Genomic DNA, 72,089 nt, shown 5'->3' with positions numbered 1-72,089 from the left:
CCTGTTTGCTCACTTAATAAAATTAATACAAAGGAAGAACTAGTTCATAAAGCTGTGAAAATGAAGTGTGTTGATGTAAAGTGCTTAGAAGTGTGCATTGCATGGACAAGTGGGGTTTTCATAGAAACTATCACCTGCTCTTTTATTAACTTTTAATCATTAGATGACTTTTAATAGCATTGATGTCACAACTCAAAAATTATCAAGTATAGAAGAATTATGTAAAGTTTAAATTAATCAATTATTTCTATTAAAATTACTTGAAATACAAGTAATAGACATTAGGTGTAAGTAGTGTTTTGCGTGTATTTGAGAAGATTGGGCCAGGCAGTGGTGGTGCATGCCTTTAATCCTAGTACTTGGGGAGCAGAGGCAGGCAGATTTCTGAGTTTGAGGCCAGCCATCTACAGAGCGAGTTCCAGGACAAGCCAGGGATGTACAGAGAAACCCTGTCTCAAAAAACAAAAAAGGAAGATATTGGATAACAGCCCATCCTCAAATAAACTGCTTCCCAGTCACTGAGGTCAATGTAGGAAAGAAAGAATTTTCCTAGGAAAATGGGATTTTCAGAACCAAACATCTCCACATTTAGCAAAGATCAATGGATTCCTGGTTGAGACTATTATTTCTAAGAAAACAAAGAAAATATATTTTCTTTCACTAGGCAAAAAAAAAAAATGTCTATAGAAATCCAGTTTAAATACAATGGTTTAAAGTTCAAAGTTTCAAGGAACTAGAAAAATGAATGGTCCTATTCTATACAGCTATTTCACAAAACAGTGTTGAAAGGCAAAAAAAAAATCTGTAATTGCATAGTAATTGAACTCATAGAGAAAATGAATAGATTGGAGATTGGAGCTAAAATCAAATAAGGAAAACCATGCATACTTCTAAAAATCTATATTATGTCACATTAGTGACAGTTTATGGCATATAAGTCACAGTTTGCAGATCATTTTCTCACTAAGAGTTATTGAATGGTCACCACCCTCATTGAAGTTGAGAAAATATGTTAGGGTCAAATGCTCTGCAACTGTAATGAAACAGGTGCTATTCTAAACATGTAAAGATTAAGGCACCCCATGAGGCAGTTGCCCTCATTAGCCAGATTTTACAGATGGTGTGGCCTGAGTCAGACAGGGACAGAGCTTCAGTCTGGCCTCAGGTCTCCTGCTTTCCCAGTGTTCTTTCCTCCAGAATTCACCAACAAAACCTTGAATGGTAACCAGTGGGCGATTCTTCACTGTTACATATTACCATATTAAGAAATCTTTGGATTCTTTCACTCCCAGCTTCTCTCTTTTCCTCTTAGGCTCTTCTCTCTTCTCCTCCCTTCCCCCCTCTCTCCAAGTGGTCATGGCCAGCCTCTGCCTCTCTACTCTCTCTCCCTCTCTCCCTCTCTCTGCCTTTCTCTGCCTTTCTCTGCCTCTACTACCCCCTAACTCCCTTTTCCATGCCCTGAATAAACTCTATACTGAAAAATGAAAAAAAAGAAAAAAAGAAAAAAGTAATCATTGTGTTCAACTCTTGCATCCAGGCATGGCCACTTAACAATCATTCCTAGCAAATGTAAATCTATTTTACTTTTAAGTATGTCAAAAAGAAAGGATTTTGTGACCTCCCAGAGAGACATCCAGAATATGAAGAAAAGCTTCTTGTATGGTTCCAGCTTTATTGGCGCCTTTTAAGAAAATAAAATTGCCATTTTGAGTCTATATAATGCCACTTATGAATGCAAAACAGACTTTAGTGAATCCCTGATCAAGAGTCAACTATTAAAAATCACAAGATCAGTAGGCTTTTATAATTCTGAGATTATCAAAGATCAAAAAGCACTTTGGATTTTTAGAAGAAGCACCTAAGTCACATATATAAATAACATAGTTAATGCTCTTCCTAACAGAAAACAAAGTACTTTCACTTTAACAATGTGGACAGAAAGTTTATAGCCTATGACAGAGCCAAATATGCTCACTACTTATTAGTTTTTATAAAATATTGCTTATTATCTTTCGTATGGTAGAAAAATGTTAAAGAACACTAATTAGTAGCACTGTAAAATTATATAAAATGCAAATGCTCTGATTATAATTAGGATTTGGAAAACATTGATCCCAGTTTTACTACATTTTACTTCTAGAGACACATAAGTTACAATAGGGAATGGGTTGTAGAGAGTAAACCTATGCTAAAAGCTCCAAAACATTTATTCTCTGGGCCTTTATATTCATGTAATTTCTATATGCCATTTCTTAGTAAGGAGAAAAGCTAAACCAAGTAGCTTTTTCCCTCCATCTGTCTTTATCTGGATGAGGAAGAGTCTAAGGCATTTGGAGTAGAGGTTTCTTCAGCATTCATGTGAGATTTCACAAGGCTGTAAGGGTTAGCTCAAATCAACAGCTTGAAAAGAGGTTCCTTAGGCAGTACTGCCTTTCTTCTTGTGTTTCTTTTTTACTGTAGGAACAATTTTATCCAACTTCAGTTCCATTTATGAATTTTTGCTTTCATGTTTGTGTTTTGAGGATCACAACCAGATATATACCACTGCCCATTCCAATCACAGAGCTTGTCATTTTTATTTTTCTACCAATGGTTTTATAGATCCAAGTATGGTAAGTTTATGGTGTTTCATTACTGGTTCAAATGCAGGAATAAATGAGGAGAAACACAGTAGAAAAGATCACTGAAATTAAGATATTTTTGAAAATAATAAACATAATTGGGAAAAGAACAAACCCCAACAAAAATCAATGCAATAAAATCAAAGTTAAAATCAGAGGGAGCAAAAAATTCATCTTGGTGGTAGAGAACTTGTTATATTATAGCTAGGGTCCTGTATTCAATTCCAGTTCTACACAGAATCAAAAAATTTAAAATGAAAAATCCAGATAAATGCATATATTTTTAAATTTTTTAATTTAATTTTTATGTTTAAACAATAAATTATAAAATATTACTCTTCCCCTGCATTTTCCCCTATCATTGTTTTTCCCTACATACATTATGTCTTCTATTTACTAATCCTACTGAGTTCACCAAGTACTGCATGAATGTGCTTCTGTTGGGGACCATCTGTGGGATTATATGACACTTTCCTCAAGGAAACATCAGCTGCAAATAGTTTCTCAGTTAACAGTTGGAACCCTGTGACTCTCTTCTATATCCATGCTTGGACATTGCCTCACTTAATTTATGTCACAGATGCTGTGAGTTCATGTACACAGCAACCCTATCACGTCCAGAAAACAGTATTTAAAGATAACACATGGTTTAGTTGCATAACACAAAGAAATCAAGCTAGATGATACCTCTATGTGACTAGATTTCACAGTGCTTAAAGGTGGTATGTAGGCAACTTGAGAGAAGTTTCATTAAGACCTTATTCAACTTTGGACCCTGTGTGCTACACAATAGATTTGCCAAGTGTCCGCTGATGAAATGGTGACATGACAGAAAGTAAACAACCACTTTCCAAATCAATGTGAGATCGCCTTTACAGGGAGTAATTCATGTCATGTACCATGAACCTGTGTAAACTGTGGCTGAGGATATAAGATATTTTAGTGCAGAAGCTACTTCTGTTGTTTAGAGAAATGGACATGCTATTTTTGTTGAAAAGGCTTTGAAATATTCGTGTCTATATCAATAACTTAGTGCTTCTTAAAATCTTGGCCAGATAGTGACAGCTAATCCTGAGATCATAACTACTACTTACTGATGTGGGAGAGGTGATGCTGCTAATGCGAGTATAATATCCTCTTCAAAGAATCTTTTATGAGTTTGTTTTGTCGCATTAAAGTGATATAATCTCTATCATAAATTCATATGCTCTTCTCAAAGTATTTTTGTAACTTGATAATTCTTCAATTTGATGTCATAGGGCATGATAAATAAGTGCTGAAAGTCCTATTTCCACATCTTGATAATGTTCTAAATATTGTTATAGCTATTCCTATCAATGATAGCTGTGGTTTTATTCAGGTAGCATGTCTAAAAGTTGAAAATTAAATGGGAGTTGTGCCTAAGGTATTGATTCTGAACTTCATGAGTGTCCTGGTTTTGCTAAATCATGTAATTTACACACCTACATTTCTAAAATCATGTGTACCATTTTCTCTATTGTTAGTCTCTACACACTGTTTATAGAACAAGGGTTGATAACATGCAGTCTCTGTTCTCAAGGACTTCAGGATGTTGAGAAAAAGAAACATTTATCTATGCATAAATTCATTTGCAATCATATTCAATGTATCTTTCAGAGAACAGAAAAGAGGTTAGTTTCATCTTCATTGCAGTGTTACTAAATAAGTTACTGGAACTAGACTTTCAAGAATCAAAAGAGATTTCTGTTTTCTTTTTCATATATATGTATGTATGTATATATATATATATATATATATATATACGTATACATATATACAGACACACAAACATATATATATATATATATATATATATATATATATCCTTCCTTTTTATTTTATTTATTTATATTGCAAATGTCCCCCTTTCCAGTCCCTTCCCAAAGTTCTTCACCCCCACTTCCCTTTGTCTCTGAGAGGGTGCTCACCCACCTCCATCATGCATCCAACTAACCTACCTCATCTTCCATAACAACCTAAGGGTTTCTCTGGGGCATCAAGTCTTTACAGGATTAGGCACATCATCTCTCCCATTGAAACCAGACAAGGCAGTCCTCTGTTACAAATGTGCTAGGGGTCACAGAACAGCTTATGTATGCTCTTTGGTGGCCTAGTCTCTGGGAGTTCCCAGAGGTCCCTGTTAGTTATATTGTTGCAATTCCTATAGTGTTACCTTCAGCTCCTTCAATTCTTCCCTTAACTCCTCCATTGAGGTCTCCCAGTTCAGCACAATGTTTCAATATAAGTACCTGAATCTGTCTCAATCAGCTGCTGTTAGAGACTCTCAGAGGACAGCCATGCTAGGCTCCTGTCTGCAAGCACAGAATGACATAAGTAATAGTGTCAGGGTTTGGTGCCTGCCCATGGGATAAATCCCAAGGTGGGTCAGTCACTGAATGGTGTTTCCCTCAGTCTCTGCTCCATTTTTGTCCCTGCATCTCCTTTAGGCAGGAAGAATTCTGGATCAAAATTTTGAAGATGGGTGGGTGGCCCCATCTCTCCAATGGGGGCCCTGTCTATCTACTGGAGGTGGTCTTTTGAGACACCTCTCCCCACTGTTAGGCATTTTGGTTAGGGTCATCGCTATAGATTCCTGGGGTCCTGTCACATCTCAGGTGTCTGGAACTTTCTAGGAGTCCCCCCACCCCGGCTCCTACTCCTCGCAGCTGCAGATTTCTATTCATTCTCAGGGCCCTCTGGGCTTCTTACTTATCTCCCCCCATATCTGATCCTGCTCCCTTTTCCCCTACCCCTACCTTTCTCCAGCCCAAGTCCCTCCCTCCCTCTGCCTCGTGTGATTGTCTTCCCCCTTCTAAGTAGGGCTGACACATCCTCACTTTGGCTTTCCTTCTTGTTAACTTCATAAGGTCTGTGAATTAAATAATGGGCATTTTGTATTTTTTTTTTTTGGCTAACATCTAATCAGTGAGTATATACTATGTATTTCCTTTTGGGTATGGGTTACTTCACTTGGGATGATATTTTCTAGTTCCATCTATTTGCCTGCAAAATTCATGATGTCTTGATTTTTAATATCTGAATAGTATTCCATTATGTAAATGTACCTCATTTTCAGTATCTGTTAAGGGACATCAGGGTTGTTTGGAGCTTGAAGGATAAATGAGGCATCATGAAGATTTTGAAGTGATAATAAAAGCTTGGTGGATGTATAAAAGGACATGAACATACCTAAAAATGGCTTGTGGTACTAGGTGACTACAGAATCAATGTGTATACATTGGGAGGTAATTATGAAAGGAGCAAAGAGGAGTTATACAAGGGATATAGGGATTCAAAGATGAAAACCATGGCCAGACCACAGAATATTTTGAATGTCAGGATAAGGAATATTTGCTTTACTGCATTGGTGACTATAAAAAAAAAAGAAAGAAAATTTGAAGAATTTTATATGAATGAGGCAATTAAATTTTAGAATGTGGTCTAACAGTTTAAAGTGATAACATTGTCATACTAATCTGAACTAAGGTTTGCCAGCTTGATATTGCAGGTTTTTAAATGATTTTTGTGATGTTGAAGAACTCCTTAAATTCAGTGATCACAAGAGACTTGAGCTAATTCCAACTAGAAGAATTTATTTTCTTTTAGAGATCCAGGATAAAAAACTGGATAGAATTATCTACCAGGGAGTGAGACTACCAGAATGTATACAAAAAGTCTTGATTAAAGCAACTTTTTAAACAGTTTTACTTGAACATTTGTTAATAGAAGTATGTTACAGTTTCTCAGAAATTTTGAATTATTTCTCTATCATGAAAAAAAATACATTTTATGTAATGTCCAGAAATATTGTGAAAGAACTAACTTAATTATTTAGATAATTAATAGTTATTACAAAAATACGCTGTCTTTTAAATTTATTATTTGGGAATACTATACATCATCTTACTTGCATATAATAGCTAAAGCACTCCACTTGTCTCTGTTGGTAAGGTCAGGTAAAGAGTGTAATATTCTTACAGTGAGTAATCCATATATTGGAAAAGAATCCAGAGATGAGTTAGAGGAACAGTCTGGACACCAGTACTTATGTCATAGCTCTGCTGTCTGCTGGAAGTATGCACTCTAGAAACTCATTTTATCTTTCAACATTGTTATCAATTAGGACTATTTATTGAAATCAAGACAATGAATATTAATACATTTTCATATAATGTTTGTATTTTAAAATTCAACCCCTATGTTGTATACATTACAAAATATTTCCTGCTACTGGTCTTGTTTTGTATTTATTATAGCTTATAGCTACACAATACCATGTTTATACATGGCCTGAATGCCAAAATACACATCAGTTCAGCTTTAAAATGTCAGTCAGTACCCTTTACTTGCAATTGGCCCTGAACAGTATCTGTTTCACTGAATGGAGACTCTAAGGAAAGTTGCCATGAGCAGTGATTTGAAATGTCAATTCAGATAATACATAGATTGACAAAGTTAAGTTTAGTATATTAAGGTCATGGATATATCAAATGTTACTAATATGAAACACACATGTACCAAGCATTTTATATATGCTATCTCATTAATACTCAATTTTTTTTTACGTAAATGCTTTATCATCTTTATGTGGCAATCAAAAAATCGAATCACAAAGATACAAAATAATGGTTTTTAGGTTGCTTGACTAAAAATCAGAATTAATGGGATACAACTACAGAGGCATGTCTAGTAGTTCTTATTGTATTCATAACCAAATGGATGGTAAAGCTAGGTTGGAAGGCTTTACAAAGTGTAATTTAATCCAGCGGCTTGCCAACACTAGTCCAGGGACATTTAGGTTCCTGGATATGTAACTTCTGGTTACCATTTTGAGTCCTTGAAGCTACTATTGAAATTATATATCCATGCTTTCAATTTTTTTGTATCTTTGGCCCATAACGTGATCTATAAATGAATAATAAAGAATAAAATAAATTATTACTAGTACATATTCACATGGATTACATGTCAGTACACTACACAGAGGTTCAGATAAAGAGAAGTAATAATCCAAAAGTTTGCAACAACTGATAAATTCCAACTTTTCTATTAATGGCTAAAGAAACTACAGACTGAGGCACAGGAGCAGTAGCATTGTGGGTATTTGAGATCAGACATCCTTGGCAGGACTCCTGCCACTCGGTCTCAGGTATTTATGCAGTAATTTGCTGTTTTAAGTACCATAATGCTACTAAGCCTCATACAAAATATGCTACTGCAAAGAAGGAACAGAGCCACATAATCTTCTTTTGTAACCAATGTCAAACCATGAGTGTTTACTGCAAATTTAAATTGAAATGTTTAGATTCCCTTTGCTAGACTTTAGAGTTTTTTTCTTCTTTCTCTCTCTCTCATTATTAATAAAGCTTCAATAGCTACCTCAGGGGCCATAGTGTCTTTTTCAGTTTTTACATTACACAATATCTATGACTTTTCAATAATTTATTCTGTAATGTTAATAATAAGAGCAGAGGTCTTAAAAATTAATGAAGAATAACAAAATGGATGGATAGAATTATCTACCAGGGAGTGAGAGTACCAGAATATATACAAAAAGTCTTGATTAGAGCAACTTTTTAAACAGCTTTACTTAGACATTTGTTAATAGAAGTATGTTACAGTTTCTCAAAAAATTTGGATTATTTCTCTTTCATGAAAACATGTAATAAAATAGAAAGTCTTTTTACTTAGAACTACTTAAGGAATATCTGGTCTTTCTATTCATTATTTTTTCTTTAAATTTAAAGTGATCTAAATAAAGTCCATTAATAATACTATAAAATATCCTCAAGGTTCATCAGGTATGCTTACAGCACTGAAGAAAAACTATTTATTTGGCTGAATAACAAATAATTTATGATATCCATTACATTGTGAAGAAAGCTTTGTAGTAAGATAACATGATCTGTGAATATCTATATATTTGGATATGTTGTGTTATACATAGAAGCAAACATTCTGAGAATCTCAATAGTTTAAAGTAGGTTAACACACATTTCTGTAAATAATTAAACAACTAAAAATATTCAACTTTGTAAGAGATTTCTATTTCAGATACTCTGTTTACATAATACATAATCAAATACATCTGGCTATGTTCTTTCAATGCTATACAGAAATAATCAGTGGCCCAGATTTGGCCAGCTCTAAATCCTTTATAATATTATCAATGATATGTTCATAGCTTATACCTAATATTTCATACCTAATACTTATATTCAACTGTAGACTTCACCATATCGCATTCTTCCATGATTCAATGTTATTGGATCATGAATTTTTTTTACGTCTGCCATAACTTATTATGAAAAACTGTTACTTGGTTACACATGACATCAAAGAGATTTCAGAATCCAATTCTACCCTGTCTAGAAGAGAAGAGCAGTAAGTAGTTGGCATACAAAATTGAACGACTACTACAAAAAGAATGTGAGGAAATGCATATTCAAGTACTACAGAGAATAATGCAACTTGGAAAATGACTTTTTGATGTAATTTAGCAGAAAGAATAAAGCAGTATTTTCCATGTACAACAGAAGAGTTGTACTTATGAACTCACTACGGATGTGACAGCATGCATGAATCATGCACAAACTGAAGCCAAATGAAATCCAACCATAGAAAAAGCATATGGGCATGAAGTCCTTCCCTAGCTAAGAAACTACTGGTAATTAAGAGCTGTTGAAAATAAAGATAATGTAAGAGTGGGGCACATAGTTTGACTCTAACTCTAGTGGATGGCCACATACCCAAGAATATATGGACATCATTGGCCCTTGGTCCAATGGAGGCTTGATGCTCTACTTTAGGGGACTGCTAGGGTGTTGAGGGGGGAGATGGTGGGTGGGGGAGCAACCGCATAGAGATAAGGGGAGGGGGAAAGGATAGGAGGTTTGTAGAGGAAACTGGGAATGTGGATAACATTTGACATATAAATAAATAAAATATCCAATGAAAATAATAAAAAATCATCATTAAAGGATCTAGAAAACATCCTTGTCTATCTTCTTTAATTCATTTGATTTTTAAAGCCTTTATTCTATAACTTCTTTACCTCTATTCTTATTTCAAGCCACTAATCTCTTTTTTCCTGATGATTAAAGAGACCGTGAAGTTGTTCTCTCTGTACTATTCCTTCCTTGAGGCACAGATCAAATGTTATTTTTGATGAAAAGTTTTCAATTATTAGTTGTATCACTTTCTTCTTTTGTCCTTACACATATACTCCAGAGCATTCTAATGAGAACATACATTTTACATATATTTCTTCATAGACCTTTACTGTCAGACTAGGGGATATCCAAGGTAAAGATGGTTTCATTTCCATTTCAATCCTTAGTTTCTATAACAAGGATTTGTATATTTTCTTAACTGTAATACACTTATTAGTGAGAAATAACATGAAAATTCTAATCTCCAGAGTTTTAGTTACATTTACCTTATCTAAAATAACAAACTATCAAAGGGACAAGAAACATCTTATATATTTTTTCTTTAAGTGATAAATTGATGTTTTGACAATGTAGATTTGTCTTTTTCCTCCTATCCCTTCCCCTCCCCTTACCTCTATGAGGATGCTCCCCACAATTCTCCACTCCACACTCCTGCCTCAAGACCCTAGGAGCTCCCTACACTGGGGCATCAAGCCTCCAGTGGACCAAGGACCAGTGATGTCCATATATTCTTGGGTGTGTGGCCATTCACTAGATTTAGAGTCAAACTGTATGAACTTTGGCTTAAATTTTATTTTATCATACTCTAATATATTCTTATTTATCTGTTTAAATTACTCTTAGATCATTTGGACATATTCTGTTTTACTTTTATACATCTTTAACATGCTTTCATTACTGAATTTTCCATGTATTTGCTTTTTTTATTTTGCATTGCTTGATGTGACATTCTCTCTGATACTCTAAGGTACTTCAAGCTTGTGACTGAGTGAGTCATAGCTCAGAAGCATCATTTGCCTTGTGACTACAAAGATCTGAGTCACATCTCAAGAAATAATGCAAAATATCTGAGCATGGTGGCACAGGGTTGTCTTCTCAGAACTAGGGAGAAGAAACAGGGAAATATCTGGAAGTCACTGGTCAAGGAGCCCAGTCAGTCAAAGCAGAGACCATGCCTCAAAGGAGAATGCTGGATGATACCTGAGCTACAATAATTTACATTTTCTCTGGTCTACACATGCACACACACACACACACACATATTGAGTATTCTAGACTTACCATATATACTGTCCTATGTCAGTGCTAAATCAATCATTTTTTAAAGAAACTCTGATACCTTTAGCTGAGAATAGTTTTATAGTCTTAGAATCTGACTTTTGAAGCAATGGCGTGGAGATAGAGAGAGGTGAATTGATATGAAACCAATTGTGGTCTAGTGAACTTTGACAATGATAGATTACACATACTATTTGTTCTGTGTTTCAGTGCCAATAATCTGAGAGCAGTCAATAGAGCTGCATGTATGGCTGACATGTGGCATAAATACCGTGGATATATCTTGCATCTTAGCCAAGAAGGTCCCTCATGTTTGCAATGTTTGCTGTGTTTCCATTGTTAATCTTGTAGTTTTGAATTCATCACATTTACAATGAGCCAAGAGACAATTGAACTTAGAGATAAAGTATTATGGAAAAAAGAAAGTAACCTTTTAAACAGACTATTTGGCAAAACAATCATTCAAATAATAGTAATTATATACTTTGCCAGTTGCATGGTGAGTGTAATTAAGGTGACTAAATAACTACAGCAATTATGATGCCAATTTTAGTTGTAGATATTTCAGCATTGTACAAATTCCAGTTGAAAGACAAACCCTGTCATTTGGGCTGTCTATTGTTTTTGTGTTATTTATAGTTATGTAAATTTTCCCCATTTCACTTACCAAAAGTTACATAAATCTTATATAGCAGTAATATATGCCTTAAATAATGTTACTGGTAATTATTGTAACAAAAGCTGCTCATTAATATAAAAAAGATGAATGTCAAAACTGATTGAGTCATTTTAGGAATGTTTTTCAGTAATTTACCCTATTGGTAAGGATTTCCTTCAAGCAATGTTATGAGGCATTATGATTACCAGAAAAAGGAGGTTAAAAATAAGTACTTTATTATGAAATTACCAAAGTGATCTTTTCCAAATTACATGAAACTAATATGCCTTCTCTGTATCTAGAAACATACAACCAAATGAAAAAGCAAATATTCAGATTAATGCAATGGCAAATGAGTTCTCTTGTGTGAGTTTTCCCCATCATTTTTGTCATTTTCATTAGCAAAGTTTCAGAGAGGTCCAAAGTGCTTTCTTTGTTTTTCATTACTTAATGTGTGCTTTATTTTCCAATAATGAAAGTCAATGGTCCTTCTGTGTTGAACTTTTATTATATTGACCTAACATGAACACATTAACAGACAAGTAAAAAGAATGTTGGTGCTGTGTAGTATTTCCTGAAAAAGAACAAGCAGTCACTTCTGCAAACAACTTTTCTGGAAATGGAGTAACAATGCAATTGTTTTTCAAATAGCAGTGCATGCAGAAGCAAAGGCACTGGGGTCATTGCAACTGAAACACATAAATGGTAGCTGTCATTATTAATAACATGGGTACAGTAGCTGTGAGTAGCATCTCAGAACCTTAGAACTAGAAAATGCAAAATTAATTCCATGATTTGTGTTACAATCGAAAATGTTAGAAAGTACAATGAAATTTTACAAAAGTGGATTCATTTAAACTTATTGATTCCTTAGTGCTCTTGTAAATGTAGTTTAGAAAGTTGAAAATAGAAGTTTTACTTTTGGAATAATTCTCAGATTATTTCAGGATTTAAATATTTTTTTGAAAACTCTTATAGATTATTGCAAATTATGTGCTATTTTGGATTAAGAAATTGTTATTATGTCATAGCATTTATGTAGATGTGTTATAAAATCCTAATACCTTTGCATCCTTGCAATCAGGGACTTGGATATCACCATAGATAAGAGCAATTTTAACTCAACGCATTACGTGTGAGTCAAACAAATTCCTTCATTCTTTTTATTTTTCCTTCTTATTGGGGCATTGTTTCATATGTTACAGGCCGTCCATAAACTAAATATGCAATTTAGAATGTTAGTAAACTTCCAATCTTGCCACATCAACCTTCTAAGTATTGGTATTCCCAATATGTGACACCACACTTGTATTACACATTGATGGGGGTTGATCTTGGCTGTTTATGCATATCACGCAGGAATCCTAACAACCTCACTTAATATTAGCCTATGATTAATATATTTTGTAGAAATATTTTTCTAAAAATGTTATGTTCTTCTTAAAGTTATATTTAAAAAAAGAATAAAATAGAGTAGTTCCTTGTATAACAGTGTTGTAATTAGTTTTTGGTAACTTGATGCAAGATAAAACCTTATGAGAAGAGGAAACTTCAGTGGAGAGACTCAGCAGACACAGAAGCATTCCCTAGCAGTCAGCCCACAGCTACCACACATTATTCAGATATGATTCTGAGAAGGCAACAAAACCCATGGAATGGAAAAAAAACTGTGAACAAAGACAAAAACAGACAGCAATACCTGCAGTCTTAACTATGCCAAACCCTGATGCCTAGAAACCAATGTAACACACAATTATTCCTACCGGAGACAATATGCCTCCTCAAGAACCCTGAAACTTCACTATAGTAAGATGTGAGGTGAAAAGAAAGAGGCAAAATGAAGCTTAAGAGAGGTTATCACTTGCAACACTCAAAAAATCTCTACCAAAAGACATATTGAAAAATTTCACTATGTTGAGGTTTTAAGGGGTAAGTTTAAGTAGAAATTTTATTGGTGATTAGTTTCTGAATAAATTAATCATAGACTACAATTAGTTATCTGATGTAACAGCAAATATGTTACTGTCCTTCCCACATTATCCTCTCACTATTAGATGCACTGCTCTCCATAGGACTCTGCAGTGACCAGACTACAAAGATGTCCATCAAATCTGGAACCCTGATTTTCCAGCCTAAAGAAATCCAGCCCCATCCCATATAAACATCTCTGGTGTTGTGATGTTTCAACACAAAACAGATCAAGATGTTGATCAAATAAAATATCAGGCTAGTTATTACCCCCCTCCCTTTTCTATAAATATCACACCTCTCCCTATCTATCCTTGCTGCCCAAAGACGTTGAAACATCAAACCCATTGATTCCTCCTCAGTGCAAGAAAGTGTTGATGAAATTCATCTTCAGTGTCCAGCCTCCCTCCTCTCTTCATCTACTGTCAACCAAAAGTTATGACTCACAACCCTAAGGCATCCCATAACTTTCCTTCCTTGAGTTCTTTCCCCTTCACTTTTCCCTCCCTCTCCAGAAACCAAATATAACACACAGTGAAACGAAACTAATTTTCACATAATATTTCTATTACATTTGAATCAAAAATGAACAAACAATCTCATAAGATGGTGTACAACTTGATCTCATTACAAAAACAAAATGACTTCTGCTCTCAATTTTGGGGAGAGGATGCAAGATGTTCGGCCACTGGGCCAGAACTAGGTGGGAAAATGGCATCATTTGGAATAAGAAATTCTTCGTAACCCTCTGCATTCTTCTTTTCTTGACATTTTTTCTTTTCTTCATTTGAATGGCAATAAAACAGCATTATGATATGTTTTCTTTCTTCCTTCTCGTTTTCTAAACTGTCTTCAAGTACCGATTTTATTCTTGTCACCACTTTCCAGACCTATGAAGACAAAAGTATGACATTAATTCTAAGGAAATATAAGAGACTATGTTTATAAAAATAGCTGTGGGCTGAAGAATTATTTTATAAAAATAAAGACATGAAAGGAATGATAGGTAGCAACCTGGGTGAACTTGGGTATGGAGAAGGGAAACATAAGATCGCCTGACCTTCTTACTTCTTTTGCTCTTCCTTGGACAACCATGAGATCTTTTCTTCTGGCTTCTGATGTTTTGTCCTCCCTTATTCTTGATTTTTCTTAATCCATCATCACAGTTGAATTCAGAGATGGACTGTGAAGTAAAGCCAGCGATCTCTTCACTAGCGTCTCGCTCCTTGTTAACTGCCATCGCCTCAGTAATGGTCACCACACTGTGGATGAAGCAGCTACAGTTAACTTCAGTAGGCTAACCTCTGTACATATACCTACTCAGGTCAATGAGAAGGCATGCTCTTTGGCTTTGGTTGGAGAACAGGAATCTCCTTCAACCAATGACGTGTTAAGAATTGTGTGATGGTCATAAAGCTATTCAACTTAAAAATTCCATGATGGAATGGGGAGGACAATTATAATGATTCAGGTTTAAAGGGGAAGTGTTTTTTACAACACCACCTAAAATAATTTGAAAGAAATTATTCACTTTTCAACTTTATTTTGAAAATATTGACCCACATGGTGGAATAAATTCTCCCATGTCATTTTCCATAACAATCACATTTGCTATTTCTTAATATTATGCTAGAGTCCTGAAAAATGTGTAGCTTTAGATGTTTTTGAAATGTGGGTCCATATTCAACTCACAGTAGAAATGTGAGTTATCAGACTTCTCTTGAACAATTGCCTCTACCAAGGAACTATTCAGGGTGTGTGTTGCGGAGAAGAACGGAAATGCTCCAGTACAGTGCTTCAGCCACCAAGTGCCAATTAGCTAAATTTGTAAGTTAGAATTTTGGATCTTTAGAAGATGCATAGGACAGTACCAGTGCGCCATAAAATTCCACAATTATAAGCACAACCTGGCCAGAAGCAGAATTAGGAACTTTGAACTCACTAGTGGAGATTAGAACAATTCCAGAAACCAAAACAGAGAAAAGCCCATTGATGATAGTGAACAATATCTGGATTCCCTGTTGAAATGCCAAGTATGTGATTGCTACACAGATATAATGGACATTACTTGCACCCAGAAGTTGTTTCTTATGTTAAGAGTGATTGTACATGTACCAAAAGTGTTAATCAGATGATGAGAATGTCTGGAGTGAGGATGTTAGATACTGAGAAAAAGGACTGGGCAAATTCTTATGGTGGCTAAACAATGATGATGGAGTTAGTTGCCCTCATTGTCATAAAGCCACAGTAATCACCATATTAGAGTAATTAGGCTATTCAAAGACAGTTGTCTCAATTCCCATGGACCATAAATATATTACCTTGCATGAAAAGGCAGACCTTACAAGGATGACAGAGTAAGAGATGATGAGGTGAGGACATTATCTTGGATTACTCTGTTGGAAACAAAGTCCTCACCTTACACCAAAGAATATATAAGAGGTACAACCAAGGTCATGGGGGTCCCAACTGAGAATGTGGCATAGAAAACTCAAATGCTCCTTTAGGGTTACAATAAACTTCAAGGAATTTGGTAAATACATTGTTTCCTTTTTCATTGCTAGCAAAAGAGGGAAGGTTTAGTTTTAATCACATGATTTTGGAGAAACCCTGTACCATAGCAGATACAAGCTACTGTCATATCTCTGGTGGCTGATCAATAAGCTAAGAATATTCTGAAACTGGAGGAGTTTAAAATATAAGTTGAGATATCCAGCAGAGGTGAGCAGTGTATTATTCCCTGACATTGATTGTCTGGCCTATGGCCCTGACTGACACCACTTAGTAGGACCTCAGTGCCCTGCCAGTCCCCTGCCAGCCACATCCACCTGGAGCACAATCAACAGAGGAGAGATATGCACTAATACCTGACCTCTATCTTCTGATCCACAGACCTTTATATGTAGGTCTGCCAAGCTCCAGAAACATTCAGGGCTAACTGTGACACAACCAGCAGAGGTAAGCAACATTTTGTTCCCTAAAATGCATTGTCAGGCCCAATGTTCTGCCTGTCTCACCTAATAGTCCTGCTGCCAACATCAGAGAAATCCATCAAACACCATGGACACACACACGGCAAAAGGCCAGCATAAGAATAAAATCAATAAGAGATGAGGCAATATGGCACTGCCAGAGACTACCACAGTCAAAGCAAAAGAAGATGACCTTAAATATAATCTTATAATGATGAAAGAGGCCTTTCAAGAGGAAATAAATACGTCCCTTAAAGAAATACAGGAAAATATAATCAAACAGGTGAAGAAAAAGAATAAAACTGTTCTAAACCTGAAAATGGAAATAAAAGCTTGAAGAAAACACAAACTGCACTCCTAGAGATGGTAAACCTAAGAAAGAGATTAGGAAAAAAGTGAGATTTCACTAGTTCCTATTCCAAGCAGAGAAACTGTTTATAGTACTTCACAGACATTTTGCCCTGTTGAGCTAAACCTTTACAATTCTTAACTCAGCAATTCTGGCAGCCACCGGTAGATTCTCACATCCTACATATCAACACGGAACTTGGAATTATCTGCTGAAATGTTCCCAAGAAGACATGTTCCCATGTTATTTGTTATTTTTTTTAAATATTATTTTTTTAAAGATTTATTTATTATTTTTTATATTATTTATTCGATATATTTTTTTATTTACATTTCAAATGATTTACCCTTTTCTAGCCCCCCAATCCCTGAAAGTCCCGTAAGCCCCCTTCTCTCCCCCTGTCCTCCCACCCACCCCTTCCCACTTCCCCGTTCTGGTTTTGCTGAATACTGCTTCACTGAGTCTTTCCAGAACAAGGGGCCACTCCTCCTTTCTTCTTGTACCTCATTTGATGTGTGGATTATGTTTTGGGTATCCCAGTTTTCTAGGTTAATATCCACTTATTAGTGAGTGCATACCATGATTCACCTTTTGAGTCTGGGTTACCTCACTTAGTATGATGTTCTCTAGCTCCATCCATTTGCCTAAGAATTTCATGAATTCATTGTTTCTAATGGCTGAATAGTACTCCATTGTGTAGATATACCACATTTTTTGCATCCACTCTTCTGTTGAGGGATACCTGGGTTCTTTCCAGATAGAGGGCTAATATCAAATATATATATAAAGAACTCAAGAAGTTAGATTCCAGAAAACCAAACAACCCTATTAAAAATGGGGTACAGAGTTAAACAAAGAATTCTCACCTGAAGAACTTCGGTTGGCGGAGAAGCATCTTAAAAAATGTTCAACTTCATTAGTCATTAGGGAAATGCAAATCAAAACAACCCTGAGATTTCACCTTATACCAGTCAGAATGGCTAAGATTAAAAATTCAGGAGACAGCAGGTGTTGGAGAGGGTGTGGAGAAAGAGGAACACTCCTCTACTGCTGGTGGGGTTGCAAATTGTTACAACCACTCTGGAAATCAGTCTGGCGGTTCCTCTGAAAACTGGGCACCTCACTTCCAGAAGATCCTGCTATACCACTCCTGGGCATATACCCAGAGGATTCCCCACCATGTAATAAGGATACATGCTCTACTATGTTCATAACAGCCCTATTTATAATTGCCAGAAGCTGGATTTATTTATTATTATCTAAGTACACTGTAGCTGTCTTCAGATGCAACAGCAGAGGGTGCCAGATCCCATTACCTAATGGTTGTAAGCCACCATGTGGTTGCTGGGATTTGAACTCAGGACCTTCAGAAGAGTAGTCAGTGCTCTTAACCGCTGAGCCATCTCTCCAGCGCCAGCCCCATTTTATTCTTATGCAATGGTTCCTGTTCTAGCTTTGAGAAAATAGAACTATCCAGGCACTGTGGCATTTAGCCATAGAATCTGGTACTTATCAAAGAAGCAAGAGAAATCCTTAATCCCAAGCATTAGGGTAATTTAAACAACATAGGAACATTCATCCATCTTTTCTGTAGTTAAATGATTTTCCTTAAGTTCTTAAATTGATTGACTATCAGCCAATCAATCTATTTTAATAAATTTTATTTTTGATGAAAAATTTGAGATTTATAACATATAATGAATTTCATTCATTTACAAAGAAAAACTAATTTGAAATTTTCCAGAAAAATGAATAGACTTAGAATGTGTAATAGTAAGTGAAGTTACCAATCTCAGAAAGAACAAAAGATATGTTCTCTCTCATATACAGACTTTAATAACATGCACACACAGAAGCAAATGTACTTGTGGGTACAATATAACATGAAAAAATAGAATAAGCACAAGAACAAGGGAGTGACAAATGATTGAAAGGAGAAAATGGGCAAAATCTATGAAAGACTACTTAATGGTGATTTTTCTTACAGTTTAAATTTTGTCATAGATTTGTTTTTCATAGTGGATATATGTGATTTTCATAAAGTATAGTTGATACTGAAAATATAAAATTTTAATGTGAAGCTCTACAGTTTCTACTCTGTATTTCTATTCTAAGTGTATAGACATTAACCCAGTTGCATAGATTAGGGTCTGTGATGATTTTATTTATTTACAAGTTTTATAGTAAATATTATAAAATTTAAAAAAAATTAAAAGATTTTGCTTTTCATAATACTGTGTGTGTGTTTGGATTTCTCCACACTTTATGTAGTACTGTCATTCTGATATTTACCTTCACCCCTATCTGAACTCTTTTTTACCCTATATATTGGACTGTTTCTTTTATTTCTTGCCTTCATTTAATTTTTGCCAATAAATTTTAACTTTTATTTTATAATACACTCCTTTCTTTTTCTCTCAAGCATACATGATTAGGATGTCTCTATTCTTTATTACTTCTCTGGTTTTATTCTGACTTCACACAGAGCATAAACAGTGTACAATATTTTATTAATGTATTTCTGTGTATTACCTAGGAACTATCTTTTTTAAAAGATTCATCCATTTTATTTATTTTGTGTGTCAGGCCTGTGAGTGCCATGGCATCCATGCCAGGGACAAGAAGTTGGGATCTATTTCCTTCTTCCACCATGTGTGTTTGAGGATGATATGCTGGCCACCAAACTTAGCAGTCTTAATTCTCTGAGCTACCTCCCAGGTCTGTAAATGTCAGTTTCTTTTCAGAAGTGTAAGTTTTACAAGCTTTGCGTGTTGAACATGTGAAATGCTATTTATTTCGGTAAGTTAAGTCTATGGACATGGTCAAGCTTTTCAAATGATATCTCTCTTAGAGTGGAGTAGCTTTTACAGGTCAATCGCAAAGGATCATTTACTGTGTGTCTGTCCAAGGGAAGAATGTGCAGAGTTAAAGAGTCAGGCAATGGACTCCCGTATATACAGGATTTTAGATAATTCTCTGACTTTCAGTCTTGATCATTATATTACTTTTTACTTTAGTTGGTACCTCCATATCTGAACTTTTAGAGATGCTAAGTGGCAAATTTATTCACTCCTTATTGTTGCTCTTGTCTAAAGACATTTTCCTTTCAGTCCTCTGGTTTCTGCTAAATCATTACCACTGTGTTATCTGTCTTTGAAAAATGTGGTTATCTACAGTGTCCTCTGACTTTCTCTTCATCTTAGTTAATTTATACCGCAACCATTCCTATGTACCAGCATTTCAGTATAATTTTACTGCAAATAGAGAAGCAACAAGTTTAGTGTATTAAACTAAGTGGAAGTGATATAATAAGTATGTGAAAAAAGAAATTGATAGTAAACTATGGATGAAGTAATAATAAAGTATTGCAAATATATGAAACTTCTTGGGAAGTAATAATGATACATTTTTGTGCTTTAAATTTATAGTTCTTAAACATTAGAAAACTGATATTAAAATGGCAATTGTTAGTTAAGTAGCATGTATGAATATGTAATTGTAAATTATTCTTTCAGGAGAACATTCATTCACATATATTTGTCTATGAAATAAGGTTAGTAAAATACGTTATTACTTTTAATTGTCATCCAAATCAAAATTTTATTTAATTAAAAAGGTTGGTAGCTGTCAAGACATATTTGGTGGGAGATAAGTAAACAGAATATAATAGTTCAAAACTACCATCATTACATTTTCTTCTCTGTGATAAATGATCTAAGATAAACCACTTGAAATAAGAAAGACTCATTTTGGTTATGATTGCAGAAGTTCCAATTCAGGGTGCTCCTCATTCCTTTTGTGCCTCTAGCAGGAGGCATATGGTGAGAACAAAGTTAATTGTACTCAGAAGGCCAAAAGAAGGGTCAAGGTATGTTCACAATATGGTTTTCAAGGCCAAAGACCTAACTCTCTTCAAGTGTGTTCTACTTCCTGAACGGTTGCCCAGTACCTACCAATACTGCTACACTGCAGCTTTACAAAAATACTCCAAATCCAATCTACAACAGAGCAGTTTCCTCAAGGTCACATGTTAAGATAGTGTGCAGTGTATACATTGAACTGATACATTCTGATTCTTGAGTTTGTTTCCTCTAAATGTAGCCTAAAACCTCTTTAGATCACTTCTAGTTGCAATAAATTTATTTCTGAGATGAGTAGTATTCTCCAAAAAGGAATAAGTAATAAATTAATGAGCAAGAGAAATTGAATGATTGTAGATAATTACATTAATTTAGAAAATACTATATGGCCATTGAAGTTTATCAAATATTCATTGAAATTTGGAATTCCTTATTAACATTTGAAATTCAATTTTATCACACTGGTACATATTTTCTATTATAATTAATGCTAAAAAGCACTCATTTCAAAAGCAAAATTAATAAGTTGAACCCCAATTGCTACATTATTCCATGTAATATATACTTAGCCAAAATTTATGCAATATTTAGTGGGTCTAATAAGAGCTATTTGGATCAAATGACTTAATAGTATGACATTTAAATATCTTATTTACATATCTTTTCATAAGTTTTGCTCCTAGTTATTAATATAACTTGATCGTTATTATTTTAATTGTATCATATGACTAATATGACTATGCATGACTCTAAGAGATGACATTGGTATGATCTGAATATGGAGTTATAATTCATTTGCATAATGAGTTAAATGAGTCTTCCATAATTGTTTCCTTATCTTGCAACACAGGAATTTCCAAGCAAATATGATAAGAAATGATTATGATCATTGGAACACAAAGCTTTGTTCTTTTGGATGTGAAAAATGATTTTAGTAATTAAGTGAATGATTTCAGACACTCTTAGCAGGAATAAAACTGATTTCTGGTAAGTACAGAACAGGATAAAAGGGAACAAATGTTATTGTTGCTTAATATATTTATTGATTCATAAACTGTATTGCTTTTGTCATGTGTAGACTGAGCTTATTACTCCATATAGCTGTGGTCCAAGGAGTCCAAGATACATTTCAAGCTGGCAAGAATACTTGGCAGCATTATCCAAGTGGTATTGGTTTTGCAGTTATAAAAGATGCAGAATTTAGGATCTCTTTGCTGTTTTACAGAACAGCTAGAAGCAGGCAGTGTGTAAGTTCCAGAATCCCAAATAGGAGGCCCCAAGAGGATATTTCCTGAAGCTATGAAGAAGATGCCTAAGCTGCAATGTAGCTTCGTAGAATTTTGGAAATGCCAGAGCTGTCAGATATCCATAAAACAAAGCTGTAGGTATGGAATGGAGTCAGCCCAAAATAGAGACTGTAGAAGCTGCAGGCTAAATAGCTGGAAGGATGAGATTATGCAAGTCCTCTGGACCCAAGGTTATTCAATTGCGAGCCCCCAAATCTGCACACAGAGCTGAAGGATTTTTTTCTTTGTTGCTGTTTAATCTTACTTTGGTCTTATCACTTGCTGATTTGCTGCATTCTTTTCTTTTGACAAAGAAACATTTATTCAGTGATATTTTATACTAGAAGCATGCAGTTGTGTTTTCAATTTGTAGAGCTCATAGAGAAGAAGACATGCTTAAGTCTCAGTGTTTCTATACTTATTCTTTTAAGCAATGTTGAAGTAGATAAAGATTGAAATGAGGGGGATGCTTTTTGTGTCATGCTTCATGAATTTTGCATTATGATGTGTCCATGAGATTTTGGGGCCTGAGAGGAGATGATCTTTGTCACAAAACCATGAATTTGGTGTCAAATTGATAAGGGATAAAGTTTTGATGATTAAAGTATATTAATAATTTGACAGGATTTAGGATCTCTTAGGAGACAAGACACTAAGCATGCTCATAAGGTACTATCTAAATTAGATTATTTGAGGTAGGCCACCATATGTGTCAGCTGTACTATTGCTTGGGCTGGATTACCAGGTCAAATACAAAATACAATACAAGCTGATCAATAGCATTCATCACTGTCTCAGTGATTATGGATGGAATGCAAGCACCCACCTCCTGCTCCAGCTGACTGACCCCCAGCATTACACAGAAGGAAACCCATTATTACTTATGTTGCCCCTAGTTAGGAATTTTATCACATAAACAAGAAATATAAGTAATATATATAGCTTAAAGTTTAGAGTGCTCTTTAGTTATAATCCTGGTGGAGACAACCAGAAAGTTAAGGATACTGAAGGATTTCAGAGAGACAGAGAGAGAGAGAGAGAGAGAGAGAGAGAGAGAGAGAGAGAGAGAGAGAGAGAGAGAGAGAGGACAGCTCATGAAGGAGTTATGAAGAAGTTAGTACATGCTAAGGAAATTGTTCTTCATTTTGTTGAAAGCAGGAGCAACTGACATTTATAATCACAATGTGACAAAATCAAAACCGTTTAGGGAGACAATTCATGGTCTAAATCTAGAGACAAGAGGAGGACGAAAGAGACTCATTGGAGGGGAGAATAACATATGTAATGCTTTCTTCCATATGTGAATGTAGATTTGAATATATTTGTACATATGCACTTGTGTGTAAATGGGTATACATACTGCAAGAAAAAAGGATAATGGTAAAAATAATGTAATCAGTAAGAGAAGAAAATTCAAGACCATTAAGTCAGTAGCATATTAATACACAGAAAAAAATTCTATGTAGATATGTGTGTAATTATATATAATTAAAATAAATGTCATAATGAAACTCATTTTCCACTAAAACCTACTAAAAGAATGAGAAATAATTTCAAAGTTAAAAGAAAATGATGAAATTAGCTGAACAATTGAAATGTATCTTCCAAGAGTGGTATTGCTGGGTGTTCAGATAGATCTATTTCTAATTTTCTGAGGATTCTCCAGATTGATTTCCATAGTGGTTGTACAAGTTTGCAATCCCACCAGCAATGGGGGAGTGTTCCTCTTCCTCAATATCCTCTCCAAAGTATGTTGTCACCTAAGATTTTGATCTTAGCCATTCTGATTGGTATAAGGTGGGATTTCAGGGTCATTTTGATTTGCATTTCTCTAATCAATCACTAAGGACTTAGAACATTTCTTTACATGCTTCTCCGCCATTCGAGATTCCTCAGCTGTGAATTCTCAGGCTAGTTCTATACCCCATTTTTTTTTTTAAATTGGGTTGTTTGGATTTCTTTTTGGTGCTTAGCTTCTTGAGTTCTTTATATATTTTGGATATTAGCCCTCTATAGGATGTGGGGTTAGTGAAGATTTCTTTTTCCCAATTTGTAGGTTGCAGATTTGTCTTATTGACTCTGTTCTTTGCCTTACAGAAGCTTTCCAGTTTCATGAGGACCCATTTATCAATTCTTGATCTTAGAGCAAAATCCATTGAAGTTCTGTTCAGGAAATTACACCCTGGGCCAATGAGTTCAGGGTTCTTTCTCACTTTCTCTTCTATTAGATTTAGTGTATCTGGTTTTATGTGGAGATCCTTGATTCACTTGGTCTTATGCTTCGTGCAAGGTAACAACTATGGGTCTATTTTCATTTTTCTACATATAGTCAGTTCACCTCCAGCAGGAAGACAGGACATCAAGTGAGGGAGATGGGATCCAACCCAGAATCAAACCCTAACCCATATGTGTTCCAGTCTGAAAGAACTGCAGGGATGGAAATGGAGAGGATCCTGAGGAAGAGAAGGTTTAGTGACAGGCCCAAATTGGGATACAACTCAAGGGGAGTTCCCAAGATCTGACACTATTACTGAGGATATGGTGCACTCACAAAAAGGGACCTAGCATGACCACATTCCAGATCACACAACAAGCAACTGAAAGAGTCAGATGCAGATATTTCTGCCCAACCAATGGATAGAAGTTGCTAACCCCTGTGGAAAGAGGAAAGCTGGAAGAAGATGAGGAGGATGGTGACCCTGTATGAGCACCAGCAGTCTCAATTAATCTGGATCCCTGAGATCTCTCAAATACTGGATCCCCAAACAGGCAGCATACACCAGCTGATATCAGGCCCCCAGCACATATAGAGTAGAGGACTGCTGGGTCTTGGTTCAATCAGAGAAGATGCACCTAACCCTCAAGAGATTGGAGGCTCCAGGGTGTTTAGAGGAATCTGGTTGGGTGGGGGTAGGTTGTGGGGACATCCTCATGGTGACAGGGTATGGGGAGGAGGTATGGGATGTGGAACAGTCAGAGGGTGAACCAGGAAGAGGAAATAAAATCTGGAGTTTAAAAAAAAGTAATTAAATAAAAGACAAAAAAGGAAATGTATCATGGTAAAATTAATTTTCCTATGTGTGTATAGGTAACTGATAACTTTTGTTTATCATCATATCACTTCATAATGTTTTTCTACCTTTGTCTATTATGTATGCAATATTTTGTGTGACTATGGAAATTTTTTCCCTGTGTTTATCTGGTTATGGTGGAAATTGAGCTAATTCTTTTCACCAACATTAGCTTCTATTCTGTTGTCTAATCATAAAAACTCAGACAAAGTGTCAGGGAAATTTTGTGGAATTTTTATAGTATGGAAACTGAATAGCTCTTTATTCAATGATAACTTTGTCAGGGAATAAATAAATAAATAAATAAATAAATAAATAAAAGACTTCCTGAAATTTAATGAAAATATTGACACATCATACCCAAACTTATGGAACACAATGAAAGCAGTGCTAAGAGGAAATCTCAAAGCACTAAGTGCCCTGATAAAGAAACTGGAGAGATCATACACTAACAACTTAACAGCACACCTGAAAGCTCTAGAACACAAAGAAGCAAACTCACTCAAAAGAAGTAGAAGGCAGGAAATAGTCCAACTCAGGGCTGAAATAAACCAAATAGAAACAAATAAAACAATACAATAATCAATAGAACGAGAAGCCAGTTCTTTGAGAGAATCAAAAAGGAGAGATAAATCCCTAGCCAAAATAACTACAGGGTCAGGGGCAGTATCCAAATTACAAAATCAGAAACAAAAGGGAAGACATAACAACAGAAGTGGAGGAATTTAAAAAAAATTCATCAGATCCAACTATAAAAGCCTATACTCAACAAAACTGGAAAATCTAGAAGAAATGGATGATTTTTCTATACAGATGCCACATACCAAAGTTAAATCAAGAGCAGGTAAACTATCTAAACAGGCCTATATCACACAAGGAAATAGAATTCATTAAAAAACTCCCAACTAAAAAAGCCCAGAGCCAGATGGATTTACTGCAGAATTCTACCAGACCTTCAAAGAAGACCTGATACCAATATTCCTCAAACTATTCCATAATATAGAAAAAGAAAGAATACTACCTAACTCGTTCTATGAAGCCACCATTACTCTGATACCTAAAGCACACACGGATCCAATCAAAACAGAGAACTTCAGACCAAACTCCCTTATGAATATAGATGCAAAAATACTCAATAAAATTCTTGCAAATGATATCCAAGAACACATCAAAACCTTCAGTAAGCTTCATTCCAGGGATGCAAGGTTGGTTTAATATATGAAAATCCATTGATGTAATCTACTTTATAAACATACTCAAAGAAAAAAAAAACATGTGATCATCTCCTTAGATGCAGAAAAAGCATTTGACAAGATAAAATACCCCTTCATGTTAAAAGTACTAGAGAGATCATGGATTCAAGGCCCATACCTAAACATAATAAAAGCAATTTATGCAAACCAACAGCCAATATCAAATCAAATAAAGACATATTTGAGGCAATCCCATTGAAATCAGGGACAAAACAAGGAAGCCCACTCTCCCCATATCTATTCAATATTATACTAGAAGTGTTAGCTAGAACAATAAGAGAATAAAAAGAGATCAAGGGAATACAAATTAGCAAAGAAGAAAAAAATGTATCACTATGTGCAGATGATATGATAGTATAAATAAGAGACCACAAAACTTCTACCAGAGAACTCCAGCTAATAAACAATTTCAGCAAAATGGCCAGATATAAAATTAACTCAAAAAATCAGTAGCCTTCCTTTATACAAATGACAAACAGGCTGAGAAAGAAATTATGAAAACAAGTCCCTTCACAATAGCCATAAATAATATAAAATATCTAGGGGTAACTCTAACCAAACAACTGAAAAATCACTATGACAATAACTTCAAGTCTCTTAAGAAAGAAACTGAAGAAGATCTCAAGAAATGGAGACATCTCCCTTGTTCATGGATGGACAGAATTAACATAGTAAAAATGGCCATCCTACCAAAGGCAATCAATCTATAGATTCAATGCAATCCCCATCAAAATCCCAATGCAGTTCTTCAAAGACATGGAAAAACCAATTCTCAAATTCATTTGGAAAGGTTAAAAAAAAAAACAGTATAGTGAAAACAATGCTTAACAATAAAAGAATGGCAGGGGAAATCACCATCCTTGACCTCAGGGTTTACTGCATAGCAATAGTGATAAAAACTGTGTGTATTGGTGCAGAAACTCACATGTTGATCAATGGAATAGAATTGAAGACCAAGAAATAAAACCACACACTTGTGGACACTTGATATTTGACAAGGAAGCCAAAAATATACAATGGAAAACAGAAAGCATCTTCAATAAATGGTGCTAGTCTAACTGGTTGTCTATATTTAGAAACATAAAAATAGACCCATATCTTTTACCTTGCACGAAGCTAAAGTTCAAGTGGATCAAGGAACTCAACATAAAACCAGATATACTGAATATAATGGAATAGAAAGTGAGAAAAATCCTTGAACTCATTGGCACAGGGGGGAATTTCCTAAACAGAACTCCAATGGCTCATGCTCTAAGATCAAGAATTGATAAGTGGAATCTCATTCTTGGGAATATAGCTAAAAGATGGCTCATCATGCCACAGGGGCACATGTTCCATTATTTTCATTGTGTCCCTATTTGTAATAGCCAGAAGCTGGAAACAACCAGATGTTCCATGACAGAAGAATCGATACAGAAAAAGGAGTTCATTTACACAGTGGAATACTACTCAGCTTTTGAGAACAATAACATCCTGAGTTTTGCAAGCAAATGGATAGAACTAGAAAATATCATCCTGAGTGAGGTAACTCAGACCCAAAAGGACATGCATGGTATGTACTCACTAAGTGGATATTAGTCAAAAAAATTACAGAAAACAAGAACAAGATACAGTCCACAGAACTCAAAAAATGTAAACAAGCTAAAGTGCCCAAGTGAGGACACCTCAGTCCCACTTGGGAGGGAGAAGAAAGTAATCACAAGTCAGCAGGGAGTGAGGAATCTGGGAGGGAAAGTAGAAGTGGTAGGGGAGAGGGGGGAGAGGGAAACCTGATGTGACATTGGGGATGGGAAAAGGACCGCATCCCTGAGGATCAGCAGATAGAATGGAAGCGGGCAACCTCAGGAGATAGGAAGTTGGAGGGACCCTCCAGAATGCACCAAGACGTGGGAGGTGAAAGAGTCTCGGGACTAAAAGAGAGGACCTTAGATAAAATGCTTTATAGTAGGGAGAGGGAACTTATAGAGCCCACCTCCAGCAGGAAGACAGAGTATCAAATGTGGGAGGGGGACCATCCCACAGTCATAACTCATAATTGTTCTTGTCTGAAAGAATTACAGGGATTGAAATAGAGAGGAGCCTGAGGAAAGGAAGGTCCAGTGACAGGCCCAAAGAGTGATCCAGCTCAAGGGGAGGTCCCAAGGCCTGACACTATTACTGAGGCTATGGAGCACTCACAAAAAGGAACCTAGCATGACAGCACTCCCAACATGCAGTTGAAAAAGTCAGATGAAGATATTTGCACCCAACCAATGGGCAGAAGCAGCTGCCCCCTGCTGTTGAATTAGGGAATACTGCATGAAGCTGAGGGTGACCCTGAAGGAGGACCAGCAGTCTCAGTTAATTTGGACCCCTGGGTTCTCTCAAACACTAGACCACCAAACAGGCAGCGTATACCAGCTGATATGAGGCCCCTCGCACACACACAATAGAGGACTGGGGGGCGGTGTCTGTGATCATTCAGAGATGATGCATCTAACCATCAAGAGACTGGAGGCTCCAGGGAGTTTAGAGGTCAGGTGGGGTGGGAGTTGGGGACATCCACGTAGAGACAGAGGGTGGGGAGGAGGAATGGGATGTGGAACAATCAGAGGGTAGACAGGGGTTGGCAGGGTGGGAGATAAAATATAGAGTGTATAAAATAATTAATAAAAAATGAGGAAAAAGGAAAAAATAAGGAAGTTATTTTAATAATGTATCTACTAAAGTGCCTTTAATATAAAAATTAATACTGAAAGTAGCCAGAAAAGATGCTAGAAACCATTGGTAAAGTTAATGATTTCAGTTCTATAAATAAGAGATTATTGTAAATTATTCCATTGTGGTAAACATAACCATATGTCTACATACCAACTCAGGAAAATTATTCAGATGTTAAGGATCCCATTAGTATAACATGTGTTAACACGTGTAAACATGGACTTACTATCTAGCACTTCAAAAAGTTAAAAGAATGAGAGGTTGTTGGATTATGTAGGAATTTAATGAGTTAATGTTTTATTTTGGAACTAGAGATGTATGCTGAGCTCTGCTAACTTGTTGGAGCCCCTTTTCTTATCTTGGGAAAGGAAATGCTTGCAAAACCCAGCCTTAAGAAATGATTAGCACTGCCATCTGGTCAAAAGTCAAGCCACAGATGCTGTTTGTTAAGGATGGAATGTTTGAACTGATACCTACAATGTTTGTTCCTGCAGTCATCTCTACACTAGATGGAAATTTCCCTTAGTGGGCATGGAACTCTACAACCTCCCTTAGATGATCATTACACAGGGGGTAAAGGCTGGATTTTAACAAAGCATTAGCTAGACTTCAAGCTCACAAGAATAAAAGTGAGTTCTCCAATCAAGTATCTGGTTCTTTATTAGTTTCTATGCTTCTGTAACATTAGGAATGAAAATTATATAACTGGCAATTTTAAAATTGGGAAAGATTACAGAAAATGACTATAGTATGTATCAAATTGTCACCAGGAACAAAACAAAGGATGCTTCCACAAAAGGTCATCTTTTGCTCAAATATCAGTTTATTGAGCTTCCTTATAAAGCACAAGTGAAGAAATACATTGAGAGCCTGTGTTACCCCAAAACAAATATATAATGGCAAACTCTCTCTCCATATGATTGATGAAAGCGATGTAGAAAATACATGCTACAGTCCTACCTTTCATCCATCTCCCAATTCCTACATGGTTTAACATTTCTGAAGAAAACTTGCAGTTGGAAAGAAAGTAAGGAAATAAAGCTGGAAACTTAGGCAAGGATCTCCCTACACTTTTCCTCCATCTGCTGAGGAGTTCTAATAGTTCCCCCATTGTTAAACATACCTGGCCACAACTACATTGTTCTGCTCTAGTTTCTGTGGTTACAAAGCAAAGACCTGAATGGCTACATGTAACTCCAAGAGGAGAAAACACTATGTAACAAGAACTTAATTTGAACATGTTTGAATGGGACAATCTTAGGCAGCTAAGCAGAGATGTCCACAATTGGAAATACAAGCAGTTTTAGCTTCTTGTTTAAAGAGACACTTGCTGAGTTATAAATGTAAAAGTCTTCTATGTATAAATGATGGGTATGACTGTGAAGTTAGGCAAGAATACCAAGAGATTAGAAAGATAGCAGTATAGTGATTGATCCATGGACCTCTCTGACATTTATTGTGAAGACATTAAAAAGAAAACAGAATAAGTGATTAAGCATGGATCAGTGAAATAGGAAGAAAGCCAGGTAACAATGGTGTCACATAAACCTTGGGAAGCAAATGAATATTTTACTTTGAAGTTCAACCATGTATGCCTTCAATACATACCTTTATTGATCACTTGAAACCTTCATGCATTAGATTTTAATCATTTTCATTCTCCTCTTACCATATCCTCCCCAAACCTCTTACCCTACTGTCTACCAAATGTCCTCACTTCCCCTCACATACACATGTATTCTCATACACACACACACACACACACACACACACACACACACACACACACACACTGTAAAGTGCACCCCAGTGCTCTATATAACAGTTGTTATACCAGTTTTTAAGCAAAATATCAAAACTATCTTGCATTTTCTCACCATCAATAGCATATCAGACATGAGTGGGACTTTATGCTCACCTCCTCTTCTTTGTGTTAAGATTTTTGTCTTTCATACCACCTTTGCATGCTGTCACTATTGCTGTAAGTTCATATATGCACTGGCCTTGTGTTGAGAACAACAGCCCCTTTGAAGCTCTCTGACACCTCTGGCTTCAGCCTATCTTCTGCATGGGTACCTGAGTTTTAGAGGGAAGTTTTTCATAAAGATATATTGTTTACACTAGTGTTCAAAGTGTCTCACACTGCCAATTGTCCTGTTATTATTCCATGTGTTAACTACCATCTACTGCTAATAAGCTATGCTGTTGAAGATCGAATGATGTGCTAATCTATGGTTGTAGCAATAAGTCACTCAGAGTCACTTTAGTGTTATGTCAGTTTAGTAGATGAATGGTTATAGGATTTTCCCTAGAGCCCATGACATGTCTAGACACTGGATCTTGACCTTATGGACAATTTCAGTTAGGGCTGTTCTCTTATAGAGTGGGACTTTAGTCCAATAAAATGGTGATTGATTACTCCCATCATGTTTGTGCCCCTTTTGGACCAGTGGGTCCATCTTCCCAGGCAGGCCGTTACCTAGTTTGCAGACTTCACTGCTAGGTAGATTAATGCTTGCTTTCCTCCTCCAGCAGCATGCATAGCCATCTTCCTAAAATATGAGAGCTAGACAGCAACAATGAAACTTTCAGCTGAATATCACCTAGATTTTTCTGTGTTTTATAACTCAAGGATATGGTATCTTTAGCAATAAGGTTGCAGTCAGTTTATGGAGGGTAACCAATGACATTGGCAATAATGTAATACTTGTGGAGGGGAATTGGTGGAACTGTACTGAACAACTCAAAGGAGGTAACCCAGTCTTGGTACTGTTTGGTCTGTTTTGTTTTGTTAGTGGTGTTTTGTGTGGTAGTTATGTTGTCTGGTTGTGATATTATTTGCTCCAATATAACGTAACTACGTTTAAGCTTTTAATGTGTATCTGCATTATAGAAAGCTTCTATAGTTGTAGTTTTTTTTTTTTTCTATTTGGCTTTTTTGAGAGGCCTTTACCATTATTTCTCCCTACTCATAAGCTCACCTTTACCCTGTTATTGTCTTCCTATCACTCATCCCATTTAACCTTTTATTCATCTTGGTTGTTTCCTTTGGCTGTCACTTTCATCTTCATTTTCTCAGTGTTTTTCTTCTTCCCTCATGTTAATCTTTTCTAAAATTTTGAATTTTAGAATAACTGCAATTTCCCTAACAGTTTCCCAGTAACACATCAAAACTATGTCTCCTTCAATCTTTTCTTCCTAAAACTATCTCCCCTCCTGAGCAAAAAGTAACATTAGTGATACTTCTGCCTTGTCTCTTTAATTAACCACACAGCCCAAAATGTGAGAATAGCGTGACTGAGAGACTACTATCTTTGAACCTGAATAACCCCCTTACCTCTGGTGGACTATGATCCAGCTTGAACTGCTCCCTTCTTGGAATTGCATTCCAGCCTTAACAGCCATCTCAACCTTCCTGTGGCTAGTAGTTTCAATTTCCTAAAGTCAACACCACTAATACCTTTCCTGCATCATCCACATTTTTCAAGCTGGACATTAGCCCTTGGGGTGGGGGACCACCTTAGCCTTCTCTGTGTCCATGTTCTTGTGCTCTGTTTTTCTTTTTTAAAAGTCCTTATTGTCTATCAGTTGCTACTATTCTTTACTCAAGTTTTATTCAGAAGACTGAATTTTTTTTTCAGCCGGGACTCAGATTCCCAAGAGTTCTTTTATATGTTACACAGATAATTTATTTATTTATTTATTTTTTTTTTTTGAGACACGGTTTCTCTGTGTAGCCCTGGCTTTCTTTGAACTCACTCTGTAGACCAGGCTGGACTCGAACTCAGAAATCCACCTGCCTCTGCCTCCCAAGTGCTGAGATTAAAGGCGTGTGCCACCACTGCCCAGTCCAGATAATTTTGTAATGTTCTCTTGTTATAATATAAAATTGTTTTATCAAATTCCATTGGACATTTTTGGAATCCGTGGTACCTTTACTTTACTTCAATTGTTTCATGTTTTTAAGTATCTTCTATTATTTGTTGCAGTTTGTCTTACTGAATTAGGATATTATGATATTGTTGATTTATTCTGCTACACATAAGAACAGATGGGCATTCTCATATTTGTTAATGATACTTTCTGACAATTTAAAGATATATAAATGGAGATATTTGTAATATGTTTTCTTTAAAGAAAGCCTCCCTTCAATCAATGAGTAAATGTGTAAATCTTTTTAGTAAATATTCTTGGTAAAGTTATAAAAAAATGGAAGCTATTTTCTTTCTTCCTCTAAGTATTTGATTGCAGTTCTAATGAGGTCAGGGGAAATCAGGAGGATGTAAGTGCCTATTCAAAGATTTATTGAGAATCTATGATATAATTTATTGAGGAACTATAATTAACACATCCTAACTTTGTATATAACTTTCTGCCCTTGAAATTATTGGGACCAAATATAAGTAGTTTAATTGAAATTTCCTTTTTTTCATAAAAATATGATATTCATATTCTCTGCTTATATGAAAATAATTGTTATTGACTCAGTATTTCATTGAGAAGATACAATGTTGTTATAGTTAAAACAAATAAAAGTCTTATAAGGAATTCTGTAGTGTGGTGTCATGAAAAGAACTCAGGGATTCAGAAAAAAACTGTGTTCTGATCCTGACTCGTTATCTAACTTCACTGGTATATCAGTTAATTGGCTAAAAATTCCATAAGGATAGCTTTCTTATCTTGAAAAAAAGGCAATGATTAAATTATATGAGTGCTTTTAAATCATTATTTAATAGCACTGCTTCATTAACCAATGGATTTTCATATTACAAGTAGCTAAAATTAGAATTGTTGAGGTCACACAATGAGACTCTTATGCCTTGAAGAAAACCAAAAACAATTGCAATTATTTAAATGGTGAAATTTAATTATCTAATTATCCATTTACCATATGCTTTTTTGAGAAAATATTGTTCTTCTCTGAGTTAAACATTAAGGTAGGTACTGAGAAAACAATGTGGGAATGAATATGATGAAATTATATATAAATGAACAAAATCTGGACTTTGCAAGCAATTTAAATTTCAGTTGGCAATTTTGTCAAATCATAATGTGGTTACTGAATTCCTCACTAAGTAGAAACTCCCTTCATATCTTAGTCCCTTAATAACAGGTCCCAATTGATTTAATATACTCAGTAGATATCACACTTTCAGTTCCGTACACTATATCTCATAACCGCAATTTTTGGAGTTGGAGTATTGCTCGATTTCTCAAAACATGTTCCCTCCTGTGACTCATGACCACTATGGATTCCTGGCATTCCTATAGTTCTTTGGCCAGATACGATTAGCCTTGATTTTTTTTTTTTTTTAACTTAAGAATGCTCTGACTGCATGTTTACCTGCATAACAGAAGAGGGCATTAGATCCCTTCATAGACAGTTGTGAGCCACTATGTGGTTGCTGGAAATTAAACTTGGGACCTCTGGAAGTGTATCCAGTGCTCTGAACTGCTGAGCTATCTTAGCAGACCTTAGCTTTGAATCTTATTCTGCAACAATTATGTCTGCTAGTTAGACAAAAGATAAGGTCAAACTGGCATATATTTTATAGTTCATCTTTGTTATTAACCTGTGGCTCACCACTTATCAAGAATGCTAATTTGTATGTGTGCTGTTAAAAATGTACCAGATGAGAACAAGTTTCTCCCATCCTGAATTAGTCATTGTCAAATTCTGTATATTATTGAAGAACCTACTGATAAAGTTTAAGCTGACAAAGATTAACAAACTACTAAAGTTTGTTCATTATTACCTATAAATTGTCACATTTGGAATAATCTTGGTCTCATCTTGGAAATTATAGAATGTGATAAAAACTATAATAGGTGATATTTAGAGAGAAGTTTTTTTGACTGCTATGAAATAGTGTAACCCTAGCCCTCTTCTCATTTTGTAATGTTCACAGATGTTTCTTGTATGCTCCCTTCATGGTAAGTAGATTGGCAACATTCTCAATATGCACACAAAATTATGTGTATGTGACTGAATTGTCTGTTTTAATCCAACAAGCTTTAGGGCACCAGTGTAAACCATTCTTGTCCTTGCTGTCATTACTAAGATGTTTCTTATTTGTTCTGACATCTTATGGAAGATAATATTGTTTCTTCCTATATAAACTCTAATGAAATTGTATTTCAAAAGCTTTTGGCTGGGATAATCTAGAATGTATACAACATACTAAAGACAGTATAAAGTTATGAAAAAGCTATTATTGTTGCAGCAATCATTTTGTTTGTTCTAATATGAATTAGTATATATTGGTACAAATACACGTTGTATTTTGAGACAAAAATTTGGCCATGGACCTAAAACTGTACAACTAGTAAGATGTTGAAATTACTATTCTTCATTGTTCTTATTTGTTAAATATAATTTTTAAAAATGTTTATGTCTTAGGGTCATTGTGAGCATTAAAGGAGTTAATATACATGGAAACATATGTCATAGTCAATATTCAGCTGACAAGTTTAATGCCATGTTTGCTGCTGATACCTTTCAGCATTTTCTAAGATTCCATTACACATTTAATTTTCTTTTGTTATTATTTGTGTGTGTGTGTGTGTGTGTGTGTGTGTGTGTGTGTTTAAGTATGTGCAGTGAATATATCTGTGGAAGCCAGAAAATGTGTTGGTTATTCTGGAGCAAAATTACAAGCAGTTGCAAGCTACCAGATCTGGATACTAGGAACCCTATCCAGGTCCTTTGCAAGAGTAGTGCATGATCTTAACTGCTGAGTCATTTCTCCAGCATCCAAAGATTATTTTTAAAAGCAAAATCAAGATGGGAAAGAAACTTGAGAATTGTAGGGATCATTGTATGAGTAAAATAGAAACTTCCAACTTCTATTTGAGGTATATAATGACAAAGTTTAATTTAATTTAGTTTAATTTAGGCATTTTGAGGAGGAGGTGGCCTTTGAGCTAATGAGTAAAATCACATTAAACGTTTCTGAGTGATGAACTTTCTAAGCAGATATACCAGCAAAAACACCCACATCTGAGGATGTGAGTGATCATGTCCTGTTCTAGGGAGAGCTAAGAGGCCAGGGAGCCTGATGCAGAAAATGAATTAAGAACTGTGGGAATAAGATCAGATCAACTAGAGCATAATGGCCCAGCAATATCTCATAGTCCACTTCTATCTTGTAGATTTTGATGCTAAGCATATGGATTTTTGATATGGGGCTGTTGTTATCTAATTACCCTTAAAATGAATCTTTTTAAATAAAAAGTGTAATATTTTAGCACCATGTTTTCCAAAAACATGCCACAACTATTTTCTTTTTTAATTGTATTTGTTATTTTATATATTTACGTTTCAAATGTTAATGCCTTTCCCAGCTTCCCCCCTAAAACCCCCACCACAACCTTCTATCGCATTCCCCTCTCCCCCTCCCTTTGCTTCTATGAGGGTGCTCCTCCCTACCCACCAATTCCTGCCTCACCACCCTAGCATTCCCCATACACTGGCACATCCAGCCTTCACCGGACCAAGGGCCTCCACTCCCAATGATGCCAAATAAGGCTATCCTTTGCTACATTTGCAGCTGGAGCCATGGGTCCCTCCATGTGTATTCTTTGGTTAGTGGTTTAGTCCCTGGGAGCTCTGAGGGGTCTGGTTGGTTGATATTTTTCTTCTTTCTATGAGGTTGCACTCTCCTTTAGTTCCTTCAGTCCTTCCCCTAACTCCTCCATTGGGGTCCTCATGCTCAGTCCAATGGTTGGCTATAAGCATCCACATCTGTATCTATGAAGGTCTGGCCGAGCCTCTCAGGAGACATCCATATCAGGTGCCTGTCAGCAAGCACTTCTTGTCATCAGCAATAATGACTGAGTTTGGTGGCTGCGTATTGGATGGATCCCCAGGTGGGGTAGTCTCTGAGTGGCCTTTCTTTCAGACTCTTATCCACTCTTCATCCCTGTATTTCCTTTATACAGGAGCAATTCAGGGTTAAAATTTTGGAGATGGGTAGGTAGTCCCATCCCTCAACCTGCTGGCCATACCTAATCTCTAGATATGGTCTCAAAAGATTCTCCCTACTCTTTGTTTGGTATTTCAGCTAACATCATCCATGTTGGGTCCAGGAAGCCTCTTCCCTCAATAGAGGAATACATACAGAAAATATCATACATTTACACAGTGGAGTAGTACTCAGCTATTAAAAATAATGACTTCATGAAATTCACATGCAAATGGATGGAAATAGAAAATATCATCCTGAGTGAGGTAAACACAGTCACAAAAGAACATGCATGGTATGGACTCACTTAGAAGTGGGTATTAGGAAAAAAGTTTAGAATACCCATAATGCAATTTACAGACCATATGACACTCACGATGAAGGAAGACCAAAGTGTGGATGCTTCAGTCCTTCTTGGGGGAACAAAATAATCACGGAAAATAGAGGGTGGGTGGGACTTGGGAAGAAGAGAGGAGGGGGAGAGGCAAAAAGGAGGGCATGTTCAGGTATGGGAGGAGATGGGGGAGATACACATAGGTCAGAAAATTGAACAGAGTTGTGTAGCAATGGGGAATGGGGAACTGGGGGTAGCCAACATAAAATTAATCTTGTTTGTGATGAGGAGAAGAGAACTTAGAGGAATCAGTGTAATAAACAAGAATAGAAACAAAAAGACCAATGGCAGCGATTGTTAACAAGATCACAGATTACCAGCTGGCAATGAGACCTTCATCACTCTTGACTTTCAGTGACAGGACCAGGCAGGGTACCCACTTGGGACATGTCATGATTGCCCCCACCCACCCATATCTCTGGAAATAATTAAACCATCATTAGTCTAAAGTTACCACAAGTGCTTGAAATACCTACCAGCCCAGGATACTGTTTGTTTAGGCCAATCACATCTTTGAATTTTAATGTTCACACAATCAGGACAACACACAATTAAAATCATCGATTGGTCAATGTGAAGAGAATAAAAGACTTTGGAGCCTTCAGCCCTAAATAGAACATACATATTACAACCCTCTCTCCAAAACTCAGAGATCTCCAAGGAAGAGCAGATAGAAACATTGTAAGAGGTAGAGATGGAATATAGAAGCAACAAGACAGTGTGGCATGGATATACCTATCAACTAAGTTATTGTGACTGTATATACATGGCTTGGAAAGCTCCAGCCAGACAAAACTCTTGGAGTGGGGAAGGTGGTCTGATACTTCTATCACTAGCTGAGGATCCATTAGCATTTGAAAGCTCTAAGAGAGAGTGACTAAGGTTATCCTTAAGATGTAAGTCCTGACCACATGCAAGGGTTCACATCAGTGTTGTATAATCTTTTAAATATTAAATTATATTGCTGATAATTGTCCCCATATATCATAACATTACCAAATTCATTCTTGCAAAATTTCACAGAATATCAAGGGTGCTACTTTATTGGGAATCCAAAATTTTAGGACAGTTTTATATAATAACTTAGTTGTCTATGTGTCCAATAATAAGAGGATTCTGTAGTCATTATGAGGCAGTATAAGTGTCAGACTTAATTAATTTTTACTTTTTAGATAAAAATTCACTCTCATGATAGAAACAGAAGGTTTATCCTTGATTTTGTTGCCCCACATTTAAGATTATCACCAGAAGAATCTCAGTTTACTTAGTGCTAATATTTGGAATCACCTTCCCCAAACAATAAGTAAACTTTACACTGAAATGAAATTTATTTTGTTCCTACTCACTTGGGTTTACTAGAATATACACAAGGGCCTTTGTCGAAAGGCCACGTAGGTCTATATTTTAATTCTTCTCTGATTTTAAAACAAGGACATAATCAGAAGAGTGCATACTTCTCTAGCCATTGTGATCAATACTGTTATATTGTTATATATATCAAGATTTTAACATTTATATATTTTTCAGAGTTCTATCTGTAGCTTCCAGTCTGTCCAATCCAAATATATTGGGCTGTTATTTATGGTTATTAATCATTTTCTCCTCAAAACTTTTTTAATTAATTAATTTTTTACACTCCATATTTTATTTCCCCCACTCCCGTCCACCCTTGAACTGTTCCACATCCTGTACCTTCTCCTTACCCTCCTGTCTCCATGTGGCTGTCTCCATCCAATACCCCACATGACCTCTAAACACCCTGGAGCCTCGTCTTCTGAAGGTTAGGTGCTTCATCTCTGAATGAACACAGACTGGTCATTCTGTGCTGTATGTGTGTTGGGGTCCTCATATCAGCTGGTATATACTGTCTGTTTGGTGGTCTAGTGTTTGAGAGATCTCAGGGTTCCAGGTTAATTGAGACTGCTAGTCCTCCTATAGGATCTCCCTTCTCCTCAGCTTCTTTCGGCCAGCTGCTTCTGTCCATTGGTTGGGTGCAAATATCTACATCTGACTCTTTCAGCTGCTTGTTGGGTGTTCTGGAGTATGGTCATGATAGGTACCTTTTTAGGTCCCATTTTGTGAGTAATCTATAGCCTCAGCAATAGTGTCAGGCCTTGGTACTTCCCCTTGAGCTGGATCCCACTTTGGGCCTGTCATTGAACCCTCTTTTCCTCAGGCTTCTCTCCATTTCAATCCCTGAAATTCTTTCAGACAAAAACAATTATGGGTCAGAGTTTTCACTGTGGGATGGTCTCCCTCCCCCATTTGATGTCCTATCTTCCTGGTGGAGGTGGGCTCTATAAGTTTGCTCTCCCTACTGTCAGGCATTTCATCTTTGAGTCCTGAAAATCTCTCACCACCCAGGTCTCTGGTATAGTCTGGAGGGTTCCCCCCCCCCACCTCCTATCTCCCTAGGTTGCCTGTTTCCATTCTTTCTGATGGCCCTTAGGGCTTCAGTCCTTTTCCCTCATCCAATCCAGATCAGGTTCCCATCTACATCCACTCAGCTCCTGAGTCTGCTTCCCCTCAAAACTTTTTTAAACTGACAGATTTTATCTCTTTGAGGGACATTCTTGAATATAATCACATTTACAAAATTTAAGCAACACATTCATTTTAATTTAGTACAATGAACCAAAATACTTTTATCACAATGCCAGTGTTTGAAATACCCAGTGAAAATTACTTTATTTATACCCATGGTTCTCAGAACAGTTGATAATCCCTTTGTCTTTTAGCATTTTTATAATGGTTCTCTGCCTGCTACTATCTTCTTTCCCATCCTCGTCCCTACAGACTCCAAATAGCTAAGTCTCCTCACTTTTTGAGACAAAAATACTTTTTTTTACTATTAGTCTTTAACTTCCTTTATATTTTACTTGAGTAGTAGATAGTCTTCTGATCCATAGTCAGACACTTTATCCATTATGTCACTGGCCTGCCATGCAGTTAGATATTTTTTAGTGTGCTTATCTTGATTCACATATGGTTTTGTTTCCTCCCTTTAAGTGAATGATAAGGACAATGTATAATTGCACCTTATATACAATTATCAATGTATTATTTCATTATATCATTCAGAATACACCTATCTAATAGTAACTTTAAAAGGGGTATATTCGAATATCCATTGGTGATTTTAAAATGAAATCTTCTATCTCCTGAAATTCAAGAAAGGTCTCTAAAGGAGCTATCGTCTTGATCTCTAGTCTTTATTCTTACCTACAAAACATTATCCCTAACCAACACAAACATGTATCCATTGCAGCTGAGAGTATTATTACTTTATTTGATCTTATTTCAGGGTAAGGCTTGCTTGACTTTACAACCCTAGATAATACATGAAGAGAGTAATGACTATATTAAGTAGCCTCATTTATGTCATACAAAGTCTGCAAAATTATATTTTTATAAATATTTTAATATTTTCATTGAAGATATATAAAGTTAGAATTTTTGGTAGAAGAAAGTAATATATCTGGTGTAAATCTTGCCTTCTATTGAGTGCATTCTCTTCTTCTCTCACTTTATAAATATAGATCCTATATAGTCAGGGTCTGTATTCCTGCACAAAATATGACCAAGAAGCAAGTTGGGGAGGAAAGGTTTATTCAAATTACACTGTTACATTGTTGTTCATCACTAAAGGAAGTCAGGACAGAAACTCACAGAGGGCAGGAACTTGGAGGCAGAATCTGATACAGAGGCCATGGAGGGATTTTACTTACTGGCTTGCTTCCACTGGCTTGCTCAGCTTCCTTTCTTATAGAACCCATGATTACCAATCCAGGGATGGCACCACCCACAATCAGCTCTCACACCCTCACTAATTAAGAAAATGCCTTACAGCTGGATCTGGTGGAGGCATTTCCTCAATGGAGGCTCCTTTGTTCTGAGATAACTCCAACTTGTGGCAAGTTGACACACAAAACCAGTCATTACAGGACCCATAGAAAAGGAGTGAGTTTCCAGATATCACAGTGAAGATTAAATTTCTTATGTGAGTCCTGATTTCTTGACTATGAGTCTAGGGAGATATTTTTTTATTACTGTGATTTTGTGATTCCCAGAAATAAGTAGAGAAGAGAAATTTAATGTGGTTTCTATTCTACTTTCATTAACACCTCTCTAATGATCATCATTATATTTCTGTCTTTGGGACTGGTTTTTCATCTAACAGTGGGCCCATAAGTTTAGGACTACTTTAGATATTTTATTTCAATTTAAGAGTATCCTTGACTGAACATAAGAGTTTTATCACCATCTACTCAGATATTGTCCTGCTATTCCTCATACGATTGGCACATCTGCTGAAGTCTGGAGGCAGGCTATTCTTTGGCCATCCTTCCCACTCAATGTGTACATTAAATATACATCTATATTTTGTCTTACAGGAATACACACACACACACACACACACACACACACACACACACACATATATATTATTTCCTGACTATTCTAATCAAATTATTTGACCATTAATTTCCTTATTTCGATCTCCACTTCTGGATCCAGAACAGCCTGGGCTATAATACCACATCTCCAGGACCTGCAAAAGGCCAGAGGGGCAGCCGGAGGACGGCTGGGAGGAGTCAGTGTGCTCTGGTGAGTCCAGCAGGACGTGGGCAGGAGCCTTCAGGTGTCTACTTTGGGATCTGAACAGCCTGGACCACAGCACTCAGTTTCCAGGAAGTGCAAGAGCCTGGTGTGCACCCGGAGGCAGACTGGGAGCACACAGCTTGCTCCTGTGGGTCCTGCCCCACAGAGCTTAGGTTCCAGTTCTGAGGCCTTTGGTGGGAGCCTTCAGATCTCCACTTCGGCATCCAGAACAACCTGGGCTACAACAACACATGTCCAGGACCTGCAAGAGACCAGAGGGGCACCCAGGAGGCCAGCTGGGAGGAGTCAGTCTGCTCTAGTGAGTCTGGCAGGCCCCAGGTGGGAGCCTTCAGGTGTCTGCTTCTGGATCTGAACAGCCTGGGCCATAGCACCCTGTCTCCAGGCAGTGCAGGAGGTCAGCTGTGCACCAGAGGCCACCTGGGAAGAGGCAGCTTGCACTGGTGAGTCCAGCATTGACAACAAGACCAACTAACACCAATGAGAACTAGATGGCAAAAGGCAAACACAGGAATGTCACTAACAGAAATCAAGGCAATATGGCAGAATCTGAACCCAATTCTCTTTAACAGCATGTCCTGGATACCCCATCACACCAGAAAAACAAGATTTGGATTTAAAATCACTGGTCATGATGCTGGTACAGGAACACATGAAGGATATACTTAAAGAAATTCAATAGAAAATGGATCAAAAGTTAGAAGCCCTTACAAGGGAAACACAAAAATCATTGAAAGAAATTCAGGAGAATACAAAAGCCAATAAGGAGGAAATGCAAAAATCACTTAAAGAAATACAGGAGAACTTTGGTCAACAGGCTGAGGTCATGAAAGAGGAAACACAAAAATCTCTTAAAGAATTATAGGAAAGCACAAACAAGCAAGTGAAGGAGCTAAGCAAAACCATCCAGGATCTAAAATCAGAAGTAGAAACAACTAAGAAAACTCAAAAGGAGACAACTTTGGAGATAGAAAACCTTGGGAAGAAATCAGGGGACATAGATGCAAATATCAACAACAGAATACAAGAGATAGAAGAAAGAATCTCAGATGATGAAGATTCCATAGAAACCATGGACTCAACAGTCAAAGAAAATGCAAAATGCAAAAAGCTTGTAACCCAAAATATCCAGGAAATCCAGGACACAATGGGAAGACCAAACCTAAGGATTATAGGCATAGATGAGAGTGAAGATTTACAATTTAAAGGGCCAGCAAATATCTTCAATAAAATTATGGAAGAAAACTTCCCTAACCTAAAGAGAGAGATGCCCGTGAATATACAAGAAGCCAACAGAACTCCAAACAGACTGGACCAGAACAGAACTACCTCCAGTCACATAATAATAAAAACCCCAAATGTATTAAACAAAGAAAGAATATTGAAGGCAGTAAGAGAAAAAGGCCAAGTAACATATAAAGGAAGACCTATCAAAATTACACCAGATTTCTCACCTGAGACTATGAGAGCTAGAAGATCCTGGGCAGATCTCATGCAGACTCTAAGAGAACACAAATGTCAGCCAAAACTACTATACTCAGCAAAACTCTCAATCACCATAGATGGAGAAACTAAGATATTCCATGACAAAACCAAGTTTACCCAATATCTATCCACAAACCCAGCCCTACAAAGGATAATAGGAGGAAAACACCAATACAAGGAGGGAAACTTCACCCTGGGAAAAGAAAGATAGTAGTAACCTTCTCTCATCAATCCCAAAAGAAGTTAACCAATCAAATTTAAAAAATAACATCAAAAATGACAAGAAGTAACAATCACTATTCCTTACTATCTCTTAACATCAATGGACTCAATTCCCGAATAAAAAGACATAGACTAGCCGACTGGATAAGTAAACAGGACCCTACATTTTACTGCATACAGGAAACACACCTCAGGGCCAAAGACAAACACTACCTTAGAGTAACAGGCTGGAAGACAATTTTACAAGCAAATGGTCTCAGGAAACAAGCTGGAGTAGCCATTTTAATATCAGATAAAATTGACTTTCAACCTAAAGTCATCAAAAGAGACTCTGAGGGACACTTCTTGCTGGTCAAAGGAAAAATACAACAAGAATAACTCTCAATCCTGAACATTTATGCTCCAAATGCAAGGGCACCCTCATTCATAAAAGAAAGTTTATTAAAGCTCAAAGCACACATTGCACCTAACACAATAATCGTGGGTGACTTCAACACTGCACTTTCCTCAATGGACCAATCAGGAAAACAGAAACTGAACAGGGACACAATGAAACTAATTGAAGCTTTGGACAAATTAGATTTTATATATATATATATATATATATATATATATATATATATATATATATATATATATATATATATAACATTCTATCCTAAAGCAAGAGAATATACCTTTTTCTCAGTACCTCATGGTACCTTCTCCAAAATCGACCATATAATTGGTCACAAGACAGACCTCAATAAATATAAGAAGATCGAACTAATCCCATGCCTCCTATCAGATCACTATGGAGTAAAAGTGTTCTTCAATAGCAACAAAAACAGCAGAAAACCCACATACACATGGAAACTGAACAATATTCTACTCAATGATACCTTGGTCAAGGAAGAAATAAAGAAAGAAATTAAAGACTTTTTAGAACTTAATGAAAATTAAGACACAACATACCCAAATCTATGGGACACAATGAAGGCAGTGCTAAGAGGAAAACTCATAGCCCTGAGTGCCTCCAAAAAGAAAATGGAGAAAGCATATACTACCAGCTTAATGACACACCTGAAAGACCTGGAACAAAAAGAAGCTATTTCACCCAGGAGGAGTAGAAGGCAGGAAATCATCAAAATCAGGGCAGAAATCAATCAAGTAGAAACAAAGAGCACCATACAAAGAATCAACAAAACCAGGAGCTGGTTCTTTGAGAAAATCAACAAGATAGATAAACCCTTAGCCAGACTAACCAAAGGGCACAGAGACAGTATACAGATTAACAAACTTAGAAATGAAAAGGGAGATATAACAACAGAAACTGAGGAAATTCAAAAAATCTTTAGATCCTAATACAAAAGCGTATACTCAACACTACTGGAGAATCTGGAGGAAATCAACAGTTTCCTAGACAGATATCCGACACCAAAACTAAATCAGGATCAAATAGATCAACTAAATAGTCCCATAACACCTGAAGAAATAAAAAGGGTCATAGAAAGTCTCCCAACCAAAAAAAAGCACGGGACCAGATGGCTTCAGTGCAGAATTCTATCAGATCTTCATAGAAGACCTAACACTAATACTCTTCAAACTATTCCACAAAATAGAAACAGAAGGAACTCTACCCAACTCGTTCTATGAAGCCACAATTACGCTGATACCAAAACCAGACGAGATCCAACAAAGAAAGAGAACTTCAGGCCGATTTCCATTATGAATATTGATGCAAAAATACTTAATAAAATTCTTGCCATCCGAATCCAAGAACACATCAAAACGATCATCCACCATGATCAAGTAGGCTTCCTCCCAGGGATGCAGGGATGGTTCAATATAAGGAAATCCATCAATACTATCCACTACAGAAACAAACTCAAAGAAAAAAAAAACCACATGATCATCTCATTAGATGCAGAAAAAGCATTTGACAAAATTCAGCATCTTTCATGCTAAAAGTCTTGGAAAGAACAGGAATTCAAGGCCCATACCTCAACATCGTTAAAGCAATATACAGCAAACCAGTAGCCAATATCAAACTAAATGGAGAGAAACTTGAAGCAATCCCACTAAAATCAGGATCTAGACAAGGCTGCCCTCTCTCTCCATATCTTTTCAATATAGTACTTGAAGTTCTAGCTAGAGCAATTATACAACATAAGGAGGTCAAGGGGATACAAATTGGAAAGGAAGAAGTCAAATAATCACTATTTGCAGATGACATGATAGTCTACTTAAGTGACCCGAAAACCTCCACCAGAGAACTCCTACAGGTGATAAACAACTTCAGCAAAGTGGCTGGTTATAAAATCAACTCAAGGAAATCAGTTGCCTTCCTATACTCAAAGGATAAGCAGGCTGAGAAAGAAGTTAGGGAAATGATACCCTTCACAATAGCCACAAACAATATAAAGTATCTTGGTGTGACTCTAACCAAACAAGTGAAAGATCTATACAACAAGAACTTCAGGTCTCTGAAGAAGGAAATCTAAGAAGATCTCAGAAAATGGAAAAATCTGCCATGCTCGTGGATCGCAGGATTAATATAGTCAAAATGGCCATCTTGCCAAAATTTGCTTAATTAAAAAAGAAAAAGGAAAAAGAAAAGAAATGGCAGCAAATACGGTGAAGCAGGAATACGGTCGTCATTGAGGTCTGGCTGCTTCATGCTGACATTGGGGTGACGTGTCTCTTGGGAACCTAGAGAAAGGCGTATAGGGGTGTTTGTCCAATCTCAGGAGGACTGGATGCTTCCTTGCTGTCCAGGGTCTGTCTGTGGAGCCATCTGAGGATAGGTCAGGAGAACAGGTCCAGTAAAAGCTGTCTGCATCTACAGAAGCTGAGAGGAGATTGGAGCATCTGAAGGTTGCTTCTCTGGAGCTGTCCTGGATATGGCAAGGGCCTGGACTTAACAAGATGTTGGAACACATTAATATAGGTAGGGAATAAGCTTAAGTACATTTGGGAGAACAGAAAATTTTCTTAAGATGTAAAATTGAAACCCAGAGGAATCCCACCCTTTGGAAAGGTAGTAAAGTGGGAACTTGGGCAGATGTACTTATCTGGATGGAGCCTACTTGGTCCATGAGCAGTAGATCTGGGTAGGTTTTCTGTAGCTAACAAGTTTATTAAAGAGATAACAGCATGAGTTAACCATATGAACAGTCTTTAAGATGAGTCTTTTGCAGATCAGAAGGAATAGGATTGAAGGATGGATGGTATAGTGGAATATTTATTATTAGAGAAATCTATGGGAACACAGATGTTAGGACAGTGACAGAGCAAGAAGAGGAAATATGAAGCATTTAATAGAAACACTGTTGATAAGGAGATAACTGTTTAGCTGTCAATGTAGTCAGAAGTCTGAGGAATAAACAATAACTTAGCAGTTATATTATTAAAGAATGACAGATTCCAGTAGCCAGCAGTTCTCTGTGGTCTCTGGTCTCCATGGTGGCTTTGGCTGTCAATCCGGCTTTCAAGCACTGAAGATGCACGGCTTTTTCTCTGTGGAATGGATACCCATGACATGAGAAATGGCTTACCTTTGTTTAGCTAAGTCATTTGACTCAAGGTATCTGGTTTTGTCCACTGCACTCCTTTAGCAGCATCCTGTAACAGTGTCCATCTTTCTTCTGAGACCTCCTGGGAGAAGCTGTCAGGCCTTTGGGAATTCTGTCTGTCTTAAATCTAATAACAAACTTCTGACAAGATTGATCGCAAGATAGGAGAGCAATAGTCAAGAGAGGATAGGAATGGGAATCTTAAGTAGCTTTGACAGGTTGCATAGGTAGAGGAAAGTATATTGCTTTAGTTAGTAAACATGCTAGGATCAGAGTAAGAAATCTGGCAGCAATGGATTAAATCGTAGTGGCAGAAAATGAGTTTATCGAGGCAGATTTAGGCTCGTTAATATCAACTTGAGCACGCAGGCTATAGGAACAAACAAGTTAAGGATGTGGGAACACGGAATAGGTGAGGTTTAGGTCCTTGAGGGAGCTTAAAAAGGAGAGGATGGGGGGTGTCAAGGGAGTGTGGCATGGCGGTGTGGGGGAAGGGGGTGCCCATGCAGGCCCCTGTCCAGGCACTTCTTCCCCCTGAGGGACCACACACACATAGGGATGGTATAGAATAGTTTATTCAGAGTGGGGAATCGGAGTTAGTGGTAGAGAAAGGCAGAGAGAGAGAGAGAGAGAGAGAGAGAGAGAGAGAGAGAGAGAGAGAGAGAGAGAAGAGAAGTTGAGAAGAGGCCGGCCATAACCATGTGGTGTGGGGGGAGGAAAGCCCAAGGGGCAGAGAGGTGAGAGTATGTGGGAGAGCAGAGAGAGCAAAGAGGGAGAGGAGGGGCAATAGCCCCTTTTATAGTGGGCCAGATCTATGAGGCGGGCATACCTGGCTATTGCCAGGTAGGTGTGGGGTGGAGCTTAGACAGAATACCAACAGAAACTGTTGATCTTTCTATGGGGTTGTGATCCCCTTTAGCTTCTTTTACCATATATCTCACATACACTTTTGGAGATCCACTTACTTTATAACTGCCAGACTTATCTTCTAAAATATGGTAACATAGCATCCACATCTTTTCAAATTCTCTTCAGTAGAATCTCAGTCTCTTGAGATCATGTTTGATGTAGCTTGCAGTCTTCATTCTTCGTGCCCCCAACCTATTCTAACTTCTCACATTTTAAATGAGGAAACTGAGATCTAGAGAAAAATATATTTAGCTTGTTATATAGCTAATACACTTAAGATTCACTTGTACTTTTACTCAATCATTGCATTATTTTACATCCAAGCTATATTAACAGTTCAATAGCACTCTGAAACGTGTGAATATTTCATAAAATCAAATTAAGACTGACTTGAAAATGTTTCCTTGTAAGTATAAGAAACAAAAAGCAATACATCTGTGTTCTTTAGTCTGAAATAACTACATATTTATTCTGAGACAACTATTTTAATTTTTAGTTTATTTTTACTCATGTCTACGTTCATGTAGGTGTATGTGTGTGCATGTACATGTTTTTGTGGAGGTCAGAAAAGAATCTACAGAGATTGATTTACGTCTTCCAGTATATAGCTTCCAGGGATGGAACACAGGTTGTCAGGATAACAGCTAGAGCATTTAACAGTTAAAGCAACCCTGAGTTCCGCACCAAATTTTAAAAGGTTTAATTCAGCTTCAAGTCAACAGCATGACTTCCAAATGCTAAATTTTGCCTCCACCAAAAAGTACAGAATATAGTAAATTGAAACAGGTAATGTCTGTGGAATTAATTTGAAATCAATTTTCCTTTATTGTTCATATTCAAATGACAAATTCTCTTTTGTCCCAAAGGAGGGGTTAACTGAAAGAAACGTATCCCTATTCGTAACAAGGAATATTTTTTCTATTCATGAAACAAAGTTTGAAATTGAATTAAAATAATTTAATTACACTATATAATTAACTTCCACAATTTTTAAAGTCAAGAGGCCTGTGGGATCTGGCTATTTGTAGAGATGTTTAATCCTTTTTTACTTTAGTATTCATTAAACAATGGTAATTCCTTCCTAATTCCCCTCTGACACACATTATGCCTCCAAAGAAGAAAAGACCTTAAACAGAGCCCTTTCTTTAAACAGAGCTGCTGAGTATGTCAAATTATTCAGGCAAGAACTCAGTGAACAACTAAAACAATAGTTTCAAACAGATGACACTGTGTTTTAAGAACAAAAAAAAAATGTTAAATAAACTACTGGGGCATGAATTAAGCTACCAATGGGAAATCTCAGTGAGCTGTAAATGCATGCCTGAGATTGCAAAAGTATTCCCAAGTGGAGCCAGCAGTTTAAAAGGCCTTTATGCAAATCTATTCCAAATGAAGAGAAGGAAAAGTAGAGGTGACAGAGAAGCACTTACATTCAATACTGAAGCTACACTTTAGTGCCCAAATACTTGACTTTCTAGCATATATACTTCAATTATTTCTTTCTAGCCTTGAGGTTGCATTTTTATTACTACCCTAATACGTTCTCTCTTTAGCTAGAATATCAATGTGAACCAGAGCAATGTAAATTTGAAGGAAGAGATTATTCAAGAACTCTCCCTTAGTCATTCATTCATTCACTCCTTCAGTCTGCCTGCCTGCCTGTCTCTGTCTTTCTCTGTCTCTCTTTCTCTCTCTCTATAGTGTGTGTGTGCGCGCGCGTGTGTGTGTGTGTGTGTGTGTGTGTGTGTGTGTGTGTACGTACGTATAATGTTTTAGATATTGGTTCTTTATTACATATACATTTGGTAAAAAAATTCTTCTACTTTGGGAATTATCATTTTACATTCTTGATCATTTTAAAGAGGTAAATAATTTTGCTTTTGATATAGTACAATAGCTGAGTTATTTTCTTTAGTAAGTTTGCATTTTTGGTTCAATATTTAATAAGGAAGTCCTTTTCAACTTAAAATAATCAGTATGTAGTTCTATTCTAAGAATTTTATGTTATTAGCCTCTATATTGTGGTCAATGATTCATTATAAATTATTACTTCTAAATGACTTAAGTATTACTTTTAAATGACTTAAATATGGACACGTATCTGTCATAGACCATTTATTGAAAAATACTCTTTTCACATTATATTATATTGAGAATTTTCTCAAAAACATTAGATAATAAATATTGAAGTAATGTATGTATTGCAAAATGAATTCCTTTGGCCTACATATCTCTCTGTATATCAGTACTATTCCAGTTTTGAAAAGTTGTTATAAGTTTAAAAGTAAAAACATGGTTCTTTATTAAAAGAATATTTAATTTATTCATTTCTCATGTAGTCCATCTTGAAAGCAGGTTTTCCTCCAACCTCCCCTTCCAGTTGACACTCCCCCACTTTTCCTCTTTTCCAGATTCCACTACTCCTCCATTTCCCTTTAAAGAAGAGCAGGCCAAGAGGAAACACATACATGTCACTGCCTGAAAAGCCAGGAAGTAGAGGCTGGATAACTTTGAGACCTAGGATAGAACTAGGCATGACTGGGGTAAATAAAAATATGATCCTTACAATCTGGAACTTCTTTTACAAAACACATTTATTGAACTATAATTGACATAAAAATACCCATTTAAAATGTGGAAATTTTTATAAGTTTGAACAATGCAAATATCCATCACCAAGTTCAAAGTAATAAACATAGACAACATTTCCTTAAGTATCTTCCTTTTATTTTTTCCTGTGTTTCTTATTTTGTTTATGGCAAGAAAGCAACACTCAATTCACTCCTGTGGATGGGCCTGGTGCTTTACTTGTGAACCAATCCCCTAATGAATAAATAGAACAATCACTGGATGAGTAGGTGGGATTTCCACGTTGGACTGAAGGAGAAAGGAAGGAGGAAAAAATTTCTTCTCCTTGGAACCTGGACAGTAGAGGAGTAAGATGTAGTTGCTAGAATTTCCTTGTATCATGGTGGATCCTTATAGATCAGATTTTTAAAAGGCTTACAAGAGTGGGTTTCAGTTGTTGCGCCCAGAAATTGAGTTACCATTGTTTCTGAACTAGTATGTTTTGCATTTTCCTTCATGCTGTGGCTCATATGGGTTCAAGAGAGAAAGTCATGGTGGCCAAGCATGGGCTTGACTGAGGTGCTCCACAAAGGCCATGGGGGATTTGAAGCACTGGGATGATGTGGTAGTGACTTACCAGTGGGAACCTAGTGAGCTGAGAGGAGAGATTGTCATATTCAGAGTCAGAGTCTCCAAGAGATAAAAATAGGTCAGCCATTGCCTGCCAGTGCATGGCCAGTCAGGCCACTGGGGCAAAGACTCAAGCAAGGAAAGGAGCTGGTACTACATTCTTAAATATTTCTTTCAGTAATATACCATCTTAAAATCTAAAATGATATATAATATTGTTAATTAAACTTTCTATGCTGTGTTTCAAGTTAAAAAAAAACTTAGTAATTAGCAGCAATGAAACTTTACAACCATTGAATTGTCACTCCGTTATCCCTCCTGTTGAGTTCCTGGAAACCAGTGTTACACTGTGTATTTGACTCATTTTCGTTCTTCATGGTCTGGTTTGAAAGCTTGTCCTCTCCAAAGCTAGTTAAATTTTTATTATCATCATAACAATATTAATATTATTGCAAGGTGAGACCTTTTAACAGATGATTATAAATACTTTGAGAAATGTTTTTAAAATTTTCTATGAATGTCATCTCCAAGAATTTCTTTTTCTTTTTTTATATATTTATTTTCTATATTCTTGTTTACATTCTAAAAGCTTTCCCCTTTCCCAGTTCCCCCCTCCCCATATGTCCCTTAAGTCCTCTTCTCTCCATCCATTCTCCTATCTTTCCCCCTCCCTTTTTTCTGTCCTGGTAATCCCCTACAATGCTGGCTCAAGCCTTTCTAGGATTAGGGCCCTCTTCTTCCTTCTTCATGGGAATCATGTGATATGCTAATTGTATCTTCAGTATTCAGAGCTTCAGGGCTAATTAATATCCACTTATCAATGATTGCATTCCATGTGTATTCTTTTGTGATTGTGGTACCTATACAGATTCAATGCAATCCCCATCAAAATCCCAACTCAGTTCTTCACAGAGTTAAAAAAAAGCAATTCTCAAATTTATCTGGAATAACAAAAAACCCAGGATAGCTAAAACTATTCTCAACAGTAAAAGAACTTCTGGGGGAATTAGTATCCCAGACCTCAAGCAATACTACAGAGCAATAGTGTTAAAAACTGCATGGTATTGGTACAGTAACAGGCAAGCGGATCAATGGAATAGAATTGAAGATCCAGAAATGAACCCACACACCTATGGCCACTTGATCTTCGACAAAGGAGCCAAAAACATCCAGTGGAAAAAAGATAGCCTTTTCAACAAATGGTGCTAGTTCAACTGGAGGTCAGCATGCAGAAGAATATGAATTGATCCATTCTTATCTCCTTGTACTAAGCTCAACTCCAAGTGTATCAAGGACCTCCACATAAAACCAGACACACTGAAACTAATAGAAAAGAAACTGGGGAAGACCCTTGAGGACATGGGCACAGGGGAAAAGTTCCTGAACAGAACACCAATAGCTCATGCTCTAAGATCAAGAAATGACAAATGGGATTTCATAAAATTACAAAGTTTCTGTAAGGCAAAGGTCACTGTCAAAAGGACAAAACGGCAACCAACAAATTGGGAAAAGATCTTCACCAACCCTATATCAGATAGAGGGCTAATATCCAATATGTATAAAGAACTCAAGAAGTTACACCCCAGGGAACCAAATAATGCTATTAAAAATGGGGTACAGACCTAAACAAAGAATTTTCACCTGAAGAAATTCGGAGGGCTGAGAAGCACCTTAAGAAATGCTCAACATCATTACTCATTAGGGAAATGCAAATCAAAACAACTCTGAGATTTTACCTCACACCAGTCAGAATGGCTAAGGTTAAAAACTCAGGAGACAGCAGGTGTTGGTGAGGATGTGGAGAAAGAGGAACACTCCTTCACTGCTGGTGGGATTGTAAGATGGTACAACCACTCTGGAAATCAGTCTGGCAGTTCCTAAGAAAACTGGGCATGACACTTCCGGAGGATCCTGCTATACCACTCCTGGGCATATACCCAGAAGATTCCCCAGCATGCAATAAGGACACATGCTCCACTATGTTCATAGCAGCCTTATTTATAATAGCCAGAAGCTGGAAAGAACCCAGGTGTCCCTCAATGGAGGAATGAATACAGAAAATGTGGTATATATACACAATGGAGTACTATTCAGCAATTAAAAACAATGAATTCATGAATTTTTTAGGCAAATGGATGGAACTGGAAAATATCTTTTTCTTTTGACCTCTTTTCCCTACTAGTACTACCACTTTAAGCTGTTAAAATGATTTTAAAAAGTGTGTCTGACTACTTTCAATAAGTACCTTAAAATACAAAGTTGACTATTGGTCATACTCCTAACAAATCAAACTAATTTCTTAAAGCAGGATGTTCCAGATGTTGCCAAGGAAGTCAAACCCCAATAAGCCTTTCGGTCTGGGGATTTGTGTCAAGGTACAAACATTTCCTTTCTACTCTCCTAAATTCTGTGACACTTGTTTTTACAACCATCATAATTGGGAAAGTATTGATTTTCTAGATTCCCACAAAAGTAGACAGTGGGGAATGAAAACAAGGTTATGATCAACCTTAACAGGGCTTGCTCCTTTACAGAAACTCTTATTTTTTCCTAAATATAAATTCTCTAGTTTTAAAGTATTTTTAAATTTCTATAATATTGATAATGTTGATTTTAAGAATTTTTGCAAGCATTGTTAATGCTCTAACATATAGATCTTATACCAGGGAGTTTACAGTGTGCCATTATGGGAAGGTTTCCCTTAACAACATTTCAAGGAAAATAAAGGCCTTTTTACTGTTGAAATGATATACTTGTGAATGAAAAAATGTGAGTCTGAGTGAAGCATAACCTATTTTTCTAGTACAGATTATTTCTTCTATATTGTGTTAACCAATAAAACATTTCTTTTCTGTTTCCTCTTCTTCTTTCTCAAAATACAGAGCTCTTCATAAAAAGGAAGTAACATAACTGGGTGTTGTTAAATTAATATTGGATAATTGGTTAAAAAATAGAAGTGTTTTTGGTCATCTCCAAGAAGAATTTAACAGTCTTTACTATCTTTCTTGATCTTGATCTTTGCTACTTTTTACTAGTGTTTTATAATATGGGAATAATACACAGACAGTTATTAATAATAATCTTTTTCTTAGACCCTTGCAAAATCTTTACATGTAGATGAAACAGTTGTACTTACATCTTCTCCAATGTTTAATGTGAGAATTGTTAATATATTTTTAATAAAATATGGCCCTTCTCCCTAAGAAACAGGGACTTGTTCAATGCAGTCAGGCAAAGGAGCCCTAAAACAAATAGCAGAGGATCAAAATAGATTTGTGATTATATCACAGATGTCATTTAGAATGTTTTCCTCCCTCACAAGAAAAATAAAAAAAAAATGTATCTTGTATTCTACCAAATGTCTTAATGTACCTTATAAGAACTTATAGAACGATTTATCTCTGATGACAAACAAGCATTCACAAATCTACCTGAATTCAATGTTTAATAATGTGAAAGAAGATATTAGATTTTATGTATAGTCCACTAAATATAACTACATAAGTTATTTTCCTCCATTTAATAAGGCATTCCTTCTCCCCCAAGAAAGGCAATCAATTTCTTGCTTGATACATTATTATTTTTTCACACAGTAGTGTAGTATATAGCAACAGTTGTAGTGGTGGTAGCAATAATATCAGAGGTGATGGTAATTAGTTCCAGTAGTAGGAATAGTTAGCCTCAGGGATAGAGTAATGTATCAAATATTATTGCAAACTAATATCACTTATCTCTAAGTTAACTTTCATTATAACCATATACAGTAGACTCTATTATTAATAATATTTTACAGAATACATTGTAACTTTATCAAAGGTCCTATAGCTAGAAAGTAACAAAATTACAACCTATTATTATTTTTATGCCAAGGAAGCTTCAACATTTTCTCCATATTTATATAGTCCATCTAACGATAACCAAATAAAAAGAACAAAGGAAAAGTAGGTTAAAGCAAATTCCATCAGAAATTAAAAAAAAAAAAAAAAACAAGAGAAAACAAATGGAAAACTACCACAGTAATTTCAGCTCTTAATCCCTGAGTTTGTCACAACTATCTTACAGCATCAGAGTATATGTGTATGTGGTGGTAATTTGTATCCCAGTTGGCATACCAAGGAAAACTTGAAGTAAAAGTATCTATTTATTTGACTGGGATATACTTCCTTGTCACTCTGAAAAAGTGGTATTTAGAAATTTATACTAAGTTGGGGAGAATTTATTAGAGACAGCTTACATAATGATAGGCCATTCAGGGCTTTTGGATTTTAATATAAATAGAAACCTTCATATAAGGAATGAATTTAGACATGGCTGACAAAATTTTGCTCCAATGAATGTTAATTTTTTCTAGCTATGTACTGTAAGGTATAGTTAAAAATTTTATTTTGACCTTTGACAATGTAGGCAACACATATGCGTTTGTGGATAAAGACATAAACACATTTACTTTAAACCTTTAAAACTCTCAATGTTATATTCCCAGTGAGTGCTTAAATACAAGATGTTCTGAATATTTTGTTCTCTTCATATATTGCACATCTATACTTCCTAAAGAAATTCTCAGTCCTTAATGATCAGAGAAATGCAAATCAAATCGACCCTGAGAATTCTACCTTATACCAATCAGAATGCCTAAGTCCAAAACCTAATGTGACAACACATGTTGGTGAAGATGTGGAGAAAGAGGAACTCCTCCATTGCTGGTGGGATTACAACCACTCTGGAATTCAGTCTGGAGGTTCCTCAGAAAATTGGAAATAGATCTACCTGAAGACCCAGCAATACCATTCTTGGAAATATACCCAAAAGATGACCTACATGCCATAGGGGTACATGTTCCACTATGTTCATAGCACCCTATTTTTATGATAGATAAGCTGGAAACAACCTAGATGTTCTACTACAGAAGAATCGATATAGAAAATGTGGTTCATTTACACAATGGAATACTACTCAGCCATTAAGAACAAGGACATCCTGAGATTTGCAGGTAAATGGAATAAGAAAATATCATCCTAAGTGAGGTAACTCAGACGCAAAAGGACATGCATGGTATGTACTCACTAACAAGTAGGTATTAGCCAGAAATAGTACAGAATACCCAAGATACAGACCATTGAACTCAAAATGGTCAACAAGCTAAAGGGCCCAAGTATAGATGCCTCAGTCCCACTTGGGAGGGAGAAGAAAGCAATCACAAGTGGAGAGAGACCTGGGAGGGAAAGTGTATGGTGGGGAGAGGTGGGGGAGAGAGGAATCTCATCTGATATTGGGTGAGGGAAAAGAACTGAAGCCCTGAGGGCCAGCAGAAAGAATAGAAACAGACAACCTTGGGAGGTAGGAGGTTGGGGGTACCCTACAGAATGCACCAGAGACCTAGGATGTGAGAGACTCCCAGGACTCAAAGGGAGGGGCTTTAGGTAAAATTAGGACTTTAGAGAACTTATAGAGCCCACCTCCAGCAGGAAGACAGGGCATCAAATGAGGGAGAAGGTTCCATCCCACAGTCACAACTCTGACTAATAATTGTTTCTGTCTAAAAGAATTACAGGGATAGAAATGGAGAGGAGCCTGAGGAAAAGAAGGTCCAGTGACAAGCCCAAAGTGGGATCCAGCTCAAGGGGAATCTCCAAGGCCTAACACTATTGCTAAGGCCATGGTGCACTCACAAAAAGGGACCTAGCATGACTGTTCTCCAAAAAACCAGACCAGTAGCTGAAAGAGTCAAATGCAGAGACCTGCACCCATCCAAAGGACAGAAGCAGTCTCAATTAATCTGGACCCCGAAGATATCTCAAACACTGTACCATCAAACAAGCGACATGCACCAGCTAATATAAGGCACCCAACACATTACACGAGAGGACTGCTGCTTCTGTGTTCAATCAGAGATGATGCACCTAAACTCTCAAGAAACTGGAGGCCCCTGGGAGTTGAGAGGTCAGGTTGGGTGGAGAGTGGGGGCAGCGACATCGTCCTGGAGACAAAGTAGAGAGGAGGTATGGGATATGAAACAGTAGGAGGGTGGACTGTGGGGTAGGGTGGGGAATAAAATATGTAGTGAATAAATAAATAAATGCATTTATAAAAGAAAAAATAAACTGAGTATGGATTTCTTTTTATTTTATGATTTCACATTGCATTAAATTTCTATTTATGAAACATATAAATAATGACTTTATCTCAATGAGTATTGTCCCTGTCTATAAACTTTCCTTTTACATGTGTTATTGGTAATGTTATTACAGTATTGACAAAACATGAGGGAAAAAGCAAAATTTATAGTTTGTGGAATGTATTTCAAGATGCAGGTAATGTGGGAAAGGTGTGCAATAGCAAACAAATGCACTTTCTTAAATCACCCAGTAAGTACAATTGCTCTGTTTCTTTTCTGTTGGATGTTATTTTCTACAGATGTAGGCGTCCTAACTTGGCTTTCAGTTAGTTCAATCCTTGCTTTGGTTTAGTGTTCTTTTGTAACTCTGTAACTATCTTCAAATAATTAGATGTAATCCTCAAAGTGTCAATTTAGGAACCCTGGTTAAATTGCTTCTCTCCAAAGCTTTCTTTTCATCCAAGATTTTGGGTCTGATACTCCGTGAAGACAGAATAAATAATAAAGGAATAATTCATCAACATAAGAAAGCTCTATCTCATTCTCATCACTTGATGTTATATGAATGAACTATCTATAAAAGTAGTTCACTAGGACATCAATTTGTAATGTCAGTGTTGGTTAAGAAATTAGGACTCCACTGTCTCCACAGGTAGCATATTTGAATGGGGCTTGGTATACATATTAGGACATTGAAAAGAAATCATTTTCATTTGTTCATCTTCTTCCCTCACTGACTTCCTCCATTTCCATTTCACCTCCCCCATCCACTTGTCCCCTTAATTTTAAAATGTTCCTCTCCTGCTCTCATAGGACGTACATTCCTTTATGTTCTTGTTCTTTCCCCTTCTTCCATTAGATCTTGTCTACTAATCTCTTAGTATACATTCCAGTTTTCTCTATTTTAGCCATAACACTATCAATCACAACACTGAATGTAGTAGCACAGTGCAAAAATATTTTAGGCTTCAATTATACATAAGAGTTGTTATACCTATTAGGCAAAATATTGGTCAGTTCAGAATTTCTTATTATCTGAGAAAACAATGTCTTTCAGTCATTGAAATTTTTGTGGTTAGCTCTGCTTTCCCTAGCATATGAACTCTCAAATGTTTGAATACCTGATTTTATCTCAGATTTCTCTGTTTGATATTCTCACTTGGATGCCTCATTAGCATTTTAACTTTCACATTCATTGCAGAAGCTTAGTTTTTACTTACTAGAGACTCTTGACCTCTTAGAACTTGCTTCTGCTCCAGCCTCCTACCTTACCTCATAATTATTTACTTAAGCATCATTCCTTTTCCCATCATTATTTTTCTCATTCAATTTCACAGTCCTTGGAATATATTTTCATATTTTGTCCTGAATAAACCAAATTTTTCAGTACAATAATTAAAATTAGCTTTTAATCAAAGCTTTGCCATTCTTATTGGATGCATAGAAATAGTTACTTGGATCTATCATTGTGGTTTATCATCAATTCTGTGCACAACAGCATGTAGGATTTTTTAAACTATAAGTTACATCATACTATTCCACTGATGAAATGCCATAATGTCATTACAATAGAATATGATCATAAGTCCTTACAATGTTGTAGTAGATATAATTTAATCTTAATTCCCCTTGTATTCACATTCTTGCAATGTTCTTACTGTGCAAAGAACTAATCTCTGCCCTTCTTCCTATTAATTATGTTCTTATTATTTACATTATCCAATGTCCTGTAGATAGCAGTGCTTCATGTAACATTTTGAATACTCAGATTTTTTTTTTGGTTTTTCACAATATTCTGCCCCTGTACCATCACCAATTACTGAGTAGTTATTTTATGGATAATATTAAAGTCTTGTCAAATGGGGCCATTTACAAGCCACAGACAGAAGCAATGTTATTTTACACAACCCACATGTTTATTCAAAAGCAGACTCACCCAGTGAATCTATGATAATCTATATAAGTCAGAATACCAGTTACAATAGTACCCATTTGGTATACATGACTTGTGACTTCACGGAATTATCTTGCTTCTGTTCCTTTTTCCGTATTCATTCCTACTGTTCTCTTTTCTCACTACATGTATACATCACAGATGTCAATCTGTTTCCTGTCACAGGACCATTATTTTGTTTATTCTCCCTTTATGGAAAATCCTCCATAACACAATTTACAGATTTAATACATTCCCAATAAAAATCCCCCAGACATTCTTCACAGAAATGAGGAAAAGAAATAAAATCCACACGGAACCACAAAATATCTGAGTGTCAAAGCAATACTCTGCATTTATGTAAAATATTTCCCTTTCTTCCTTCTACAGTTACAGAGTTTAAAGTAAGGGCTTTGTTCCATTTTCTATTAAATTTAATGCAGGGTAATTTAATTTCAGTCTGGCAGGTGGATAGCCCATACTACCAGTATCAGTTGTTGAATATGCTATCTTTCATCTGTTGTTTCTTATGTCTTTGCACTCAAAAAAAAATTAAGCAGCCAAGGCTATGTGACTTTACTTCCAATCCTCTGTTATACTTCTTTGGTCTGTGTGTCTACTTTTGTGCCACTATAATGCTTCATTTGTTAGCATTGCTCTGTAGTATAGTTTGAAGCCAATATTGTGATACCTCCATAAGTCTTCTTAAAATTGTTTTTTTTTCTTGTTTTCAAATTATTGATACTTAAAATAACTCCAACCTTACAGCCAAACTGAAAAAAGTTATAGTGCAAACACTTGCCTAATATGCATCAAGAAAGCAAAATATAAATGGTGATGTCATCCATTTATCTACTTTAAATGCTGCATTTAAATTGGTGAAAATGAATATTTACAAATTGCATCATTTTCTAGTGTTGCTTGTGCATAGTTGCATATTCACCTATTTAATACTGTAAACTCAAGCACTGTAAGTCAAAAGTAAGGATAAATTAGTGCAAATTAAATGTTGAAAAGTCAGAAAAAAATCACTCATTGTTTAAGGACAATTTTAGGAAATATTTCTTATTTTGTATATAAATATTGTGATAAACTCAGGGGCACAGAGCTAAATATTCACACGCCACATTGATCTACTTCCTAGGGATTATTATTGTTCTTTCTAACACAAATACACAGATATATTTCAATGATACCAAATATGTCGTTAAGCAATAGGCATTAACATTTAACTAGTCATGAGTCAATGTTGTCCAATTTTGACAATGTCTACACAAGCATTCATGAAGATACAAAACATTAAGCATATGACTTCACATAATGACTTGAGGGTAAAAATGAAGAATTTTTTCAAGCAATCATTTCTCATGATAAACAATTGCTATACATTTCCTCAATGGTGTCTATCAACTTCTGTATCCAAAATGAATGAGATTATATTTTCAAAATAATTCTTTGTATTCACATACTCTCAAATTCACCTTCAAAATACTTTTGTGCTCAATATTCTTTGTTCTGTTTTTTATTTTATTTCATTTTATTTTTTTCCTCTCCCTTCTTCAAGTGAAATCACAGAACTCAGTGACTTGTTTTTTTGTTTTTGTTTTTTTTTTTTTGAGTTGGTATTTTCTTTCACTCATCATTTCTACTCTTGTAATCTGTCCCTGAGAGCTCTATAAGTATTGTATCCTGTATGGATTTCTATTGACTCATACTGAACAGCCAACAATCTTCTCATTGAAGTGGATAAAAGATAATACAGTATGCTGGCTAACAGCCCAGACTGATTTTCACTTGGAAATTTAGACTCCCTTATTCAACAGACATTTTGGCTCTAGATTTCTGTATAGTTTTCATAGTAAAATAATTACATTGACCATTACTTAAGAGCTCAAGAGCTGAAAAGAGTCTTGAGGTAGAATGCTTCCTCTAATTCTTTCAGCTTCATGATGAACATCAATGTACTGTGCTGCCTTTTTGCTCTGTATGAAATATGAATGACAATAAATAGTAGTCTTACCTCTGGGGTTTTACATATATCAGGCATACATTTGCATGGTGTTTAGTTTATACTAAGAACTAATAATGATTTGCATAGTAATATTAATATCATTAATACTACATCTCCAAACAAAACCATATTTTTCTTCCATCTTTTCATGGATCAATGAACTACTCATCAATTTGCAAGCATTGGTTGCCAGAAGTCTTTTCTACTTTTCTTCATAAGAGGAAACAAAGATACAAGTTAATGCATAAAGTATCAAAACTGGGCCACATAAAATGAGAGTTTGGGTATATAATAAAACTCTTATTCTGAAAGGGACAAATAATATGGGCTTTATTTTGGTGTTTTGGTTTCTACAATGGTACTTTACTGATTTGCCATATTTTGAGTCCTTGAAAGACACATAATATTTATTCTGGACACATCCCTTCTAAATAGCTGAACATCAGTTGGGAACATCTTGATAGACTGATTTGTAGCGAATTCTAATTAGTTTGTTAAATTAAAGTTCAGATACATATTGTATCATTTAGTTCTTTTTTGCAAACTCTGTGGTTGACTGTCACATAAAGTGACGAGTTATTTTTCATTTTATGGAAAATACATTTTAATAATATCTATTATTAAGAATAACTACTCAATGTGACTGGTGCTGTGATTACAGTGCTTTATTTTTTTATATAGAGTATTATTAGTAAACTGAACAAAGAGTAAAAAATCGTAATTTTTCCCAGATCTGTAGCTACTTTTCTGGAAAGACATTTTGGCTTCCCTTGGCTCAGATACTTCAACTAGCAAAAGATTGGTAATACAACCTGTCTCCTACACAGGCTGTTTAGGAGTTAATTAGATGTTGAACAAGCCTGTGCCAGTAGCTAGGCAGAACTTTTCTTTTCCTTGATTATAAATCTGGGATGGTTTGCTCAGTTGGTTGGATTCTAGTGATAATGAGGGACATGACAAGTTATCTGCACATAGGGGAATAACACATTCTGTTATAAAGCCACAAACTGCATCCTCCCCATCTGCTAAATGTGTTCCTTCAATCACGAAGGCTAAGGAGGAGCAGCCGAGTGAGCCCAGATGTTTTGGCATTGTCTACTGGGAAGAACATAGGCTTCTGAAGCTGTGACAGCTCTGGCTCTGTTGTGATCATCTGTGGGGTTCTGGGAAATTGCTAACCTTAGTACTCCTCAGCTATTTCACCTGCAAAACAATCACTCTAATTCTTTTAATTTTAATCTTGATTTCTACATTAAAATAGAGTGGCATATGGCTAGAGAGATGACTCTAGTTAATAACACTTTCTGCTCTTGCAAAAGACCCAGAATTGGTTCCTACCACCCATATCATGAGTAACAATCATGTATATCGCAGTTCTAGGTGATTGGATACCTGTTTTGACCATCTTGAGCTTCTAAAAACACACACAAACACTCAAACACAAACACATAAAACAAAATGAATATGTGGTATTTGTTTAGTTGAGTAACATATATGAAGAACCTTGTATAGGCTACCTGGTTGTCTAAAGATACTTGAGAAATGAATTTCTCTCCTGTAGACATTTGGCACTACATATGTTTATAATAATGTGTCATATTCTTGAAGGTAGGACTCTTGCATATAACAATGACCTTAGAAGCAAAGAAACCAGAACATAACTCTCTACACATGAGGACACACAAGGACAGTAGGAAAGTTGCAATCTGGAAACCAGAAAATGATCTCCATTGGGAAAGTACAACAACTATCAATTTCATCTTGAGACTAGAGACTAGCTCCCAGAACTATGAGAAATAAATTCATATGAAACAAAAATTATCACATTTCCTTATCATTGCTGGTACTAATCGTGATTGTCAGTTATACTTTTCACTTAATTACTTAAGCATCAGTAAGTTTAAAAGTGATATATGAAATGTTTGTTCTGAGAGGACTTGTTTCCTAATATTCTACAGGCACCCATATTCCTTGTGCCCATATCCAAATGGACAAATAAAAAATGAGTGACTTGATATCACTGTCCTTTGTGATGTTGATTCCACAAAGTTTCAACTGTCAGCTCACGATAATTGCAGTCAGCTTTCAATTATTTTAACTAATGCAAGACACTATTAACAGAGCTAACACATTGATGAAATAATATGTTAAGACCTTTCTGCCCTTCGACTCTATTACCTAAATTCCAGAGATCACATTAATGTTGACAAAATCAGGGAGTCAAACCGATCCTCCTATGAGAGGGAAGAAAGAGGTAGTGAATTCCAGTGGTTTATTCTTGCCTTATCTGAGATGAATCTCTGAGGAACATTTCTAGTGTAATTATTCCAAAAGCCTGTGGGAGTAAATTCAATCTCCTATTCACTTTGGTTCTAAATGTATTCATTAAAGGATTATGTTGTTGAAATGAGAGACATACAGACCAATAAAGATCATGGGGAATGTGAAAATGATGTGGATTTTAAAAGGACAAATGGATAGTGGACCAAGAAAATTAAAGCCCCATTTTCCCAAGAACATATATATATGTTCAATGAATAGCATAATTAATACTAGACCCCTGGAGCAACATTTATCTGCACATGAGTGTTGCTTTAGGTTTTCATTGCCATGATTAAAATGGAACATAAACTGCGTTCATCTACAGAAAAAAACTTTCTGAAATACTATATCTTTCTTTGGAATAATTTTCTTAAACTTTCTGTTGATTAATTTTCAGAATCATGAAAATGAGACCTACTGAAGAACATAATGTATGTGAAGTACCTGGATTAAAATACCAATAAGGAAAACAATGCTGAATAACAGGATTATATAACTCTCAGACATGCTACATTGCAGTGATAACCTTGTTGTATCTTTTCTCGAAATATGGAAGTACAACATCAAAATAATTGTGTTGTGTCTGTCAATAATAGACTAAATATAGTACATAATACAACCCTATTCTTATTAAATGCTGATAGTTGTCTAAATAATTTTATGGTAGTTGTCTAAATGCTCTTATGGTATAAGCTCACGTGCAGCCTTTGATATTACTCCCAAAACAGTATGTATGCAAGAGTTCAAAATATCAAATGCAGTGTGTTCTTATTTTCAAATATACCTTCTAATCAAGCTGATTCCCACTCTGTAGTGAAATGAGAAGCACATGTCCTTCTTGAGCATCTGGCATCTCTTCTGAGGTTTTTATTTTCCCTTCATGTCAAAATGACAGACTCTTAATTACCAGGATTCCTTAGTCTTTTTTTTTCAGCAATGCATCATGACATTTTCTTTCTCATATCATTCCTCCCAAGCCATTATTTAGTGTTCAATTAGAAGTGAGTATATAGTGCTACACCGATTCTCTTTCTACATTGTATCTTTGTGACATTTTCTTTCAATTTGAGAAAGATAAGTGTTTTGTTGGTCTCTGAGACCTATACTATAATTTGTGTGTTTTTGAGAGACTCATCATTTCTATCATGATTGAGCTGGCTTTGTTTAGGGTTTACCCTTTGAAATCTAGTGCCCATGTGGAGTCAAATGAGGATCCATACAGGGTTCAAAGGCATACTGATTGTAGGTGTATAGTCAATCCGGGTAAACATTATTAATATCCCAATATGTCAGACAGGAAAATGTGCTCATATTTTTTCTATGAAGCATTTGCATTATTGACATTTCTAAGGGTTTCTATAAGCACTCTTTTTCTCAAGGCTTCTTACATTATTAAAATGAATTCCATTTATTCTAATATGTCCTATGCTATTTGTAAGGAAAATAGTTTCATTTTGACTTGGGATCAAGTACCGCTTACTGAACTATTCTTTGGAGATTTACTTCAATTAAATGAATTTGCTTTCGATGAGATAAAACAGCAGATCTAAGCATTTTCAATAGGCTTTGAGTTAAAGAACTATTCATCTGTGCATTGCATTATCCATTTAATTTTAGGTTTTCAAATAATATTTCAAAGCAAAAGATGCCTTAGGATCCAAGCACAATCATAATATATTGACCTTTTTCAAACACCCAGCAGCAATGTGATCCAGGTGTCCCAGGAGCAATGGTTGCACTTTTTGCATCAACTAGGAGAAAGCCCTTGTGGAAGGTGAATAGTGTATCAAATAAACACTCTTTGTCAAACTGAATTAATACTAAACACTTGAATCAATGAATCTGAGAATTATAAAGGCCTGGGGTAATTTTTTGATGACAACTTCCCTAAACACTCCACAGGCTGACATTTTTATAAGCAATATAGGGGATCTTCTTGGCTTTGCCTTTATCCCTATTTGATAAAAGAAATTTGGTATATGCTTGTGATATTTTTATTTAAATGTAATTAATTATCCCTAAACACTGAACATTTTTCTATTGTCAATAACAGACCTCTGTAAAGGAAATATTTAATTCTCTCTCTCTCTCTCTCTCTCTCTCTCTCTCTCTCTCTCTCTGTCTGTCTGTCTGTCTGTCTGTGTGTGTGTGTGTCTGTGTGTGTGTGTGTGTGTGTGTGTGTGTGTGACTGTTTATACAATGCACATACACATTCACATTCTGTTAGGAGACAGAAAATAGGCTTAGAGTTAGAGGTGATTGTGCTCTATTGAGGATGGGTGCTGGGAACTGAACTCAGGCTTTATGCAAGAGTAGTAAGCATTGTTATCCACTGAACCATCTCTTAAGTCCCAGTGCCAAGCTCCTTAATTTCTCTTCCTACTTTTACAATTCTTGCCTAAGTGCCAAAGATAGTAACCACCTGTCTAAGTAAAAGAAATTCTCAACAGTATTCATTCTTGGGATTCCTCAGGACAAAATTAAAAATGCACAAAGGAAAATAAGAAAAGTAGGACCAACATTGCCTGATTTCCCCAAACTTTTAGCTATGCTGTTTTGGACACTGCACGCTCACCTTCTGAGGGGCAATGTAGATATGCTACTAGGTCATTTGTTTCTTAGGTATCTTCAAGGAGAAAATCCATTTGAAAATTATTTGCATAATATGACTGCAGTGTGGATTTGAAAGCAGAGTACCTAAAACAGACATAGCTGGCAATAACATTCCTGTAACTGATACCATATGAGAAAAATGAACAAAGCAATATGCTGCATTGAAAGAAAAGGAAAATGTACTGCTTCTATGGATGAACATTTGCCTTTTAGCATTTTATTTCTCAGTGAAACAGAACAAGGAAATACAAGCAAGATTATTTTAATGAGATCTCTGGCTCAGCACATTAGACTCTTAAACCACTCTTCAATGTACATGTATTTTATAATAATCATTTTTTAAATCCAGTAGGATTTCATGAGGATTACCTTAGTTTCTGCAAATAACTCTTGCCAGAGAAGCTACTTGGCAGAAGACTGATATTCAGGTTCTTTGACAATCCTATCTTAATGGCTGCAAAACACCTAGCCCCTCTACTTGGGGAAATGATATTAGGCATACATAATTTATTATCTCGATTGGTATTCAAATACTCAGTTCTCTTATCATTTATAGGGCATTTGTCTCTTGTATTTACTATTGCTTGATTTAATGAAGCAAATAGAAATTTTACCTTTTTTTGTGAAATAGTACTTTCACCTCAGTTATATGTAATGCATTTGGAAAATAAAATGAATAGAAAACTTGAGGGATCATTTGCTAAATTTGTAAAGAAAAATGTCATTTAGGTTGAACACTATAGATATATATTAGCTATATATTACTATGGGTCACTTAAATAAATATTGACCTTGATAATTCAAAGAATATACATTTTAACTATATAAGCTTTGAAGCAAAAGTAATTTCTTGGTGTGAAAATACTTTAAGTTTGCACTCAAAATCAACTCCTGTGAATAACATATTTGATGGAAATTTAGGGAATGGAGGGAAATCTAACTGAACTCACTAAATGTTCTAAGTAAGGTTGTAAAAGAATCTGTATGTTCTTCAGCAGAAATGGAATGTTGAAATTAAATCGTCATTGATTATTACTGACTTATTTCATTTTGCCCATTGTATTACTGTACAGTGTAACCCATATGTGAAGGAACTATGAGGTTAGTTGATTTAAAGGTTCATCATAGATCAATACTCAATTTTTACTTAACAATATGCTTTACACTATGATCTCTCAGTTGCTCATATGATTATAGCTACTCTCAGATTCTGCCACAGATTGACATGCAATTTCAGATTTTAAAAAAATCTTACACAGGTAGGTGGTGGCAGCATACACATTTAGTCCCAGAACTTGGGAGGCAGAGGCAGGTGAATTTCTGAGTTCGAGGCCAGCCTGGTCTACAGAGTGAGTTCCAGGACAGCCAGGGCTACACAGAGAAACCCTGTCTTGAAAAAAAACAAAAACAAAAACAAAAATACAATTAATGCCTGTTTATATGTTGACAGAGGAAATTTGTACACACATTAAGAATTCTGTACATATTTGCTAAATTAATGATAGAAAAGATTTGATGAAAATAAAGAGTATTCCAGATAACCAAGATTAAAAACAAACTGTTAGTTTGTTATGGAAAAAGGTGTTGTTAGCTAGGTGGCATTGGTTTGTGCCTTTAATCCCAGCATTTGGGAGACAGGGCAGGAGCACTCAAATGAATGAGAAGCATTTAAAGAAATGTTTGAAGTCCTTGGTCATCAGGGAAATGCACATCAAAACAACGGCAAGATTCCATCTTACACCAATCAGAATGGCTAAGATCGAAAACTCAAATTATATGAGTGGGTCGGCGTTGCTATAGCTCCACTGGGACCCAAAAGGACATGTGCTGTATGTACTCATTTATAAGTGCATTTAGCCATAAATTACAGGTACCATGCTATACTACACAGACCCAAGGAAGCTAAATAAGAAGGAAGGCACAAGTGAGGATGCTTGAATCTCACGGGGGGGGGGGGTGGGGGTGGTGGTGGTGGTGGTGGTGGTGGAGTAGCATAAAAGTTATCAGAGGCAGAGAGAGGGAACTGGGTGGGAGAGGGCATAATATTTTTTACATCGATTTTTTTAAGCTAGATAAGCCTGTGGCTTTTCTTTGAAAGCACCTCATGCTAAAGAAGAGCAGCAGCAGGGCTTCAGTGCTGCTAGCCAAAGCAGTATCACAACTCTTAAGGGAAGACAAAAGAATCAATGACGTATTTGAGAAGGAACATTATCTCTTGGCAACATTCCTCAACTACTGCTTTTAAAACCCAGATGGAAATGTTTTTTTTTTTTTTTTTTTTTTTTTTTTTTTTTTTTTTTTTTACCTTCCTCCTGATTATTCAATGTACTGCTAGAAAACTGTATGTAACCTAGCCATGCCTAACCTAATACACTCAGGAGAAAGCATTAAAACCCCCTCACTCTACCTCCCATAGTTGTTCTGTGTTATATTGCTAGTGAAGTGAAAAGTAATCTATTGTCATAAACCTAGCTCCCCTCCGTTCTTTTCTGCCTCAATAAAGAACCACAATTTACCTACCTTTTCAAGCATAAAATCTGGGATATATCCTTATCTCTTCTCCCTGCCTCATTAATTTTCCTTAATATATTAAGCCATTATATTAACTCATAATTTTTGAACAAGTTCCCAAAGCAAGAGAGCATTCTGCACTTTCATGGACTCTGCTAATAGAATTGTTGTTCATTTAGAATATTGAAATAGCCTCACAAATAGTCTCTTCCTTCCTTCCTTCCCTTCTTCCATTCTTCCTTCTGTCCTTCCTTCCTTCATCTCTTCCTCCCTTTCTTTCTTTTTCTGACAAAATAAAATATAAGAAGGTAAGGCAAAAACTATCATATTGATCTTGGATATGGTAATCCAACAGGTGGAACGGAGTCCCAAGAGCAGGCGTAAGAGTCAGAGCCCCACTTGTAATATGCAGAAGACCTGGCCTAAGCCCATGAAGGCCTTGTGCTTGCTGCTTCAGTCTCTGTAAGTTCATTTGTGCCTTGCTTCATTGATTCAGTGGATCTTGTTCTCTTGGTAGTCTCCACTCCCTCGGGGTCTTACAGTCTCTGCAGTATTCCCTGAGACCTAAGAGGAAGGGAAGATATGATGAAACTTTTCGTTTAGTCTCTCTCCTTCTCCCCCTCCCCCCATCTGTATAATATATGGCTGTGAGTCTTTGCATTTGTTCCCATCTGCTGCAGGAGGAAGCCTCTCTCTCTCTCTCTCTCTCTCTCTCTCTCTCTCTCTCTCTCTCTCTCTCTCTCTTTATTAATCATTTTATTTGTTTAAATTTCAAATATTGTCCCTCTTCCCTGTTACCCCTCCACAAGCCCCCCCATCAGGTTCCTCCTCTCCCCCTCCCCTTTGCTTCTATGAGCATGCTCCTTCGCCCACTCACTACTCACTCCCTACCACCTTACCTTTCTAGCAGCCCCCTATTCTGGGGCATAAAACCTCCACAGGACCAAGGGCCTCCCTTCCCATTGATGTCAGATAAGGCCATCCTCTCCTCATATCTGGAGTCCTGGTTCCCTCCATGTATACTCTTTGATTGGTGGTTTGGTCCATGGGAATTCTAGGTTGTCCAGTTAGTTGATATTGTTCTTATGGGGTTGCAATCCCCTTCAACTCTCTCATCCTTCCCTTAGTTCTTCCATTGGGGTCCCCTGGCTCAGTCTGATTGTTCGCTGTGAGTATCTGCATCTGTATTAGTAGTATTAGAACCTCTCAGGGACCAGCCTAATCAGGCTCCTGTCAGCAAGCACTTTTGGCATCAGCAATAGTGTGGGGATTTGGTGTCTGCAGATGAGATGCATCCCTAGGTAGGATGGTCTTTGGATGGCCTTTCCTTCAGTCTCTGTTTCATTTTTCTCCCTTGTCTTTCCTTTGGACATGATGACTGGCTAAGGCACTGATCTGTGAGTATGGCAGAATATCATTATGAAATATTTTATTGTATTTTTTTAAAGAATAGGAGTATTCAGTTTTATTCTAGGACCCTGGACTATCTAGTTGCTGGATCTGGGCTATCTATGTTGTGCCTTTATATTTTGAATTAAAGTTTTTTGTTTTGCTTTCTTGAGACAGGCTTTCTCTGTGTAGTCCTGGCTGTTCTGAGACTCCCTCTGTAGGCTAACCTGACCTCAAACTCACAGATCTCTTTCCTGAGTGCTGGGACTAAGGGCAGGTTGCATCACCACTTAGCTAGAAAATTTTTAAATATATCAGCCAATGACATATCATGATCCTAGATTACTGCTCAGCTGCCTCATTTTATGCAGTCTAAGTCCCAAGTCCAGAGAGTAGTACTGCCCTCCTTTAGGCTTACCCTTCCCAACTTGCTCAACCTAATCAACATAATCTCTCATAGGCATGACCAGAAGCTACAATAATATAAAGAAAATCTCAGATATATCTGGAAGCTTGTCTCTTAGGTGATTCCAAATCGTGACAAAAATGTCAGCCAACACTAAACATTAGACAGAACTTGAGCAAAGTGTAAATTTGTGGATGACCTTCATATTTCGTTAATGACTAGAATTGTATACTCAAGGATATAGAAGTTTTATGGACATTTTGTCACTTAGTTGGTCAATTTATACTAGAGTTGCACTGATTGTTCACATTTGAAAATATCCAGATTAGTTCAGCCTACGCAAACAACTTGATCCAGAGTTATAAGAATTAGGTCAAAGTAGACTTCATGTGAGGCCAGAACTACTGGAATGGGGGCTATCAGAAAAGCTATTGCCTGTACATGGTATATGTTCTGCTAGCTGGCTTGCCTTGTTGGGAGCAGATGAGCCTAGCCTCACAGAGACTTGATGTGCCAGGGTCAGAGGATACCCATGGGTCCCCCACCTACTCAGAGGAGAAAGCAAGGGGGAATGGAGGAAGGATTGTAGGAGGGGGTGCCTGGAGGGAGGCAGTGGGTGGTATTTAAAGTAGGTTATAATAATAATAAATTTTAAAATAATACTTTTTTGAAAAAATGGGAAAACTGTGTCATGGAAAATGAATTGAATGCCTTAATTAATTTAAAGGATGGAAGACAAGGGACTGAAGGAAGTTAGGGAGGGAGTCTGTAGAAAAGTTCATGTGAGTCAGGGAGAGAGTTCATCTCACTTGCAGATCTCCTGTGTCTTAGTTTACTACAGCTCAGAGCATATGAAGGATGTATTAAGCTGTGATGGTTGGCTGCAAATAAACCATGGGTTCTGGTTCTGCCAGCCCAGAGCTTTCAGGGAAGAAGTGTTTTTCCCTTATGACTATAATATTTTATGATTCTGAGTATGGGGTTTATGAACTTATACCTGACAGCAAGATCCTCACCAGTAAGCAGCACCTCTCATTTCTGTAAACTGAACTGTTTTAATGATTTAAAAACTGATATAGAAAACATATACTTCCACTAATTGTTTCCTCTTACTATTTTCTAAAGCAGTACAAGCTGAATGCATATGAAACCTAAGAACAGTCACAGCATTTAATAGTTTTAAAAATCAGATTTCTATTCATTTGTTCCATTAAACACTAGACATTCTTCAGCATTCCTTTTCACCATAAATAGAGGGAAACGGAAACAGTACAGACACATACATCTAGAACAGAATGAATAGGTCACACTATCCATTCTTTCCCACTCATGTCAGAATTCATTAATTTTACCTCTCCTTCTGTAAGCCATTCAGCAAATAGAGCCCCACTGAGAATTAGCTTATTTGTCCTGAGTACTTTTTATACTATCCTTTGGGAAATAGTGACTCTTA

The sequence above is a fragment of the Apodemus sylvaticus genome, chromosome X (assembly GCF_947179515.1).
Source record: "Apodemus sylvaticus chromosome X, mApoSyl1.1, whole genome shotgun sequence".
Taxonomy (NCBI): domain Eukaryota; kingdom Metazoa; phylum Chordata; class Mammalia; order Rodentia; family Muridae; genus Apodemus; species Apodemus sylvaticus.
Note: the sequence above shows the minus strand (reverse complement) of the source record.